The following is a 72089-nucleotide window of genomic DNA, read 5'->3' as shown; positions in this document are numbered from 1 at the left end:
GAATTAACAATGGAACAAAGAGAGAATATTTCATACATAAACCAAAGGCCTGGAAATAATTATCAGAATAATTATCAACCGCCAAGACCGATTTACAATCAAAACCAGAATTATAACCGAAATATTCCATACAACAACCAACAAGGTCCTAGCAATCAACAAGTATCCAATAATACTTACATTCAGCAAAGACCTAATTTTCAAAACAAACCACCACAACAAACCGATGATAAAAAGCCAAATTTAGAAGATATGATGACGAAGCTAGTTGAAACTCAAACGCAGTTTTTCACATCTCAAAAACAAACTAATGAACAAAATGCTCAAGCATTTAGAAATCAACAAGCTTCTATTCAAAATCTGGAACAAGAAGTAAGTAACCTAGCAAGGTTGATAGGTGAAAGAAAACCGGGAAGTTTACCGAGCGATACAAATGCTAACCCCCGGAATGAAACAGCTAAAGCCATTACCACGAGAAGTGGTACAACACTTAAACCACCTGAAATACCTGTAAATTCAGATGATTCTATTCCAACTCCACAAGAACCACAACCTGAGCAAGATAAGGAAAAAGAACCGATAGTTGAAAAGGTTAATGAAGATAACATAGTTAAGGATAAACCTTATGTTAAACCATACCAACCACCACTTCCTTACCCGAGTAAAATGAAGAAAGAGAAACTTGAAGCCGAGCAATCCAAATTCTTGGATATGTTTAAACAGATAAATGTAAATCTTCCTTTCATTGATGTGATTTCAGGAATGCCAAGATATGCTAAATTCTTGAAAGATCTAATCTCAAATAGAAAGAAAATGGAAGAACTTTCGGCTGTTACTATGAATGCTAATTGTTCAGCAGTGCTGTTGAATAAGATACCAGAAAAACTATCTGATCCAGGAAGTTTCACAATTCCATGTTTTCTGGGTAGTCTTAGTTCAATAGAAGCATTGGCAGACTTAGGTGCTAGTATAAATCTAATGCCGTATTCACTATACGCTAAACTAGACCTTGGAGAATTGAAACCAACCAGAATAAGCATACAACTAGCCGATAGATCAATAAAATATCCTAGAGGGATAATGGAGAACATGCTAGTTAAAGTTGGTACTTTAGTATTTCCAGTAGATTTTCTTGTTTTGGACATGGAAGAAGATTCTCAAGTTCCTCTCATATTAGGAAGACCATTCTTAAACACGGCTAAAGCAATGATAGACGTGTTCGGTAAGAAATTGACCCTAAGTATAGAGGATGAGAGTGTTACCTTTTCAGTTGATAGAGCAATGCAACAACCACAATCTGCAGATGATACATGTTATTATATTCAAACTATAGATGCACATGCAGAATTATTAGAAGAATTTCCAGAATTACAAGGAACAGGAGAATGTTCTTTAGGAGAAGGTAATGAACCAATTGATGAAGCTGAAATGTTAGCTACACTTATAGCTAATGGATATGAACCAACAACAGAAGAAATTCAAATGCTAAAAGAAGAAGACAGATATCGATATAAATCATCGATAGAAGAACCTCCGAAATTAGAGTTAAAGCCACTTCCCAACCATTTGGAATACGCTTATTTACATGGTGAATCTGAATTACCTGTAATAATATCGTCTTCTCTCACAAATGATGAAAAATCTCAACTCATTTCTGTGTTGAAAGCTCATAAACCAGCCATTGCATGGAAGATTCATGATATTAAAGGAATAAGTCCTTCGTATTGCACACATAAAATCCTTATGGAAGAAGGTCATAAAACGTATGTGCAACGCCAACGAAGACTAAATCCTAATATGCAAGATGTAGTTAAGAAAGAGATTATTAAACTGCTAGATGCAGGTTTGATATATCCAATTTCTGATAGTCCATGGGTAAGCCCAGTTCAATGCGTGCCAAAGAAGGGTGGCATGACTGTCATTACAAATGAGAAAAATGAGCTTATTCCTACTAGGACTGTAACAGGATGGCGTGTATGTATTGATTATAGAAAATTAAATGACGCCACCAGAAAAGATCACTTTCCCTTACCTTTCATTGATCAAATGTTGGAAAGATTAGCCGGAAATAGTTACTATTGTTTTCTAGATGGATTTTCCGGATATTTTCAAATTCCAATAGCGCCCGAGGACCAAGAGAAAACCACATTCACGTGCCCTTATGGTACTTTTGCTTACAAACGCATGCCATTTGGACTTTGCAACGCCCCTGCAACCTTTCAAAGGTGTATGATGGCGATTTTTCACGACATGATAGAAGAATGCATGGAAGTATTCATGGATGACTTTTCAGTCTTCGGTGATACATTTAAATCATGTCTAGTTAATCTGGAACGAATGCTAATTAGATGCGAAAAATCAAATCTAGTACTTAATTGGGAGAAATGCCATTTCATGGTTAAAGAAGGCATCGTTCTTGGACATAAAATTTCAAAAGAAGGAATTGAAGTGGATAGAGCTAAAGTAGATGTAATTGCTAAACTTCCACATCCCACCAATGTTAGAGGAGTTAGGAGTTTTCTAGGGCATGCCGGTTTTTACCGACGTTTCATAAAAGATTTTTCTAAAATTGCCACTCCTATGAATAAACTCCTAGAAAAGGATGCGCCATTCATCTTTTCAGATGAGTGTATCAAATCTTTTAATATTCTTAAAGAGAAACTCACTAATGCACCGATCATGATAACACCAAATTGGAATCTACCATTTGAACTAATGTGCGATGCAAGTGATTTTGCGTGGTGTATATAAAATAGCTTTATATTTTACTAGGAAAAACTATTAAATACGATACAATTTTACACAAGATATTTATTTATTTATAGAATGGATATACTTAAACCTTGCTACAACACTTATAGGCAGTGTACCTAATCGTACAGTAGTGTAGTTTTTAGTAAGTCCGGTTCGTTCCACAGGGAAATCTTTAAACAAAGCTCAACGCTATATTAGTTTACTTTTATAAAAATACAAATATATATATAAGTAATATTATTATTATAAAGGGGGGTTTTTACCGTTTAATGACCGGTTTGTCGATTTTAAGACTTTAGTCGCAGTTAAAACCTAATGTAAAATATTAAATAAATAAAAGACTTAATTTAAAGCGTAAAGTAAATAACGATAATGAAATTTCGAATAATAAAAGTGCGATAAAATTGCGATAATTAAAAAGTACGATAATTAAAAGTGCAATTAAATAACAATAAATAAAAGTGCGATAATTAGAAGTGCAATTAAATATAAAATAAAGGAAATTAAATATGAAATAAAAGAATTATGCTTATTTAAACTTCCGTAATCATGATGTTTGACGTGTTGATTTTAGTTTTATGCCCATGGATTAATTGTCCTTTGTCCTGGATTATTTAATATGTCCGTCTGGTTTTTGTCCATAACAGTCCATCAGTCATAAATATAAAGTGCGAGTGTCCTCGTCAAATTATTATTATACCCGAAGTTAAATATTCCAACTAATTGGGGATTCGAATTGTAACAAGGTTTTAATACTTTGTTTAATGAATACACCAGGTTATCAACTGCGTGTAAACCAAGGTTTTACTACTTTGTTAACAATTACACCAATTACCCTTGAATGTAATTTCACCCCTGTTTTAATTATTCTAGTGGCTATTAATCCATTCCCGTGTCCGGTTAAATGAACGATTATTCGTACATATAAATACCCCGCCCATCGTGTCCGATTGAGTGTATATGGTAATTTATAGGGACGCCCAATTGTAAATCTTTATATTAACATTAACAAACTTTCATTTAGTTAAACAAATATAAAGCCCATTAGTAGCCCATAGTCTAATTTCCACAAGTGTCGTTCTTTTGTCCAAACCCCAATTATGGTACAAAGCCCAATTACCCAATTTTAGTAATTAGCCCAACATCATGATTACTTCGTTTTAAATAAGCATAATAATAACTTAGCTACGAGACATTAATATAAAAAGGTTGAACATAACTTACAGTGATTAAAAATAGCGTAGCGTTACACGGACAGAATTTCGACTTACACCCTTACAATTTTCGCTAACATACCCTTATTATTAGAATTATAATTAAAATTAAAATTAAAATATAAATTATATATATATATATATTACGTATATATGAGAGAAGAGAGAAATAGAATATGAAATTTTGATCAGAATTCGGTTTGCTTTATAGGGATTTTTGATTTTTGGGGCTCCGCGACTCGCGGTGAATTTTGCCTTCAAACTCCGCGAGTCGCGGAGTTTGAAATTCCAGCTCATATCTTGGAGTCTTTCTCTGCCGACGGTTTTTATTATATATATAATATATATATATAATTAATATAATTAATTATATATTATATTATATTTATATACATAGTTAACTTGTAATTTTTAGTCCGTTGCGTCGAGCGTTAAGAGTTGACTCTGGTCCCGGTTCCGGATTTTCGAACGTCCTTGCGTACAATTTTATATTTTGTACTTTGCGTTTTGAATCTTGTACTCTTGTAATTTCGAGACGTTTCTTATCAATAATTGGAACCTCTTTGATTGTCTTTTGTACTTTTGAGCTTTTTGGTCGTTTGCGTCTTCAATTCGTCGAATCTGTCTTTTGTCTTCACCTTTTATTATTTAAACGAATATCACTTGTAAATAGAACAGTTGCAATTAAAAGCTTGTCTTTCTTGAGGAATAATGCTATGAAATATATGTTTGTTTTTAGCATTATCAAATATTCCCACACTTGAGCGTTGCTTGTCCTCAAGCAATATCGTTTTGAAATACTAGAATCACTTCTTTATTCTTCACACTTTGTACATCAGTGATTTCTATACGGCGGTATAAACAATGGTAGTAACGATATGGTTTACAGTCCCACATGACTATAAAAATTTAGATCCATTAAGGAAATTGGATCTTTATGAAAACATTTGATCTTTTGAAAATTAAATCTAGTTTTTACCCTAGATAAGTTTTCCGGGATAACCCTTTACCGGTGTTTGCAAAATATTTTTGTGGGTTTGGTGGGTTTCAGATTTGAAAATTTTAGCTCAAAACTTGCGGTTTTGTGTCACCCACTTGCTAACCTTGTATTTGGAAAGCAACACGTCCAGTTTACTTGTCCCGTATATTACCTTTCGGTAAACTACCGTCCGGTTGTAAAGGAAAGCGTTGAACAAGCAACTGTTAAGGCAATGTCCCCTGACATGCTTTTAATTATGGTCTATAACGTGTCGGACGCAATTACTATCCTTGGTAGGAGCAATAGTAAAGCTCACCCTTATAATTTTTCGGTCTGGCACAAGGTCCTGTCTTTGACCATGCTATGCAACCACCGTTCTTACGGTTGACACCCGATTTAGTTCAGGTGACCTAATGAATTCCAGGTGAATTCCTAGGATTTTACGTTCAATGGTAATGAACGCATTGAAAATAGGGTTTTCAGAAAACAAATCGGTTTATAATTTTGATCAAAATATTTTCTCGTTTAAGCTCGAGTTTAGATATCATCGAATTCCATGAGTTTGTAATTCTCAATCTTTAAGGTCAATCTCTAGGATTGAGTAATATCAGTCATAAAAGCTGATTTTTAATCTTTAAGGAGATTATCCTTTCTGGGGATCTGATTCATTAGTCTTATCAAGCTAATTTGCACGGTGCCCCCCATTGTACGAGATAAATCCTTCTCATGGTTAGGATAAATCTGACCACATGGCGACCCTGTTTAATGCTGAGGTCCGTGGATTTCCTGCTGATTTTAGTGATGACTTTTCTAGATTTTTCGTCAACCTACAGCTGGTCTGAACGACAACTTCATGACCTAAATCAAGAAGCGCGTTTCTTTTTCGGAAGACTTTACTTCCTTTTAGTGATGGAATTGATTCATCGTGTAGATCCATCTCTTCTTTTCTTTCATTGGGTAAAAACAGTTTAGTTTAGTCCAAAGCAAAAGTATTTTCAGTTATTTGTTACAGATATATGTGACATATGTTAAGATAACTTGGTAAATTTTCCCACACTTGGCTTTTATTTTCCTTTTTATCGTCCTCTATTCCATTTTAAATGAATTTTAACATTTTAGTTTGTTTCTTAATTTATGTCCTTTCCGAGGTAACAATAATTTCGGTGTTAAAACCTAGTTTTATCGTTCATAAATAAACATGATTTTGAATTCATTTAATTGAAAATTTTGAAAAATTTTACTAGAATTGGGTAGTCAGTATATAAGACTAGGGCTGTTCTTTTTTATCAGAGAGCACTAGATTCTAATACAACTACTGCTTTACTAGTATTTTTAATGGTAACCAAGTGTATAAAGTAAAAATTTTTAAAATCCGAAAGAATTTAACCCCTTCCCACACTTAAGATCTTGCAATGCCCTCATTTGCAAGAAATCAGTAACAATTTAAATTATTGAGGGTGATTTGTGTGAAAATGATTAAATTTTACCAAAGTTTCCAAATATATTGGCGTTTGTTTGCTGAATGATAAATGGTGCACATCATTTGTTCATTCCGTCTTGTTGTTATTTCACATATATTTTGCATCTTGTCGTCAAAATTAGTTGCTTTTGCTGAACTTAATGCCAGTCTTTGAAAATGCGTTGTTTTACCCTGTTGTGTACATAAGATAAACTGCAAACATATATACATATTTTTGAAGTTTGGTATATTACCCCACATTCAAAAATTATTAAAATCTAAGAATAAAAGTTAGACAATTATAAAAATGATTACAATATTAACAAAAGTATTAAACGTATCAATAATTACAAATTACAAAATAAAAATAAAAATAATAAGTAAACTAAGGATGATATTGGTACCAATAGGGGTTCCAGGCATAACCATAAGTGCTATAGAATGCTTCGGCAGGGTCATACGTAGGATATGGTGGCTGCATCTCTATAGACCAAGGAGGGAAGATGGGTTTCGGTGTAGGAATATAGTTTCTACCTATATGTTGGCAATGAGCTATGATCTGGTTCTGATGAACTTGCCAATCTTCAAATGCTCTCTGTCTAGCATTTTCGTATTCCTGAGAAGCTATAAACCTATGCATTTCTTGCATCTCATTCCCCCCTCCTACATTACCTTGTTGTTGGTTTCTCTCCACCTGTGGATGTCTACCATGGTATCGTACTGCGGCGTTATTTCGCCTATTTAAAACTTTCGCACCATGGTATACATTTAAACCTATAGTATCGCGGGGTTCTGGTTCTTCTACTAATAATCCCCCCCGACTTATATCCACACCGAGATATTCACCAATCAAAGTAATAAAAATACCACCTCCTATTATGCTATGTGGTCGCATCCCCCGAACCATAGCTGATAAATAATAACCCACACAATATGGTATACTTACAGCGCTTTGTGGGTCTCGAATACACATATGGTAAAACAAATCCTGTTCATTTACTTTTTCCTTGTTCTTACCCCTTTGTGTAATCGAATTAGCTAAAAACCTATGTATCACTCTTAATTCGGCTCTATCTATATCCAAATAAGAGTAATTTCCCCCTTTGAAACGGTGATGGCTTGTCATTTGACTCCACACACCGTGTGTATCAAAATTTTCATCTATCTTTCTACCGTTTAGTATCAATCCTCTACAATCGGCAGACGCTAACTCCTCAGGCGTATATATACGTAAAGCCTGAGCCATGTCCAGTAAAGACATGTGGCGCATCGAACCGCCTAACAAAAATCTAATAAAAGAACGATCGGTTAAACTAGCTACCCGATCATTCTACTCTATACTACATAACAATTCTTCACACCATACTTTATATACAGGTCTACGTATGGTGAATAAACATATCCAGTCATTAAAAGAAGAATTACCATACCTCTGTACAAGTAATTCCCTAATTGGCCCGGCCAATTCTACAGCTTCTAAGGGTCCCCATTCTATGACCCTCGGTACCTCAACAACCTTGGAATGAAGAGTATGCAAACCCCTTTGATATTTTGGATAATCTATCCAAAGTCTGTCAAATCTCAGGTTCGGGTGCAACTCTTCCAAGTGCATATCGGAAAAGGTCATGACTGGATGAGGTATATCCTGCTTGTAGTAGTTATCCACCTCCTGTTGTTCCAAATTCTCAGCAGGAGCATTGCGGGCTTGGGATGAAGATTCACCCCTTTCATTCTGCAAAACACATCAAACACAATTTTTGTGCATCCAAATATGCATTAGTGTCAGCAAAATCATCAATCAAAATAATTACAATGACATTATCAATTTATATCAAACTTAAGCTTATTTTCACATTTTTATCAAATCTACACTTTTTCAAATAAGCATATACGAAAATGTTCGCCAAGTTCATAAGCATTCAACTCAAATAACATGTCAAAATAATCATTACTAGCAATTAAACAAGTCTCAAATGGCATTATCTTTCAAAAATCAAGTTCATGAATTTTAGACTTGAAAAAGTCCACTTTAATTCTCAAAATCATGTTTAGGCTCAAAGTTTGGATCATTTAACTACCTAAACATGTTACACTACTCAATTTAGCAACAATTCATGACAAAAATCGGCCATAACCTGTTTATATCAAAAAGCCCCAAATTTGCTTAAGAACACAAACCCTAGATTACTCAAAATTTGAAGTTTAAGGCTTCTAATCATGTTAAACAGCATCAATCTAGGTTATATAAGCATAATACATAAACAATTTAAGCCTAATTACACTAAAAAGCATCAAAATCAAATTGGGGACAAAATTGCTCAAGAACACCAAATTTCGAATTAAATGGTGTTTAGGTGTAGAAATTTACCGTTTTTCTTGAGTAATTCTTAGATAGCATCCTTCTCAACATGATTTTAGCAAAAAATTTGGTGATTAACGGTTAAAAATTGGGATTTTTGGGGTTTTTTCTCGGGTTTTTCGGGTGCAGTTTTCGCAGCTATTTTTCTGTTTTGTGGTTGAAACTGAGCTGTTGCAGCTCTTTATTTTTTTTCTGTAATCCGGCCCCTCCGCGAGTCGCGGGGATTTACCCTCCAAACTCCGCGAGTCGCGGAGTTTGGTATTTTTTTTTTTATAATTATTAACTTATTAAAACAATTAAGTAATTAATTTTAAAATTTTGTTTCCCTTGTTATTTAGGACGAGGTCGTTTCGGATCGATGTCCTAGTCCGTCCTTCGACAAAATTTTAAAATTTGTCTTTTTGTAGCGATTGTTTTAAAAGCTAAGATTTTTTTTGGGTTTTTTCAATGTTTTTGGCATACTTTAATTCAATAAGATTAAAAATAATGATAATAAAAGTTCTCGTCCCTCCCTCGGGTAAAGCAATTTCGGTTCAAAGACCTAGTCTTCAACTTACGACGAATTTTAAAAATCATATTCTTAACTTAATGAGATAAAGTAAATTTTTTTGTTTTTAAATTCACACAACTTAAATATAAAATTCAAAATTAATATTAAAAATTCACACCAAACTTAAAATTTGAAATGCATAAAATTAAAAATATATATTTTAAAAATTAAAAATTCACACCAAACTTAATTTAAAAATTTATAAATTCATATCAAACTTATATTGATTTTTCAAATATTTACAATTTTAAATATATTGTTTTTACAAAGTTTACAATATTAATTTAAGATTTAAATATTAATTTAAAAAAAATATGGTAAAAATAAAATTAAAAATCTTTTTGTCTTTTTATCCCACTTTAATCAATCAAATATTATCAAAAATATGCGCCCCTCTTTTCGGTAAAGTAATTTCGGTTCCAAGACCTAATTTAACTCATGACGAATTTTTGAAATATTTTGGGTTGATTGTTTAAAGATATTTATACCTTAAGAATAAACGTTAAATTTCGCAGTGATGTAATAAATTTTTGAATGATATCAATAATTTCGGTCGCCAAACCTAATTTTATTCAATACCAATTTAATACTTTTTAGCGAACAAATTAGCGTTTATTATCAAAAGGTTAAAAATAAAAATAAAAACTGTACAGACATACCTGTGAAATAGATTTCTTAGTTATATGATCTATCCCATTCATAAGATAGTCGGTTTAATTGGTTTTCCATGGCTACATAGGCGTAACCTCGAGCATTCAGTGTCTTTTCTTCTAAACATATGAACGGTCCGTCTCTGCATAAAGTAACAAATTCGGTATTTGAATAGGTTTGATTATTTGAACATTTACCTCCATGTGACCATTTTCCGCATTTGTGACATCGTTCTAGGTGTCGTGCTCTTCTTTTCGCTGCGGATTTTGATTTTCCTTTACCAAATTGTAACTTATTATCTTCGCATCTGGATTCTTTTCTAACTCCGTCCATTCTTTCTCTGATTACTGATACTAATTCGCTCGGTAGTATGTCATTATTACGTTTAGTGATCAAAGCGTGTAGCATTAGACCATGGTTTAGTTCACAGGCAGTCTTAATTTCGTAAAAACCTAAAAAAAAATAAAAATTCAGAATGGGGGGAGAAGACTAGTTCTTTAGGGTCTGCTAGGGAAAGACCATTCGGGTTCCATTTTCGAGAACTACACGAAAACAGACAATCTAACTCTAACAGAAATACATATTATCCTTTAAAGACTTGATTCTCCCCACACTTAGTTAGCTGTGGTGTCGAAATTGTGATTAACTTCGTTGTCGACTTCCATCGGACCATGTATGTAATGTTTAACTCTGTGACCATTAACTTTAAATTCAATCCCATTTGAATTTATTAATTCTATCGTTCCGTATGGGAAAACTCTTTTGACTATGAATGGTCCAGACCATCTTGATTTCAATTTTCCAGGAAATAGCTTGAATCGTGAATTGAAAAGAAGAACTCTGTCTCCTTCTTTAAATTCTTTTGAACTTCTGATTCTTTTATCATGCCATTTCTTCGTTCTTTCTTTATAGATTAACGAATTTTCATATGCTTCATGTCTTAATTCTTCTAATTCGTTTAGTTGACTTAATCGTAGACGTCCGGCTTCATGTAAATCAAGATTACATGTCTTCAAAGCCCAAAATGCTTTGTGTTCAATTTCTACTGGAAGATGACATGCTTTTCCATAAACAAGTCTAAAAGGTGTGGTTCCAATTGGAGTTTTGTAGGCTGTTCTAAAAGCCCAGAGTGCATCCTCCAATTTAATGGACCATTCCTTCGGATTTGATCCTACGGTTTTCTCTAGAATACGTTTTAAAGCTCGGTTGGTATTTTCAACTTGTCCACTTGTTTGTGGATGATATGCGGTGGAGATTTTATGAGTTACTCCATATCTTTTAAGAACTTTCTCAAGTTGATTATTACAGAAATGAGTACCCCGATCACTTATTAAAGCTTTCGGTGTTCCAAACCTTGCAAAAAGACGTTTTAAAAAGTTGACTACAACTCGTGCATCGTTAGTCGGGAGAGCTTGTGCTTCCACCCATTTAGATACATAATCAATGGCTACGAGTATATATAGATTATTATGAGATTTTGGAAATGGACCCATAAAGTCAATACCCCAAATGTCAAATACTTCACATACTTGGATGACATTTTGTGGCATTTCATCACGTTGACTTATTTTTCCGGCCCTTTGACATGCATCACAGGATTTGCAAAGAAGGTGTGCGTCTTTGTAAATTGTAGGCCAATAGAATCCAGCTTCATAAACTTTTCTTGCTGTTAGTTGAGGCCCATAATGCCCTCCTGTTGGTCCTGTGTGACAATGGTTTAAAACTTTACTAGCTTCATCTCCAAATACACATCGGCGTATTATTCCATCGGGACAACTTTTAAACAGATGTGGATCTTCCCAAAAATAGTGTTTTATATCACTGAAGAATTTCTTTCGTCTTTGGTACGATAATCCTTTTTCAAGGAATCCACAAACTAAGTAGTTTGCATAGTCTGCAAACCATGGGATTTCTTTATAATCTATCTTCAATAGATATTCATCAGGAAAGTTGTCTTGTATGGCCGATTCATTTAGAACTTCTAATTCGGGATTTTCAAGACGAGAAAGATGATCAGCGGCGAGATTTTCTGCTCCTCTTTTATCTCGAATTTCAATATCAAACTCTTGTAAGAGTAAGATCCAACGGATTAATCTTGGTTTAGCATCTTGTTTTGAAAATAGGTATCTAAGAGCAGAATGGTCGGTATAGACCACCGTTTTTGCTAGAACGAGATATGATCGAAATTTGTCAAAAGCAAAGACAATAGCAAGGAGTTCTTTTTCAGTAGTTGTATAGTTCGTTTGTGCTCCTTGTAATGTCTTACTAGCATAATATATAGGTTGAAATCGTTTTTCAATCCTTTGTCCTAAAACGGCTCCCATTGCAAAATCACTTGCATCGCACATTAGTTCAAATGGTAGATTCCAATTTGGTGTTATCATGATCGGTGCATTAGTGAGTTTCTCTTTCAGAATATTAAAAGATTTGATACAATCATCTGAAAAGATGAATGGCGCATCCTTTTCTAGGAGTTTATTAATAGGAGTGGCAATTTTAGAAAAATCTTTTATGAAACGTCGGTAAAAACCGGCATGCCCTAGAAAACTCCTAACTCCTCTAACATTGGTGGGATGTGGAAGTTTAGCAATTACATCTACTTTAGCTCTATCCACTTCAATTCCTTCTTTTGAAATTTTATGTCCAAGAACGATGCCTTCTTTAACCATGAAATGGCATTTCTCCCAATTAAGTACTAGATTTGATTTTTCGCATCTAATTAGCATTCGTTCCAGATTAACTAGACATGATTTAAATGTATCACCGAAGACTGAAAAGTCATCCATGAATACTTCCATGCATTCTTCTATCATGTCGTGAAAAATCGCCATCATACACCTTTGAAAGGTTGCAGGGGCGTTGCAAAGTCCAAATGGCATGCGTTTGTAAGCAAAAGTACCATAAGGGCACGTGAATGTGGTTTTCTCTTGGTCCTCGGGCGCTATTGGAATTTGAAAATATCCGGAAAATCCATCTAGAAAACAATAGTAACTATTTCCGGCTAATCTTTCCAACATTTGATCAATGAAAGGTAAGGGAAAGTGATCTTTTCTGGTGGCGTCATTTAATTTTCTATAATCAATACATACACGCCATCCTGTTACAGTCCTAGTAGGAATAAGCTCATTTTTCTCATTTGTAATGACAGTCATGCCACCCTTCTTTGGCACGCATTGAACTGGGCTTACCCATGGACTATCAGAAATTGGATATATCAAACCTGCATCTAGCAGTTTAATAATCTCTTTCTTAACTACATCTTGCATATTAGGATTTAGTCTTCGTTGGCGTTGCACATACGTTTTATGACCTTCTTCCATAAGGATTTTATGTGTGCAATACGAAGGACTTATTCCTTTAATATCATGAATCTTCCATGCAATGGCTGGTTTATGAGCTTTCAACACAGAAATGAGTTGAGATTTTTCATCATTTGTTAGAGAAGACGATATTATTACAGGTAATTCAGATTCACCATGTAAATAAGCGTATTCCAAATGGTTTGGAAGTGGCTTTAACTCTAATTTCGGAGGTTCTTCTATCGATGATTTATATCGATATCTGTTTTCTTCTTTTAGCATTTGAATTTCTTCTGTTGTTGGTTCATATCCATTAGCTATAAGTGTAGCTAACATTTCAGCTTCATCAATTGGTTCATTACCTTCTCCTAAAGAACATTCTCCTGTTCCTTGTAATTCTGGAAATTCTTCTAATAATTCTGCATGTGCATCTATAGTTTGAATATAATAACATGTATCATCTGCAGATTGTGGTTGTTGCATTGTTCTATCAACTGAAAAGGTAACACTCTCATCCTCTATACTTAGGGTCAATTTCTTACCGAACACGTCTATCATTGCTTTAGCCGTGTTTAAGAATGGTCTTCCTAATATGAGAGGAACTTGAGAATCTTCTTCCATGTCCAAAACAACAAAATCTACTGGAAATACTAAAGTACCAACTTTAACTAGCATGTTCTCCATTATCCCTCTAGGATATTTTATTGATCTATCGGCTAGTTGTATGCTTATTCTGGTTGGTTTCAATTCTCCAAGGTCTAGTTTAGCGTATAGTGAATACGGCATTAGATTTATACTAGCACCTAAGTCTGCCAATGCTTCTATTGAACTAAGACTACCCAGAAAACATGGAATTGTGAAACTTCCTGGATCAGATAGTTTTTCTGGTATCTTATTCAACAGCACTGCTGAACAATTAGCATTCATAGTAACAGCCGAAAGTTCTTCCATTTTCTTTCTATTTGAGATTAGATCTTTCAAGAATTTAGCATATCTTGGCATTCCTGAAATCACATCAATGAAAGGAAGATTTACATTTATCTGTTTAAACATATCCAAGAATTTGGATTGCTCGGCTTCAAGTTTCTCTTTCTTCATTTTACTCGGGTAAGGAAGTGGTGGTTGGTATGGTTTAACATAAGGTTTATCCTTAACTATGTTATCTTCATTAACCTTTTCAACTATCGGTTCTTTTTCCTTATCTTGCTCAGGTTGTGGTTCTTGTGGAGTTGGAATAGAATCATCTGAATTTACAGGTATTTCAGGTGGTTTAAGTGTTGTACCACTTCTAGTGGTAATGGCTTTAGCTGTTTCATTCCGGGGGTTAGCATTTGTATCGCTCGGTAAACTTCCCGGTTTTCTTTCACCTATCAACCTTGCTAGGTTACTTACTTCTTGTTCCAGATTTTGAATAGAAGCTTTTTGATTTCTTAATGCTTGAGCATTTTGTTCATTAGTTTGTTTTTGAGATGTGAAAAACTGCGTTTGAGTTTCAACTAGCTTCGTCATCATATCTTCTAAATTTGGCTTTTTATCATCGGTTTGTTGTGGTGGTTTGTTTTGAAAATTAGGTCTTTGCTGATTGTAAGTATTATTAGATACTTGTTGATTGCTAGGACCTTGTTGGTTGTTGTATGGAATATTTCGGTTATAATTCTGGTTTTGATTGTAAATCGGTCTTGGCGGTTGATAATTATTCTGATAATTATTTCCAGGCCTTTGGTTTATGTATGAAATATTCTCTCTTTGTTCCATTGTTAATTCAATACTGAGACAATCTTTTGTCAAATGTGGTCCTCTACACTGCTCACAACTAATTCGTATTGAGTGAATATCTTTAGTCATCTTTTCCATTCGTCTCTCCACAGCATCTATCTTTGCGGAAATGGAATCTAAGTCATGGCTAGAATCGGCTCTAGCTGCTTTAGATGATCTAATGATATCTTTTTCTTGGTGCCACTCATGTGAGTGGGAAGCAGTGTTATCAATAATTTTGTAAGCATCAGTTTCGGTTTTCTTCATAATAGAACCACCAGCTGCTATATCTATGTCTTTCCTTGTAGTGATGTCGCATCCTTGGTAGAATATTTGTACTATTTGACAGGTGTCTAAACCATGTTGCGGACATCCTCTTAACAACTTTCCATATCTTGTCCATGCCTCATATAGAGTTTCATTTGGTTTCTGTGTAAACGTAACAATTTTTGCTTGAAGTCTTACGGCTTTAGATGCAGGAAAGAATTGTTTAAGAAATTTGTCAACTAAAACGTCCCATGTATCGATCGCCCCTTCAGGTAACGATTCCAACCAATCTTTGGCTTCTCCCTTTAAAGTCCAGGGAAATAACATGAGATATATCTGTTCATCCTCCACTTCTCGTATTTTAAATAGTGTGCAGATCCTATTAAAGGTACGTAGATGTTCATTTGGATCTTCCTTCGGCGCACCACTAAATTGGCATTGATTAGTCACCATGTGTAGAATTTGTCCTTTGATTTCATAATCTGGCGCATTAATGTCTGGATGAGTAATTGCGTGACCTTGGCCAGTGCGTTTAGCTCTCATTCGGTCTTCCATACTTAAAGGTTCCAGATTCTCCATAATTGAATTTGTTGAATCGGTATCACTAGATGATTCTGTTTTAATGGTTCGTTCCTCAACAATCTCTGTTTGAATGATTGGTGGATCCGGAGGAAAGTTTAATGGTTCAGGATCTATGAACCGTTCCTGAATATTCTCCGGATTCTCAATTGTGATGTTGGGTTCAAAAAATGGATTATCGGAAATTTGAACTGAAGTACTTGGTCGACTGGATGACGATTCTAAAGAAAAATCAACGGCGGTTATATTTGCTAAATGTCTTGATCTAGTTACAGGTGGTGAACGTACAAAAGGTGATGAACGTCTTGCTCGGTGCATTCACTGAATATCCTATTAGTTTTTAAAAGGAAAGAAAAATTATAAGTTATCCAATTAATAGACTTTTCTGATTTTGCCCACGTTTCGAATAGCCAAAAGATGCAGCAGAGGGGCAGGATTCGTTTGGTCTCAATATAATTGAGGACTGTTTGGCTCCAATAACCCGGTCCACGTACAAATCCAACTATTACTACGAACCAGAAAATTTTGATGTCTATCAATTTAACCACTTAAAATAAATTTTCGTAATTTTAAGAAATTTAGATAAGAAGTAGAAAAAATTCTAAGTCCTAAAAACTAGAATGGCGAGAAATAAGAGAGAAAAAGAGTTCGTCGCAAAAGGTCGAAAAAGAAAAAAATGGTTGAAAAATAAAAGGTGACGGAAAAATAAAAGAAACTTATAAAAACTTAAAAATACTTGACTAACCTAACCTTATTACTACAACTAACTTAAAATTATAATCGCAAATTGAAATTACTAATTGGAATGATAATTGATACATAGTAAAAGGTCTAAAAATATTAAAGCTTACAGGAAAAACTAAATCCCAAATGGAAATAACTTAAAAAGAAACTAAAACTTAAAAAGGCGTCGCAAAATTCTAAAGTACCTAAATCTTAGTCTAAAGAAAAAGCACTTAAGGAATTCTACGGCAAAGCCTAAAAATCTAGGAGTAAAAATGACTATGGCAAAAACTAAGTTTAAAATTAAATATGAGCTAAAAATACAAAAGTTACGCTACAATGATTAAAAAAAAGACAAAATATAAAAATATACAAAAAGTTGTAAAAAGTACAATTTTTATAAAAATATTATTTTTATATTATTTATTTAATAAAACTACTAATTTTATAATTTAATTAAACTTATTTAAACTAAAATATAAATTAAATAAAACTTAAATTAAAATAAAACTTAATTATAATATTAATTAGGGTTAATAATAATAATAATTAATAATCCGTAATAAATGCTGAATTAGGGCTTCTGTCCGTGTGTCAGGTACCCTCCGCGACTTGCGGTAATTAAAACTTCAAACCCCGCGACTCGCGGGGTTCCAAAATTCAGATGACAGCTTATTTCTTCAACGCGTTTTTCTTTATTTATTTATTTATTTTATTTTCTGTTTTCTGTTTTTTCTATATATAAAAGATATTTAATAAAACTTATATTTTTATAAATTAAAATAAGAATAAAGAAACTTATAAAACTTAAATATTTAACAAAATCTTAAAAATACTTATATTTTTGTTTTTCTTTTTATATTTTCGAATAATTAAAACGTATTTTTACAAAAACGAATTTTTAATAAAAGTAAACTAAAAATTTTTTTTTTTTTATATTAGCGTTCCGCTTCCGGCGTTTAAGAGAGTTCCCCGGCAGCGGCGCCAAAAATACTTGATGTTATGCGAGGTGTATATAAAATAGCTTTATATTTTACTAGGAAAAACTATTAAATACGATACAATTTTACACAAGATATTTATTTATTTATAGAATGGATATACTTAAACCTTGCTACAACACTTATAGGCAGTGTACCTAATCGTACAGTAGTGTAGTTTTTAGTAAGTCCGGTTCGTTCCACAGGGAAATCTTTAAACAAAGCTCAACGCTATATTAGTTTACTTTTATAAAAATACAAATATATATATAAGTAATATTATTATTATAAAGGGGGGTTTTTACCGTTTAATGACCGGTTTGTCGATTTTAAGACTTTAGTCGCAGTTGAAACCTAATGTAAAATATTAAATAAATAAAAGACTTAATTTAAAGCGTAAAGTAAATAACGATAATGAAATTTCGAATAATAAAAGTGCGATAATTAAAAAGTACGATAATTAAAAGTGCGATTAAATAACAATAAATAAAAGTGCGATAATTAGAAGTGCAATTAAATATAAAATAAAGGAAATTAAATATGAAATAAAAGAATTATGCTTATTTAAACTTCCGTAATCATGATGTTTGACGTGTTGATTTTAGTTTTATGCCCATGGGTTAATTGTCCTTTGTCCTGGATTATTTAATATGTCCGTCTGGTTTTTGTCCATAACAGTCCATCAGTCATAAATATAAAGTGCGAGTGTCCTCGTCAAATTATTATTATACCCGAAGTTAAATATTCCAACTAATTGGGGATTCGAATTGTAACAAGGTTTTAATACTTTGTTTAATGAATACACCAGGTTATCAACTGCGTGTAAACCAAGGTTTTACTACTTTGTTAACAATTACACCAATTACCCTTGAATGTAATTTCACCCCTGTTTTAATTATTCTAGTGGCTATTAATCCATTCCCGTGTCCGGTTAAATGAACGATTATTCGTACATATAAATACCCCGCCCATCGTGTCCGATTGAGTGTATATGGTAATTTATAGGGACGCCCAATTGTAAATCTTTATATTAACATTAACAAACTTTCATTTAGTTAAACAAATATAAAGCCCATTAATAGCCCATAGTCTAATTTCCACAAGTGTCGTTCTTTTGTCCAAACCCCAATTATGGTACAAAGCCCAATTACCCAATTTTAGTAATTAGCCCAACATCATGATTACTTCGTTTTAAATAAGCATAATAATAACTTAGCTACGAGACATTAATATAAAAAGGTTGAACATAACTTACAATGATTAAAAATAGCGTAGCGTTACACGGACAGAATTTCGACTTACACCCTTACAATTTTTGCTAACATACCCTTATTATTAGAAATATAATTAAAATTAAAATTAAAATATAAATTATATATATATATATTACGTATATATGAGAGAAGAGAGAAATAGAATATGAAATTTTGATCAGAATTCGGTTTGCTTTATAGGGATTTTTGATTTTTGGGGCTCCGCGACTCGCGGTGAATTTTGCCTTCAAACTCCGCGAGTCGCGGAGTTTGAAATTCCAGCTCACATCTTGGAGTCTTTCTCTGCCGACGGTTTTTATTATATATATAATATATATATAATTAATATAATTAATTATATATTATATTATATTTATATACATAGTTAACTTGTAATTTTTAGTCCGTTGCGTCGAGCGTTAAGAGTTGACTCTGGTCCCGGTTCCGGATTTTCGAACGTCCTTGCGTACAATTTTATATTTTGTACTTTGCGTTTTGAATCTTGTACTCTTGTAATTTCGAGACGTTTCTTATCAATAATTGGAACCTCTTTGATTGTCTTTTGTACTTTTGAGCTTTTTGGTCGTTTGAGTCTTCAATTCGTCGAATCTGTCTTTTGTCTTCACCTTTTATTATTTAAACGAATATCACTTGTAAATAGAACAGTTGCAATTAAAAGCTTGTCTTTCTTGAGGAATAATGCTATGAAATATATGTTTGTTTTTAGCATTATCAAGGGGCGATTGATACATGGGATGTTTTAGTTGAAAAATTTCTTAAACAATTCTTTCCTGCATCTAAAGCCGTAAGACTTCAAGCAGAAATTGTTACGTTTACACAGAAGCCAAATGAAACTCTATATGAGGCGTGGACTAGATATGGAAAGTTATTAAGAGGATGTCCGTAACATGGTTTAGACACTTGTCAAATAGTACAAATATTCTACCAAGGATGTGACATCACTACAAGGAAAGACATAGATATAGCAGCCGGTGGTTCTATTATGAAGAAAACCGAAACTGATGCTTACAAAATTATTGATAACACTGCTTCCCACTTACATGAGTGGCACCAAGAAAAAGATATCGTTAGATCATCTAAAGCAGCTAGAGCAGATTCTAGCCATGACTTAGATTCCATTTCCGCAAAGATAGATGCTGTGGAGAGACGAATGGAAAAAATGACTAAAGATATTCACTCAATACGAATTAGTTGTGAGCAGTGTGGAGGACCACATTTGACAAAAGATTGTCTCAGTATTGAATTAACAATGGAACAAAGAGAGAATATTTCATACATAAACCAAAGGCCTGGAAATAATTATCAGAATAATTATCAACCGCCAAGACCGATTTACAATCAAAACCAGAATTATAACCGAAATATTCCATACAACAACCAACAAGGTCCTAACAATCAACAAGTATCCAATAATAATTACAATCAGCAAAGACCGAATTTTCAAAACAAACCACCACAACAAACCGATGATAAAAAGCCGAATTTAGAAGATATGATGACAAAGCTAGTTGAAACTCAAACGCAATTTTTCACATCTCAGAAATAAACCAATGAACAAAATGCTCAAGCATTTAGAAATCAACAAGCTTCTATTCAAAATCTGGAACAAGAAGTAAGTAACCTAGCAAGGTTAATAGGTGAAAGAAAACCGGGAAGTCTACCTAGTGATACAAATGCTAACCCCCGGAATGAAACAGCTAAAGCCATTACCACAAGAAGTGGTACAACACTTAAACCACCTGAAATACCTATAATTTCTGATGAAGCTATTCCTACTCCACAAGAACCACAACCTGATCAAGATAAGGAAAAAGAACCGGTAGTTGAAAAGGTTAATGAAGATAACACAGCTAAGGATAAACCTTATGTTAAACCATACCAACCACCACTTCCTTACCCGAGTAAAATGAAGAAAGAGAAACTTGAAGCCGAGCAATCCAAATTCTTGGATATGTTTAAACAGATAAATGTAAATCTTCCTTTCATTGATGTGATTTCAGGAATGCCTAGATATGCTAAATTCTTGAAAGATCTAATCTCAAATAGAAAGAAAATGGAAGAACTCTCGGCTGTTACCATGAATGCTAATTGTTCAGCAGTGCTGTTGAATAAGATACCAGAAAAACTATCTGATCCAGGAAGTTTCACAATTCCATGTTTTCTGGGTAGTCTTAATTCAATAGAAGCATTAGCAGATTTAGGTGCTAGTAAAAATCTAATGCCGTATTCACTATACGCTAAACTAGAACTTGGAGAATTGAAACCAACCAGAATAAGCATACAACTAGCCGATAGATCAATAAAATATCCTAGAGGGATAATGGAGAACATGCTAGTTAAAGTTGGTACTTTAGTATTTCCAGTAGATTTTGTTGTTTTGGACATGGAAGAAGATTCTCAAGTTCCTCTCATATTAGGAAGACCATTCTTAAACACGGCTAAAGCAATGATAGACGTGTTCGGTAAGAAACTGACCCTAAGTATAGAGGATGAGAGTGTTACCTTTTCAGTTGATAGAGCAATGCAACAACCGCAATCTGCAGATGATACATGTTATTATATTCAAACTATAGATGCACATGCAGAATTATTAGAAGAATTTCCAGAATTACAAGGAACAGGAGAATGTTCTTTAGGAGAAGGTAATGAACAAATTGATGAAGCTGAAATGTTAGCTACACTTATAGCTAATGGATATGAACCAACAACAGAAGAAATTCAAATGCTAAAAGAAGAAGACAGATATCGATACAAATCATCGATAGAAGAACCTCCGAAATTAGAGTTAAAGCCACTTCCAAACCATTTAGAATACGCTTATTTACATGGTGAATCTGAATTACCTGTAATAATATCGTCTTCTCTTACTGAAAATGAGAAATCACAACTCATTTCTGTGTTGAAAGCTCATAAACCAGCCATTGCATGGAAGATTCATGATATTAAAGGAATAAGTCCTTCGTATTGCACACATAAAATCCTTATGGAAGAAGGTCATAAAACGTATGTGCAACGCCAACGAAAGACTAAATCCTAATATGCAAGATGTAGTTAAAAAAGAGATTATTAAACTGCTAGATGCAGGTTTAATTTATCCAATTTCTGATAGTCCATGGGTAAGCCCAGTTCAATGCGTGCCTAAGAAGGGTGGCATGACTGTCATTACAAATGAGAAAAATGAGCTTATTCCTACTAGGACTGTAACAGGATGGCGTGTATGTATTGATTATAGAAAATTAAATGACGCCACCAGAAAAGATCACTTTCCCTTACCTTTCATAGATCAAATGTTGGAAAGATTAGCCGGAAATAGTTACTATTGTTTTCTAGATGGATTTTCCGGATATTTTCAAATTCCAATATCACCCGAAGATCAAGAGAAAACCACATTCACGTGCCCTTATGGTACTTTTGCTTACAAACGCATGCCATTTGGACTTTGCAACGCCCCTGCAACCTTTCAAAGGTGTATGATGGCGATTTTTCACGACATGATAGAAGAATGCATGGAAGTTTTCATGGATGACTTTTCAGTCTTCGGTGATACATTTGAATCATGTCTAGTTAATCTTGAACGAATGCTTATTAGATGCGAACAATCAAATCTAGTACTTAATTGGGAGAAATGCCATTTCATGGTTAAAGAAGGCATCGTTCTTGGACATAAAATTTCAAAAGAAGGAATTGAAGTGGATAGAGCTAAAGTAGATGTAATTGCTAAACTTCCACATCCCACCAATGTTAGAGGAGTTAGGAGTTTTCTAGGGCATGCCGGTTTTTACCGACCTTTCATAAAAGATTTTTCTAAAATTGCCACTCCTATGAATAAACTCCTAGAAAAGGATGCTCCATTCATCTTTTCAGATGAGTGTATCAAATCTTTTAATATTCTTAAAGAAAAACTCACTAATGCACCGATCATGATAACACCAAATTGGAATCTACCATTTGAACTAATGTGCGATGCAAGTGATTTTGCAATGGGAGCCGTTTTAGGACAAAGGATTGAAAAACTATTTCAACCTATATATTATGCTAGTAAGACATTACAAGGAGCACAAACAAACTATACAACTACTGAAAAAGAACTCCTTGCTATTGTCTTTGCTTTTGATAAATTTCGATCATATCTCGTTCTAGCAAAAACGGTGGTCTATACCGACCATTCTGCTCTTAGATACCTATTTTCGAAACAAGATGCTCAACCAAGATTAATCCGTTGGATCTTACTCTTACAAGAGTTTGATATTGAAATTCGAGATAAAAGAGGAGCAGAAAATCTCGCCGCTGATCATCTTTCTCGTCTTGAAAATCCTGAGTTAGAAGTTCTAAATGAATCGGCCATACAAGACAACTTTCCTGATGAATATCTATTGAAGATAGATTATAAAGAAATTCCATGGTTTGCAGACTATGCAAACTACTTAGTTTGTGGATTCCTTGAAAAAGGATTATCGTACCAAAGACGAAAGAAATTCTTCAGTGATATAAAACACTATTTTTGGGAAGATCCACATCTGTTTAAAAGTTGTCCAGATGGAATAATACGCCGATGTATATTTGGAGATGAAGCTAGTAAAATTTTAAACCATTGTCACACAGGACCAACTGGAGGGCATTATGGGCCTCAACTAACAGCAAGAAAAGTTTATGATGCTGGATTCTATTGGCCTACAATTTACAAAGACGCACACCTTCTTTGCAAATCATGTGATGCTTGTCAAAGGGCCGGAAAAATAAGTCAACGTGATGAAATGCCACAAAATGTCATCCAAGTATGTGAAGTATTTGACATTTGAGGTATTGACTTTATGGGTCCATTTCCAAAATCTCATAATAATCTATATATACTCGTAGCCATTGATTATGTATCTAAATGGACGGAAGCACAAGCTCTCCCAACTAACGATGCACGAGTTGTAGTCAACTTTTTAAAACGTCTTTTTGCAAGGTTTGGAACACCGAAAGCTTTAATAAGTGATCGGGGTACTCATTTCTGTAATAATCAACTTGAGAAAGTTCTTAAAAGATATGGAGTAACTCATAAAATCTCCACCGCATATCATCCACAAACAAGTGGACAAGTTGAAAATACCAACCGAGCTTTAAAACGTATTCTAGAGAAAACCGTAGGATCAAATCCGAAGGAATGGTCTATTAAATTGGAGGATGCACTCTGGGCTTTTAGAACAGCCTACAAAACTCCAATTGGAACCACACCTTTTAGACTTGTTTATGGAAAAGCATGTCATCTTCCAGTAGAAATTGAACACAAAGCATTTTGGGCTTTGAAGACATGTAATCTTGATTTACATGAAGCTGGACGTCTACGATTAAGTCAACTAAACGAATTAGAAGAATTAAGACATGAAGCATACGAGAATTCGTTAATCTATAAAGAAAGAACGAAGAAATGGCATGATAAAAGAATCAGAAGTTCAAAAGAATTTAAAGAAGGAGACAGAGTTCTTCTTTTCAATTCACAATTCAAGCTATTTCCTGGAAAATTGAAATCAAGATGGTCTGGACCATTCATAGTCAAAAGAGTTTTCCCATACGGAACGATAGAATTAATAAATTCAAATGGGATTGAATTTAAAGTTAATGGTCACAGAGTTAAACATTACATACATGGTCCGATGGAAGTCGACAACGAAGTTAATCACAATTTCGACACCACAGCTAACTAAGTGTGGGGAGAATCAAGTCTTTAAAGGATAATATGTATTTCTGTTAGAGTTAGATTGTCTGTTTTCGTGTAGTTCTCAAAAATGGAACCCGAATGGTCTTTCCCTAGCAGACCCTAAAGAACTAGTCTTCTCCCCCCATTCTGAATTTTTATTTTTTTTAGGTTTTTACAAAATGAAGACTGCCTGTGAACTAAACCATGGTCTAATGCTACACGCTTTGATCACTAAACGTAATAATGACACACTACCGAGTGAAATAGTATTAGTAATCAGAGAAAGAATGGACGGAGTTAGAAAAGAATCCAGATGCGAAGATAATAAGTTACAATTTGGTAAAGGAAAATCAAAATCCGCAGCAAAAAGAAGAGCACGACACCTAGAACGATGTCACAAATGCGGAAAATGGTCACATGGAGGTAAATGTTCAAATAATCAAACCTATTCAAATACCGAATTTGTTACTTTATGCAGAGACGGACCGTTCATATGTTTAGAAGAAAAGACACTGAATGCTCGAGGTTACGCCTATGTAGCCATGGAAAACCAATTAAACCGACTATCTTATGAATGGGATAGATCATATAACTAAGAAATCTATTTCACAGGTATGTCTGTACATTTTTTATTTTTATTTTTTTAACCTTTTGATAATAAACGCTAATTTGTTCGCTATAAAGTATTAAATTGGTATTAAATAAAATTAGGTTTGGCGACCGAAATTATTGATATCATTCAAAAATTTATTACATCACTGCGAAATTTAACGTTTATTCTAAAGGTATAAATATCTTTAATCAATCAACCCAAAATATTTCAAAAATTCGTCATGAGTTAAATTAGGTCTTGGAACCGAAATTATTTTACCGAAAAGAGGGGCGCATATTTTTGATAATATTTGATTGATTAAAGTGGGATAAAAAGCCAAAAAGATTTTTAATTTTATTTTTACCATGTTTTTAAAATTAATATTTAAATCTTAAATTAATATTGTAAACTTTGTAAAAACAATATATTTAAAATTGTAAATATTTGAAAAATTAATATAAGTTTGGTGTGAATTTATAATATGAATTTTTAAATTAAGTTTGGTGTGAACTTTAATTTTTAAAATATAAATTTTTAATTTTATGCATTTCAAATTTTAAGTTTGGTGTGAATTTTTAATATTAATTTTGAATTTTATTTTTAAGTTATTTGAATTTAAATACAAAAATTTACTTTATCTCATTAAGTTAAAAATACGATTTTTAAAATTCGTCGTAAGTTGAAGACTAGGTCTTTGAACCGAAATTGCTTTACCCAAGGGAGGGACGAGAACTTTTATTATCACTATTTTTAATCTTATTGAAGTAAGGTATAAAAAAAAAAAATTTAAAAAACCCAAAAATCTAAGCTTTTAAAACAATCGCTTGAAAAAGACAAATTTTAAAATTTTGTCGAAGGACGGACTAGGACATCGATCCGAAATGACCTCGTCCTAAGAAAAAGGGAAACAAAATTTTAAAAATTAATCACTTAATTGTTTTATAAGTTAATTTAAAAAAAAAAAAAAGCTGAAAACACTGTACCCGGACCCCCATGCGATCGCATGGGTTTTACACTTCAACTCCATGTGATCGCATGGAGCTGAAATCCAGGCCAGAAACAAATACAGCAGCGAGTTCTGCTCTTCACCACAACACACACACATTCACGAACCAACTCCAAAAATTCACCAATTTTCGCTATTTTTCCACCGTAATTCATCATTTTTCTTGCTCTAATCATGCCTAGATTCTCATTCTTCAGCAAATTGGTAAAAATTACACCCCTAAATCCTATAAATTCCTAGTTTTTTGTGATAATTACCAATTTTTTACCTAATGCAATTTTGTTAATTTCTAGTGTAATTAGTGTTAAATTGTTAGTATTTTATACATGTATAACCTAGATTGATGCTATTTAACATGATTTGAAGCCAAAAACTTCAGAATTTTTAGAAATCTAGGGTTTGTGTTCTTGAGCAATTTGGGGCTTTTTGATATAAACAGGTTATGGCCGATTTTTGTCATGAATTATTGTTAAATTGAGTAGTGTAACATGTTTAGATAGTTAAATGATCCAAACAATGATCCTAAACATGATTTTTGGAGATTAAAGTGGACTTTTTAAGTCCAAAATTCATGAACTTGATTAATTTGATATATTTGCCATTTGAGACTTGTTTAATTATTAGTAATGACTATTTTGACATGTTATTTGAGTTAAATGCTTATGAATTTTGTATACATTTTCATATGTGCTTATTTGAAAAGTGTAGAATTGTGAAAAATTGTGAAAATGTGTATAAGTTTAATTTTGATTTAACATGTTATAGTGATTGTTTTAAGTTGTTATTTTGCTAACACTAATGCATATTTGGATGCACAAATTTTGTATTTAATGTGTTTTACAGAGAGCCGATACTGGAGGTTCAGGAGCATCATCATCTAGACGACTAGCACCAGAACCAGAACCAGAAATGCAACACGAACAAGAACCACAACAAGAACAACAACAACAGCCTGATCAGCACATACCTTATTATGATCCGGTACAGTTTGTTGATGAATTCATAGTATTCCCAATGAGGCCGCCAGTAGAATTCCCAACGATTCCTGAGCACACTCTACATCCTAATCTGAGATTTTATAGAAGATGGAGAGATTACGAGACATATCAAAGGAACAAATTCAAATTGGTAACAAAAAATGTAGAGGTGCCAAGGGTAATCGATTGGGCCCCTTTGGAAACGGTCCATCTAGCTGACCGTGTTAGACAGCTTTTAGTTCAAAGGTATGGCAGTTCTTCTTTTACATATTGGGAACGTCTTTTCACCATTCGTAGACCTGTATATAAGGAATGGTGTATTGAGTTGATAAGTACTGTATCACTTGATACAAATATAGTTAGAATAGATGATAGAAGATTTCTTAGGTTTATCCTTGGCGGTAGGATGTACAGAATGTCCATGTTGGACATGGCCAGGGCTTTACAGATATATACTCCTGGTGAGTTGCTATTACCCGATTGTACAAACTTGATTCATTATGGTGAACGGGTAGATAGTAACTTTGACGCTGACGCCATTTGGAGGCGTATGTCACATTTTGATGTTTTTACACGAGCAGGAGGACACTCCTATACACATATTGACAGAGCCGAGCTTCGTATTATTCATAGATTTTTGGCTAACTCGATTACACAAAGAGGTCATAATAAAGAAAAAATTACCTTATATGATTTATTCTACCTAAAGTGTATTCAGGATCCTAGAAGCTTTGTCAATATCCCTTACTGTGTTGCTTTTTATTTATCTAAAATGGTAGAGGGAATGCAGGACGAGAGTATAATAGGAGGAGGTATTTTTGTTACTCTCATTGGAGAGTATTTAGGTGTTGATAGGAACCAAGGGGGTCCATTACAGATTTGTAGAGAACAGGTTGAGCCCTTAGGATTGAAAGTTTATGTGGGTGCTAAGGTATTGAAAAGTAGACGTAACCAGGTAGTACCCTATGAGGGATCTCATCCTCAGGTAGAGAGAGGCTCAGACGAGGAAATGGAGGAGGCGGAAGACATTAGGGATGTCTTTCGAGATGCTATTCTTGACGTCCACGTTCGTATAGATGAGGAAGCAATGACGAACGCTGCAAGACATAGTATGTATGAGCAGTGGAACTCCGATCGAGTATACGAGGATTATAGGCGACGCCAACACGATAGCTGGTTAGTTCATCCGCACCAAATCATGAGCCAGCTATCATATCAGGTACCAAATAACTATGTACCTACTCGACCTGCTCATTTTCCACCACATAGCCCCGATATCCGACCACCCTTTAACCGGTATGACTATGACCAAGCCTATCAGAACACCTATAACCAACAATGGAACCCACCCGATGAGATGAACTGGAAACCCTATCCAGACTGATTTAGTTCCATTTGGTTATTTTTATGATTTTTATGTTTTTATCTTTTGACTTTTTCATGTTTAAACTTATGTTATTGGATATATTTGTGTAATTTTTATTATTATTGTGTACTAATATTTCATATTTAGAATTTGAAAGTGGGATATTAAGTCCCATTTCAAATTGCCATGCATGATTATATTTGTATGTATGTATATTGTCGATTGTACAAAACAGGGTAAAACAGCGCATTTTCAAAGACTGGCATTAAGTTCAGCAAAAGCTACTAATTTTGACGACAAAATGACAAATAAATGTGATGTAACAACAGACGAAATGAACAAATGATATGCACCATTTATCATTCAGCAAACAAACGCCAATATGTTTGGAAACTTTGGTAAAATTTAATCATTTCTACACTAATCACCCTCAATAATTTAAATTGTACTGATTTCTTGCAAATGAGGGCATTGCAAGATTTTAAGTGTGGGAAGGGGTTAAATTCTTTCGGATTTTTAAAATTTTTTATCTTTATACACTTGGTTACCATTAAAAATACTAGTAACGTAGTAGTTGTATTAGAATCTAGTGCTCTCTGATAATAAAGAACAGCTCTAGTCTTATATACTGACTACCCAAGTCTAGTAAATTTTTTCAAAATTTTCAATTAAATGAACTCAAAATCATTTTTATACATATTTATGAACGATAAAACTAGGTTTTAACACCGAAATTATTGTTACCTCAGAAAGGACATAAATTGAGAAACAAACCAAAATGTTAAAATTCATTTAAAATGGAATAGAGGACGATAAAAAGGAAAATAAAAGCCAAGTGTGAGAAAATTTAGCAAGTTATCTTAAACATATGTCTGTAACAAATAACTGAAAATACTTTTGCTTTGGATTAAACTAAAAAGTTTTACCTGATTTGCTGTAAGAAAGATGGATCTACACGATGAATCAATTCCATCATTAAAAGGAAGTAAAGTCTTCCGAAAAAGACACGCGCTTCTTGATTTAAGTCAGGAAGTTGTCGTCCAGACCAGCTGTAGGTTGACGAAAAACCTAGAAAAGTCATCACTAAAATCAGCAGGAAATCCACGGACCTCAGCATTAAACAGGGTCGCCAAGTGGTCAGATTTATCCTAACCATGAGAAGGATTTATCTCGTAAAATGGGGGGACACCGTACAAATTAGCTGGATAAGACTAACAAATCAGATCCCCAGAAAGGATAATCTCCTTAAAGATTAAAAATCAGCTTTTAAGCCTGATATTACTCAATCCTATAGATTGACCTTAAAGATTGAGAATTCAAACTCATGGAATTCAATGATATCTAAACTCGAGCTTGAACGAGAAAATATTTTGATCAAAATTACAAACCGATTTGTTTTCTGAAAACCCTATTTTCATTGCGTTCATTACCATTGAACGTAAAATCCTAGGAATTCACCTGGAATTCATTAGGTCACCTGAACAAAATCGGGTGTCAACCGTAAGAACGGTGGTTGCATAGCATGGTCAAAGACAGGACCTTGTGCCAGACCAAAAAATTATAAGGGTGAGCTTTACTATTGCTCCTACCAAGGATAGTAATTGCGTCCGACACGTTATAGACCATAATTAAAAGCATGTCAGGGGACATTGCCTTAACAGTTGCTTGTTCCACGCTTTCCTTTACAACCGGATGGTAGTTTAGTGAAAGGTAATATACGGGACAAGTAAACTGGACGTGTCGCTTTCCAAATACAAGGTTAGCAAGTGGGTGACACAAAACCGCAAGTTTTGAGCTAAAATTTTCAAATCTGAAACCCACCAAACCCACAAAAATATTTTGCAAACACCGGTGAAGGGTTATTCCGGAAAACTTATCTAGGGTAAAAGCTAGATTGAATTTTCAAAAGATCAAATATTTTCATAAAGATCCAATTTTGTGACACCGCTGATTTTTTTTTTTTTTTTAAATACGTGGCGGAAGCATTAACGTTAATTAAACCATTATAATAATATAAACATATCATAATTACATAACCAAAACAGTTGACAGCTAGCATTTAACTAATACATATGGTGTCACGTGACGTTTCAACAAAAGTTTAGTTTTATAGGAAAAGACACATCAGAGTTGGCTCCTGTCAAACATAACATCAGCATGCCCCGTCTTCTCCCCAAAAGCATCATCTCTACAAAAGCTAATAACCTGCAGGGAGGAGATGGAGGGGAATTAGCACGAAGCTAAGTGAGTACGACTAACCACAGGCAATAGTATACAGAACAGTTATACTAATCATGTCACAAAGAGCTAACACACAAACATCACCCAAGTGCCGTCTACAGAGACTCTGGCGGCTCGGCCAAACCATTAACCACCAGTTGATCGGGCTGGGGTTTACCAGAAGTTCCTCCACCAACGTATGTATATACATAATCCACACGCGACGGACGCGTCATTCACATATATATACACCACGGCTGTCTAGGCTACCACAGAGGAACCCAACCCGCAGGTTGATCTCTCCTACCGAGGCTACCACACAATAGGGACGCACTGGGCTCCAGCAGACAAGCATCAACTAACATGTAGTCATCACAATAAACTAACTAACTGTATCAATAAGTACAACTAACTAGCATGGCAGTCATAATATAACATGCTACTCTATACTATATTCCACAGTCAGTCCCACTCACCGATTACCAGCAAACGAGAAGGTGTTCAGCTATCTAATCACTGAACCTTCTCTTTCTCCTTTTCTCCTGAGAAATACATATACACGAGTTAGTTTATGTCCATAAACACCAAATAACACAAATATAGAAATTTTGTCAGAAAATCTGTCCGCTAAAATTTTTCTCCTTAACACTTGTGCACTTTTGAAATTTTCATCAAAATCTCAAAATACAAACGGGCAGCATAACGGCTAGAAATCAACACTTGGTAAAATTTCCACTGCCCAAGACACTCGGTCGACTGTCAGAGACAGTCGGCCGATTGTCTACACACACTCGGCCGATTGACAAGTCACTCGGTCGATGGTCTTTCACAGACACACTCGGCCGTGGGTCTCACTCACTCGGTCGATGGTCGAGTCAGTCGGTCGAGTGTCTCGAGACACTCGGCCGACCGTGTTCATCTGCAGAAGCTGGAGCCAAAGTGACGGGTTTCACCCAAATTCATCCAATTCTTGCTCTAGAGCTCGATTTTTACCTCAAAACTGACCAAATCTAAGACACTATACATCAAGAAACATAAACCCACAAGATTTGGACTCAAACAACATCAAATTCAACTCTTTTGACCCAAATTACCCACTTTGTAAAAACTATCACAAAAACCCAATTTTCTAGAAGATTAAATCATGAAAACTTGTGATTCTTACCTTGATAGAATCAGTAGATCATAAGGAACACGAAAATATAAATGATTTGAGCTCAAGAACAAAGATTAGAAATTAGGGTTTGGTATGTGAAAGAGATGAAGGTACGGGAGGGTTTGGGAGTTTTCTAGAAAATGAGAAGGGAAGCCAGCACTTAGTCACTTAATTGGGTTTAATTCCCACACTGAGTGACACACGGGTATTTATCAGTTATCTGATATCTTTCGTACATCATTTGGCAAACCAAACGAAGTCCAAATTAAATAAACAAACCTGTTCTGTGACCCTTGTCACAAACTGGTCCTAACCTCATCATTAATTAATAATAAACATTAAATAAAAATAAAAGCATATAATAACGCAACACCAACTTAAGGGCAATCTAGTAATCTTACATCTAGGCCCACTTGAGGATGTTACAAATCTACCCCCCTTAAGAAGATTCCGTCCTCGGAATCTGGTCAAGGTCAAACAACTGGGGATAGCGCGTCCTCATTAACTCCTCGGTTTCCCACGTTAGGTTGGAACCTAAACTGTGTCGCCACTCTACTAACACCATTGGAATCAGCTTCCTTCTTAACTTGGTGACTTTCTTGTCCACTATCTTAATCGGTTCTTCTACTAACTTTTTACTTAAATCCACTTTCAAATCCTTCAGCGGAAGAATCAAACTTTCATCCTCTACCTTGCATTTTCTCAAATAGCACACATTGAAGGTGTTATGAATCCCTGCTAACTCTGAAGGAAGATCCAAAACAACGGTCTGATCATTTAAAATCTCTTTGATTGGAAATGGTCCAATAAATCTCGGCGCTAACTTACCACGTTTACCAAATCTGATAACCCCTTTCCATGGCGAAACCTTCAAGTAAACACGATCACCTACATCAAATGTTACCAGACGCCTGCGCGGATCAGCATACATCTTTTGTCTATCTCTAGCTGCTTTTAACTTCTCACATGCAATTTCAACTTTTTCTGCGGTTATCTGAACAATTTCGGGACCTGCAAATTGTTTCTCACCTGCTTCTAACCAAAATGTAGGAGTTCTGCACTTTCGACCATACAACATTTCATACGGCGGCATGCCGATACTCGAGTGATATGAATTGTTGTAAGCAAACTCTATCAAAGGAAGATGCGAATCCCAAGAACCACCATATTCTAAGACACACGCTCTCAACATGTCTTCTAATGTCTGAATTGTTCGCTCACTCTGACCATCTGTCTGAGGATGATAAGCTGTACTAAGATTCACACGCGTACCCAGATTCTGCTGCAAACTGTTCCAGAAGTTCGATACAAACCTAGTATCTCTGTCGGAAACTATAGACAACGGCACACCATGTCGGCTAACAATCTCTTTCAAGTACAATTCTGCTAAATCACTCAACGAAGCTGTTTCACGAGTAGCTAAAAAGTGAGCACTCTTTGTCAGACGATCCACTATCACCCAGATCATGTCATGTCCTTTCTGGGTTCGGGGTAACTTGGTTACAAAATCCATCGTTATGTGATCCCATTTCCACTGAGGAATTTCTAACTGTCGTAAAGACCCATACGGTTTCTGATGTTCTGCTTTAACTTGTGCACAAATATGACATTTTTCGACGAAACTTGCAACATCTGTCTTCATTGTAGGCCACCAATACAATGTTTTCAAGTCTCTATACATCTTTGTACTACCCGGATGCACTGACAATCTCGATTTATGCGCTTCTGTAAGGATTAATTCCCTCAAATCTCCAAGCATAGGCACCCAAATTCGGTCTTTATAGGTCTTTAATCCTCTAGAATCGTTGCATAAGTCAAATTTTCTTTTCTTCATTAGCTCAGTCTTTAGGTTTTCATCATTCAATGCTACTAACTGAACGGTTTTCAAACGATCGATCAAGTCTGAAACTATCTCAATTTTCATAAATCTGACATTTTCGACTGTTTTCTTGCGACTCAGAGCATCTGCTACCACATTTGCTTTACCTGGATGATATTTAATCTCACAATCATAGTCTTTAATCAATTCTAAACCTCGTAGTTGACGCATATTGACTTCTTTCTGCGAAAAGAGATATTGAAGACTGTGATGATCTGTATAAATTTCACAATGTGTACCATACAAATAGTGTCTCCAAAGCTTCAAAGCAAACACAACTGCAGTTAACTCTAAATCATGAGTAGGGTAGTTTCGTTCATGATTCTTTAACTGTCGTGAAGCATACGCTATAACTTTATTTCTTTGCATCAAAACACATCCCAGACCTGCACGTGACGCATCGCAATAGACTACAAAATCTTCTGTTCCTTCTGGTAAAGCTAAAACTGGCGCTTGACATAACAACTGTTTGAGAGTCTGAAAAGCCTTTTCTTGTTCATCAGTCCATCGAAAGGCTACATCTTTTCTGGTTAACTTAGTCAACGGACCTGCTATTTTAGAAAAGTCTTTGATAAATCTGCGGTAATAACCTGCTAAACCCAGAAAACTCTTAATTTCTGTTGGCGTTTTAGGCGAGTTCCAATTCATTACAGCTTCTATTTTTGACTGATCTACTTTGATACCCTGCTCACAAATCACATGACCCAGAAACTGTACTTCTCGTAACCAAGATTCACACTTGGAGAACTTAGCGTACAATTGTTCCTGTTTCAAAAGCTCTAATACTAACCTCAGATGCGTAGCATGATCTTTCTCGGTTTTCGAATATATCAAGATATCATCTATGAAGACAATCACAAATTTGTCAAGATACTGACGACACACCCTGTTCATTAAATCCATAAACACTGCTGGCGCGTTTGTTAACCCGAATGGCATAACTAAAAACTCATAATGACCATATCTAGTTCTGAACGCTGTTTTCGGTATATCGTTCTCTGCAACACGTACCTGATGATACCCTGAACGTAGATCAATCTTTGAAAAGTAGGAAGCACCCTGTAACTGATCAAATAAATCATCTATTCTCGGTATCGGATACTTATTCTTTATCGTTCTCTTATTCAAATCGCGGTAATCTATACACATACGAAGCGACCCATCTTTCCTTTTCACAAACAGAACAGGAGCACCCCATGGTGAAGAACTTGGTCGGATAAACCCCTTATCTAACAGTTCCTGAATCTGAGACATCATTTCTCGGATTTCTGACGGAGCTAATCTGTAAGGAGCTTTTGCAACTGGCGTAGCACCTGGAACCAAATCGATTTTATACTCTACTTCACGTACTGGAGGTAACCCAGGTAGATCATCTGGAAACACTTCGGGAAATTCTGACACAACGGGAATATCGGTCACCTGTTTCTTTTCTTTCTTAACATCAATCACATAAGCTAAAAACGTATCACACCCTTTCAATATCGCCTTCTGAGCTTTCATTAGGGAAACCATAGGGAAGTTAAATCCACTGCGCTCTCCCCTAGCTATCACTCGGGATCCGTCGGCCAAACGGAAAGAAAGCATCTTCTTATCACACTTAATATTAGCCCTATTAGCTCTTAACCAATTCATGCCTATGACTACATCAAAGCTAGGTATAGGCATCAACAAACAGGTTAAAGGAAAAGAATGGCCGTCAATCTCGATGGTAAGTCCAGACACAGATGATGTGCATGGAACCCTCTTACCATCAGCTACTTCTATTCCCAAAGGTTCATCTAACTTCCTAACAGGCAACTTCAACTTATCACAGAAGCCTAAGGACATAAAAGAACGATTAGCTCCTGAATCAAACAACACACGAGCTGGCAAGGAGTTAACCAAGAACATACCGGTAATGACGTCATCGGTAGCGGTTGCAGCGTCTACCGTCATCTGAAACGCCCTCGCCTCTGCTGTTGGAGGATTCTTTCTCTTCTGCCCGGCAGTAGAAGCAGAAGATCCCCCAGAAGTAGCCGACCTCGCCCCTGACCTTGCCCCAGAACCGGATCTTGACGCAGTTGGACAATTTGCTGATCTATGCCCCTCTTGATGGCAACTCCAACAAACATTTGACTTAAAGGAACAAGCTGTTGATTCATGACCTAACACTCCGCATTTCAAACACCTTCTAGTCATTGGAGAACACGGGCCTGTATAGGTTGACTTACAAACATTGCACCAACCAGACTGAGTAGAACCCGATCCACTCATACCAGATTTACTTTTCTGTTTAAACCCACCTGACTTTTTACCACGAAAACCAGATTGTTTACTTGATTGTTGAACAGACTGACCACCTGATTGACTTTCTGATTTTCCCCCAATAGATCCACTTTGTGAACTTTCTCTTCTTGCTGCCATTACATCACCTTCCGTAACCTTAGCCATTTCATGAGCCTGTGCCAAGGTTGTTGCAAATCTCGCAACTGTTCTATATTCTGGTTTAATTAGCCGCATGAAATGCGGAATCTTATCCTTCTCAGTTGGTACCCATTGCTGAACAAACCTTAACTTAGATGTGAAGTCTCTGAAAACTTCATCAATCGTCATACTTTCTGTCATCCTCATATTCAAAAACTCAGTTTTCAACCTTTCCATTTCATACTCAGAACAATACTGCTCACGAACTTTAGCAGCAAATTGTTCCCAGGTAATCTGACTGATCTGTTCCCTAGGCAAGTATGCTGTAATAGAATCCCACCACTCCATCGCTTCACCCTTGAGAAGTCTACTTGCAAATAGTACCATAGATTCAGGTTCACAGAAACATGCTTCTAATGCTCTTTCTACTTCTCTTAGCCAATTAAGTGTCACGGTAGGGTTTGTGTGACCATGATATTCTGGAGGTTTGCAATCAATAAACTGTTTATAAGTACACTTCTTTCTTGTTTCAGGAACTTGGAATAGGTACATCATTTGGTTTGGAAATGCCTGGTTAAACGGGAATGGCATTTGGAGATTTTGGTAAGTGTTTTGTGGAAACTGGGATTGGGAACTACCACCAGCTTGGTTATAATAATTTGGAGGAAAAGTTGTGTTTAATGCAGTGGTATTAGGGTTCCATTGCGCCCGTTCTTGTTCTAGTTCCTTTATTTTCTCCTGAGCTTCTAATAATCGACTCTGTAGGTTTATAACTTCTTAGGAGGTTTCTTCCTCTGATGAAACGTGCCCATCTTCGTCAGGGGCTCTGAATGTACCAGTTCCGGGGGCGGTAGGCCCAGTAGCGTTAGCTTCATTATCTGCCATTACTGCACTACCACAACACTCACACCAAAGCTTAGTATAAACTCGGTTAGTACTACCAACTAACACACAACCTGTCCTAGTACTCACTTAACCCATCCCCGACATGTTATGTTTGACATGACTTTACTAAGTTTGGGAACATGACATTCAGATCACAATGCACATGCTGCCAAACTCAGCTCTGATACCAACTTGTGACACCGCTGATTTTTTTTTTTTTAAATACGTGGCGGAAGCATTAACGTTAATTAAACCATTATAATAATATAAACATATCATAATTACATAACCAAAACAGTTGACAGCTAGCATTTAACTAATACATATGGTGTCACGTGACGTTTCAACAAAAGTTTAGTTTTATAGGAAAAGACACATCAGAGTTGGCTCCTGTCAAACATAACATCAGCATGCCCCGTCTTCTCCCCAAAAGCATCATCTCTACAAAAGCTAATAACCTGCAGGGAGGAGATGGAGGGGAATTAGCACGAAGCTAAGTGAGTACAACTAACCACAGGCAATAGTATACAGAACAGTTATACTAATCATGTCACAAATAGCTAACACACAAACATCACCCAAGTGCCGTCTACAGAGACTCTGTCGGCTCGGCCAAACCATTAACCACCAGTTGATTGGGCTGGGGCTTACCAGAAGTTCCTCCACCACCGTATGTATATACATAATCCACACGCGACGGACGCGTCATTCACATATATATACACCACGGCTGTCTAGGCTACCACAGAGGAACCCAACCCGCAGGTTGATCTCTCCTACCGAGGCTACCACACAATAGGGACGCACTGGGCTCCAGCAGACAAGCATCAACTAACATGCAGTCATCACAATAAACTAACTAACTGTATCAATAAGTACAACTAACTAGCATGGCAGTCATAATATAACATGCTACTCTATACTATATTCCACAGTCAGTCCCACTCACCGATTACCAGCAAACGAGAAGGTGTTCAGCTATCTAATCACTGAACCTTCTCTTTCTCCTTTTCTCCTGAGAAATACATATACACGGGTTAGTTTATGTCCATAAACACCAAATAACACAAATATAGAAATTTTGTCAGAAAATCTGTTCGCTAAAATTTTTCTCCTTAACACTTGTGCACTTTTGAAATTTTCATCAAAATCTCAAAATACAAACGGGCAGCATAACGGCTAGAAATCAACACTTGGTAAAATTTCCACTGCCCAAGACACTCGGTCGACTGTCAGAGACAGTCGGCCGATTGTCTACACACACTCGGCCGATTGACAAGTCACTCGGTCGATGGTCTTTCACAGACACACTCGGCCGTGGGTCTCACTCACTCGGTCGATGGTCGAGTCAGTCGGTCGAGTGTCTCGAGACACTCGGCCGACCGTGTTCATCTGCAGAAGTTGGAGCCAAAGTGACGGGTTTCACCCAAATTCATCCAATTCTTGCTCTAGAGCTCGATTTTTACCTCAAAACTGACCAAATCTAAGACACTATACATCAAGAAACATAAACCCACAAGATTTGGACTCAAACAACATCAAATTCAACTCTTTTGACCCAAATTACCCACTTTGTAAAAACTATCACAAAAACCCAATTTTCTAGAAGATTAAATCATGAAAACTTGTGATTCTTACCTTGATAGAATCAGTAGATCATAAGGAACACGAAAATGTAAATGATTTGAGCTCAAGAACAAAGATTAGAAATTAGGGTTTGGTATGTGAAAGAGATGAAGGTACGGGAGGGTTTGGGAGTTTTCTAGAAAATGAGAAGGGAAGCCAGCACTTAGTCACTTAATTGGGTTTAATTCCCACACTGAGTGACACACGGGTATTTATCAGTTATCTGATATCTTTCGTACATCATTTGGCAAACCAAACGAAGTCCAAATTAAATAAACAAACCTGTTCTGTGACCCTTGTCACAAACTGGTCCTAACCTCATCATTAATTAATAATAAACATTAAATAAAAATAAAAGCATATAATAACGCAACACCAACTTAAGGGCAATCTAGTAATCTTACATCTAGGCCCACTTGAGGATGTTACAAATCTACCCCCCTTAAGAAGATTCCGTCCTCGAAATCTGATCAAGGTCAAACAACTGGGGATAGCGCGTCCTCATTAACTCCTCGGTTTCCCACGTTAGGTTGGAACCTAAACTGTGTCGCCACTCTACTAACACCATTGGAATCAGCTTCCTTCTTAACTTGGTGACTTTCTTGTCCACTATCTTAATCGGTATTTCTACTAACTTTTTACTTAAATCCACTTTCAAATCCTTCAGCGGAAGAATCAAACTTTCATCCTCTACCTTGCATTTTCTCAAATAGCACACATTGAAGGTGTTATGAATCCCTGCTAACTCTGAAGGAAGATCCAAAACAATGGTCTGATCATTTAAAATCTCTTTGATTGGAAATGGTCCAATAAATCTCGGCGCTAACTTACCACGTTTACCAAATCTGATAACCCCTTTCCATGGCGAAACCTTCAAGTAAACACGATCACCTACATCAAGTGTTACCGGACGCCTGCGCGGATCAGCATACATCTTTTGTCTATCTCTAGCTGCTTTTAACTTCTCACATGCAATTTCAACTTTTTCTGCGGTTATCTGAACAATTTCGGGACCTGCAAATTGTTTCTCACCTGCTTCTAACCAACATGTAGGAGTTCTGCACTTTCGACCATACAACATTTCATACGGCGGCATACCGATACTCGAGTGATATGAATTGTTGTAAGCAAACTCTATCAAAGGAAGATGCGAATCCCAAGAACCACCATATTCTAAGGCACACGCTCTCAACATGTCTTCTAATGTCTGAATTGTTCGCTCACTCTGACCATCTGTCTGAGGATGATAAGCTGTACTAAGATTCACACGCGTACCCAGATTCTGCTGCAAACTATTCCAGAAGTTCAATACAAACCTAGTATCTCTGTCGGAAACTATAGACAACGGCACACCATGTCGGCTAACAATCTCTTTCAAGTACAATTCTGCTAAATCACTCAACGAAGCTGTTTCACGAGTAGCTAAAAAGTGAGCACTCTTTGTCAGACGATCCACTATCACCCAGATCATGTCATGTCCTTTCTGGGTTCGGGGTAACTTGGTTACAAAATCCATCGTTATGTGATCCCATTTCCACTGAGGAATTTCTAACTGTCATAAAGACCCATACGGTTTCTGATGTTCTGCTTTAACTTGTGCACAAATATGACATTTTTCGACGAAACTTGCAACATCTGTCTTCATTGTAGGCCACCAATACAATGTTTTCAAGTCTCTATACATCTTTGTACTACCCGGATGCACTGACAATCTCGATTTATGCGCTTCTGTAAGGATTAATTCCCTCAAATCTCCAAGCATAGGCACCCAAATTCGGTCTTTATAGGTCTTTAATCCTCTAGAATCGTTGCATAAGTCAAATTTTCTTTTCTTCATTAGCTCAATCTTTAGGTTTTCATCATTCAATGCTACTAACTGAACGGTTTTCAAATGATCGATCAAGTCTGAAACTATCTCAATTTTCATAAATCTGACATTTTCGACTGTTTTCTTGCGACTCAGAGCATCTGCTACCACATTTGCTTTACCTGGATGATATTTAATCTCACAATCATAGTCTTTAATCAATTCTAAACCTCGTAGTTGACGCATATTGACTTCTTTTTGCAAAAAGAGATATTGAAGACTGTGATGATCTGTATAAATTTCACAATGTGTACCATACAAATAGTGTCTCCAAAGCTTCAAAGCAAACACAACTGCAGTTAACTCTAAATCATGAGTAGGGTAGTTTCGTTCATGATTCTTTAACTGTCGTGAAGCATACGCTATAACTTTATTTCTTTGCATCAAAACACATCCCAGACCTGCACGTGACGCATCGCAATAGACTACAAAATCTTCTGTTCCTTCTGGTAAAGCTAAAACTGGCGCTTGACATAACAACTGTTTGAGAGTCTGAAAAGCCTTTTTTTGTTCATCAGTCCATCGAAAGGCTACATCTTTTCTGGTTAACTTAGTCAACGGACCTGCTATTTTAGAAAAGTCTTTGATAAATCTGCGGTAATAACCTGGTAAACCCAGAAAACTCTTAATTTCTGTTGGCGTTTTCGGCGAGTTCCAATTCATTACAGGTTCTATTTTTGACTGATCTACTTTGATACCCTGCTCACAAATCACATGACCCAGAAACTGTACTTCTCGTAACCAAAATTCACACTTGGAGAACTTAGCGTACAATTGTTCCTGTTTCAAAAGCTCTAATACTAACCTCAGATGCGTAGCATGATCTTTCTCGGTTTTTGAATATATCAAGATATCATCTATGAAGACAATCACAAATTTGTCAAGATACTGACGACACACCCTGTTCATTAAATCCATAAACACTGCTGGCGCGTTTGTTAACCCGAATGGCATAACTAAAAACTCATAATGACCATATCTAGTTCTGAACGCTGTTTTCGGTATATCGTTCTCTGCAACACGTACCTGATGATACCCTGAACGTAGATCAATCTTTGAAAAGTAGGAAGCACCCTGTAACTGATCAAATAAATCATCTATTCTCGGTATCGGATACTTATTCTTTATCGTTCTCTTATTCAAATCGCGGTAATCTATACACATACGAAGCGACCCATCTTTCTTTTTCACAAACAGAACAGGAGCACCCCATGGTGAAGAACTTGGTCGGATAAACCCCTTATCTAACAGTTCCTGAATCTGAGACATCATTTCTCGAATTTCTGACGGAGCTAATCTGTAAGGAGCTTTTGCAACTGGCGTAGCACCTGGAACCAAATTAATTTTATACTCTACTTCACGTACTGGAGGTAACCCAGGTAGATCATCTGGAAACACTTCGGGAAATTCTGACACAACGGGAATATCGGTCACCTGTTTCTTTTCTTTCTTAATATCAATCACATAAGCTAAAAACGTATCGCACCCTTTCAATATCGCCTTCTGAGCTTTCATTAGGGAAACCATAGGGAAGTTAAATCCACTGCGCTCTCCCCTAGCTATCACTCGGGATCCGTCGGCCAAACGGAAAGAAAGCATCTTCTTATCACACTTAATATTAGCCCTATTAGCTCTTAACCAATTCATGCCTATGACTACATCAAAGCTAGGTATAGGCATCAACAAACAGGTTAAAGGAAAAGAATGGCCGTCAATCTCGATGGTAAGTCCAGACACAGATGATGTGCATGGAACCCTCTTACCATCAGCTACTTCTATTCCCAAAGGTTCATCTAACTTCCTAACAGGCAACTTCAACTTATCACAGAAGCCTAAGGACATAAAAGAACGATTAGCTCCTGAATCAAACAACACACGAGCTGGCAAGGAGTTAACCAAGAACATACCGGTAATGACGTCATCGGTAGCGGTTGCAGCATCTACCATCATCTGAAACGCCCTCGCCTCTGCTGTTGGAGGATTCTTTCTCTTCTGCCCGGCAGTAGAAGCAGAAGATCCCCCAGAAGTAGCCGACCTCGCCCCTGACCCTGCCCCAGAACCGGATCTTGACGCAGTTGGACAATTTGCTGATCTATGCCCCTCTTGATGGCAACTCCAACAAACATTTGACTTAAAGGAACAAGCTGTTGATTCATGACCTAACACTCCGCATTTCAAACACCTTCTAGTCATTGGAGAACACGGGCCTGTATGGGTTGACTTACAAACATTGCACCAACCAGACTGAGTAGAACCCGATCCACTCATACCAGATTTACTTTTCTGTTTAAACCCACCTGACTTTTTACCACGAAAACCAGATTGTTTACTTGATTGTTGAACAGACTGACCACCTGATTGACTTTCTGATTTTCCCCCAATAGATCCACTTTGTGAACTTTCTCTTCTTGCTGCCATTACATCACCTTCCGTAACCTTAGCCATTTCATGAGCCTGTGCCAAGGTTGTTGCAAATCTCGCAACTGTTCTATATTCTGGTTTAATTACCCGCATGAAATGCTGAATCTTATCCTTCTCAGTTGGTACCCATTGCTGAACAAACCTTAACTTAGATGTGAAGTCTCTGAAAACTTCATCAATCGTCATACTTTCTGTCATCCTCATATTCAAAAACTCAGTTTTCAACCTTTCCATTTCATACTCAGAACAATACTGCTCACGAACTTTAGCAGCAAATTGTTCCCAGGTAATCTGACTGATCTGTTCCCTAGGCAAGTATGCTGTAATAGAATCCCACCACTCCATCGCTTCACCCTTGAGAAGTCTACTTGCAAATAGTACCATAGATTCAGGTTCATAGAAACACGCTTCTAATGCTCTTTCTACTTCTCTGAGCCAATTAAGTGTCACGGTAGGGTTTGTGTGACCATGATATTCTGGAGGTTTGCAATCAATAAACTGTTTATAAGTACACTTCTTTCTTGTTTCAGGAACTTGGAATGGGTACATCATTTGGTTTGGAAATGCCTGGTTAAACGGGAATGGCATTTGGAGATTTTGGTAAGTGTTTTGTGGAAACTGGGATTGGGAACTACCACCAGCTTGGTTATAATAGTTTGGAGGAAAAGTTGTGTTTAATGCAGTGGTATTAGGGTTCCATTGCGCCCGTTCTTGTTCTAGTTCCTTTATTTTCTCCTGAGCTTCTAATAATCGACTCTGTAGGTTTATAACTTCTTGGGAGGTTTCTTCCTCTGATGAAACGTGCCCATCTTCGTCAGGGGCTCTGAATGTACCAGTTCCGGGGGCGGTAGGGCCAGTAGCGTTAGCTTCATTATCTGCCATTACTGCACTACCACAACACTCACACCAAAGCTTAGTATAAACTCGGTTAGTACTACCAACTAACACACAACCTGTCCTAGTACTCACTTAACCCATCCCCGACATGTTATGTTTGACATGACTTTACTAAGTTAATAACCCAAAACCGTCTTCTCCCCAAAAGCATCATCTCTACAAAAGCTAATAACCTGCAGGGAGGAGATGGAGGGGAATTAGCACGAAGCTAAGTGAGTACGACTAACCACAGGCAATAGTATACAGAACAGTTATACTAATCATGTCACAAAGAGCTAACACACAAACATCACCCAAGTGCCGTCTACAGAGACTCTGTCGGCTCGGCCAAACCATTAACCACCAGTTGATTGGGCTGGGGCTTACCAGAAGTTCCTCCACCACCGTATGTATATACATAATCCACACGCGACGGACTTGTCATTCACATATATATACACCACGGCTGTCTAGGCTACCACAGAGGAACCCAACCCGCAGGTTGATCTCTCCTACCGAGGCTACCACACAATAGGGACGCACTGGGCTCCAGCAGACAAGCATCAACTAACATGCAGTCATCACAATAAACTAACTAACTGTATCAATAAGTACAACTAACTAGCATGGCAGTCATAATATAACATGCTACTTTATACTATATTCCACAGTCAGTCCCACTCACCGATTACCAGCAAACGAGAAGGTGTTCAGCTATCTAATCACTGAACCTTCTCTTTCTCCTTTTCTCCTGAGAAATACATATACACGAGTTAGTTTATGTCCATAAACACCAAATAACACAAATATAGAAATTTTGTCAGAAAATCTGTCCGCTAAAATTTTTCTCCTTAACACTTGTGCACTTTTGAAATTTTCATCAAAATCTCAAAATACAAACGGGCAGCATAACGGCTAGAAATCAACACTTGGTAAAATTTCCACTGCCCAAGACACTCGGTCGACTGTCAGAGACAGTCGGCCGATTGTCTACACACACTCGGCCGATTGACAAGTCACTCGGTCGATGGTCTTTCACAGACACACTCGGCCGTGGGTCTCACTCACTCGGTCGATGGTCGAGTCAGTCGGTCGAGTCAGTCGGTCGAGTGTCTCGAGACACTCGGCCGACCGTGTTCATCTGCAGAAGCTGGAGCCAAAGTGACGGGTTTCACCCAAATTCATCCAATTCTTGCTCTAGAGCTCGATTTTTACCTCAAAACTGACCAAATCTAAGACACTATACATCAAGAAACATAAACCCACAAGATTTGGACTCAAACAACATCAAATTCAACTCTTTTGACCCAAATTACCCACTTTGTAAAAACTATCACAAAAACCCAATTTTCTAGAAGATTAAATCATGAAAACTTGTGATTCTTACCTTGATAGAATCAGTAGATCATAAGGAACACGAAAATGTAAATGATTTGAGCTCAAGAACAAAGATTAGAAATTAGGGTTTGGTATGTGAAAGAGATGAAGGTACGGGAGGGTTTGGGAGTTTTCTAGAAAATGAGAAGGGAAGCCAGCACTTAGTCACTTAATTGGGTTTAATTCCCACACTGAGTGACACACGGGTATTTATCAGTTATCTGATATCTTTCGTACATTATTTGGCAAACCAAACGAAGTCCAAATTAATAAACAAACCTGTTCTGTGACCCTTGTCACAAACTGGTCCTAACCTCATCATTAATTAATAATAAACATTAAATAAAAATAAAAGCATATAATAACGCAACACCAACTTAAGGGCAATCTAGTAATCTTACATCTAGGCCCACTTGAGGATGTTACAAATTTTCTTAAGGATCTACATTTTCATAGTCATGTGGGACTGTAAACCGCCTTTCAAATGTGCACTTTGCTTTGGAAACCAAAAGTAAATCGGCTATTTGATTGCAAGTGTCGTTGACCTAAACCCGAGGCAACTGTGGATGACACACCCACCTTTAACCATGGTTCTATCGTTACTACAATTGTTTATACCGCCGTATAGAAATCACTGATGTACAAAGTGTGAAGAATAAAGAAGTGATTCTAGTATTTCAAGACGATATTGCTTGAGGACAAGCAACGCTTAAGTGTGGGAATATTTGATAATGCTAAAAACGAACATATATTTCATAGCATTATTCCTCAAGAAAGACAAGCTTTTAGTTGCAATTGTTCTATTTACAAGTGATATTCGTTTAAATAATAAAAGGTGAAGACAAAAGACAGATTCGACGAATTGAAGACGCAAACGACCAAAAAGCTCAAAAGTACAAAATACAATCAATGAGGTTCAAATTATTGATAAGAAACGTCTCAAAATTACAAGAGTACAAGATTCAAAACATAAAGTACAAGATATTAAATTGTACGCAAGTACGTTCGAAAATCCGGAACCGGGACCAGAGTCAACTCTCAACGCTCGACGCAACGGACTAAAAATTACAAGTCAACTATGCACATAAATATAATATAATATTTAAATAATTCTTATAATTATTTAATATATTATATTATTTATAAAACCGTCGGCAGAAGAAAACAACCAAATATGAGCCTCCCCAGCTGGCCATGCGATCGCATGGCCTGGAAGGCATAAATCCATGCGATCGCATGAGCCCTAGTTCCAGCCCACATGCCTATAAAAATCGAGCTTTGGTGCACCACAAATCCATCTATCTTTCTCTTCTCTCCATTCATACGTAATATTTATATTTATAATTTATATTTTAATTTTAATTTTAATTATAATTCTAATAATAAGGGTATGTTAGCGAATATTGTAAGGGTGTAAGTCGAAATTCTGTCCGTGTAACGCTACGCTATTTTTAATCATTGTAAGTTATGTTCAACCTTTTTACATTAATGTCTCGTAGCTAAGTTATTATTATGCTTATTTAAAATGATGTAATCATAATGTTGGGCTAATTACTAAAATTAGGTAATTGGGCTTTGTACCATAAATTGGGGTTTGAACAAAAGAACGACACTTGTGAAAATTAGACTATGGGCTATTAATGGGCTTTATATTTGTTTAACTAAATGATAGTTTGTTAATGTTAATATAAAGATTTACAATTGGGCGTCCCTATAAATTACCATATACACTCGATCGGACACGATGGGCGGGGTATTTATATGTATGAATAATCGTTCATTTAACCGGACACGGGAATGGATTAATAGTCACTAGTCACTAGAATAATTAAAACAGGGGTGAAATTATGTACAAGGACACTTGGTATAATTGATAACAAAATATTAAAACCTTGGATTACACTCAGTCGACATCCTGGTGTAATTATTAAACAAAGTATTAAAATCTTGTTACAGTTTAAGTCCCCAATTAGTTGGAATATTTAACTTCGGGTATAAGGATAATTTGACGAGGACACTCGCACTTTATATTTATGACTGATGGACTGTTATGGACAAAAACCAGACGGACATATTAAATAATCCAGGACAAAGGATAATTAACCCATGGGCATAAAACTAAAATCAACACGTCAAACATCATGATTACGGAAGTTTAAATAAGCATAATTCTTTTATTTCATATTTAATTTCCTTTATTTTATATTTAATTGCACTTCTAATTATCGCATTTTTATTTATTGTTATTGTATTTAATTGCACTTTTAATTTTCGTACTTTTTAATTATCGCAAGTTTATTTTATTGCACTTTTATTATTCGCAATTTCATTATCGTTATTTACTTTACGCTTTAATTTAAGTCTTGTATTTATTTTTAATATTTTACATTTGGTTTTAACTGCGACTAAAGTTTTAAAATCGACAAACCGGTCATTAAACGGTAAAAATCCCCCTTTATAATAATAATATTACTTATATATATATATTTGTATTTTTATAAAAGTAAACTAATATAGCGTTAAGCTTTATTTAAAAAGATTCCCTGTGGAACGAACCGGACTTACTAAAAACTACACTACTGTACGATTAGGTACACTGCCTATAAGTGTTGTAGCAAGGTTTAAGTATATCCATTCTCTAAATAAATAAATATCTTGTGTAAAAATGTATCGTATTTAATAGTATTTCCTTGTAAAAATTAATAGCTATTTTCTATATACCTCGCACGACATCAATCACCAACACTTTTGGTCCCACTATCAAAGACGATAGCACCTATAGAATCTGATGTTGGTAAATCATATTGCCGTTGACGCGGAGCATTAAATAGTCTAATACGAAAAGGCGGAACTTCATTGTCTGTCAGCTTGTCTCTTGCGGTTATAAATAATTGTACCAATTTATTGTATTTATTAAGCATCTCTATTAATTCTGCAACTATCTCTGCTGATAGTTCGCCACCATTATCTCCTGTAACGTCCTCCCAATAGGGTCTGGAAGGAACGTCACTAATATCAAAACATACCAACATATTATAAATAACAAGAACAATACTAAATGATGAATTTAACTTTAATGAGTACGCAGCGGAAAATGAAATGTCGTTACAATGACAGGAATAACAATAACGTAAATGTTCACATGCAGAAGTAATAAATGTGATATCTCTTGATCCTATGTCCAAGTATCATCACATAAGCAGTAAGTATAAGAGCTTGAATCAAACAGCACCTGAGACAAAACATGCTAAAGTGTCAACCAAAAGGTTGAGTGAAGTTCATAGGTTTAACAAAAAGTTTGTCGTTGTTTTAGACCACAAGATTTAGTTTGTAAAGTTGATCTCCCGCAGGATCAAAAAGTTATGCCAATGCGTGATATTAAGACTAAATGTTCAAGTTTGCCCCATGACAAGTTGTGTCTGTCCTTGTCAGTTTAATTTCATTATTAAGTAATACAATGACTTAGTCAAATGTATCGGGGACGTTACTCCTGATAGGCCTACCCCCAATAATTAAGCATGCCGCAGCAATTAAAAATATCACTGTAGGGACTTAGTCGGACATAGCCGGGTATACCATAGTTTAACAGTTTGGTACTTGTGTCTAAAGTGTAAAAAGTAAAAACAGCATGTGTCTCACCCCAAGTAAAAGTAAGTAAGTTTGCTAGCAATAAAGAGGGGCTATGAATTCACCTTAGTAAGTAGAGAGAGTGTTATTCCTCAGAATAAAGAGTTGAACGAGTGAGCAGGAAAGTCAACCTATTGACATTTAAGAGTAGTTAAGTGTTTTACCCATGTTTATGTTTAAGTATAGTTTGTTTTACTAAGTTTCTATTCCTAGTAAGTTACTATTTTTATAAAGTTTCTATTTTTAGAAAGTTTCTTATTTTACTAAGTTTCTATGACTAGAGAGTTTCTACTTTTATCAGTGTTTTCTATTTTAGGATACTTGTCGTATAAGATAAGCTTCCAATCACCCCTTTCCCTTCGAATGGCTAATTTAGATCTAGGGGCTTGAGCCATAGGACCCTTTAAATCAGAAATCCAAACCCTCTGCCTAGAATCTCATAGAAACCATTCGTCAAGAAAGTTCGAAGATCTATACATCTCTAATACATATCCCAAAATGTTTTTATGTTACAATATAAGTAGTAGGTTATAGGTGCTAGTAATAGTAATAGTGTATACATGTTATTTATTTTATTTTTAATTGCATATAATTTATAACATTATTTACATATTTCGGTAAAAATAATAACTGAAGTAAAAAGTAAAAAGTGAAAAGTGAAAAGTAAAAAAAATAAAAAGTAAGAAAAGAATACTTACTAGTAGTAATTCTTCAAAGAGAGAATGAGAGAAATTTTGGTGTGAGTTTGAATGAGAAATGAGGGGTATTTATACTTGAAAAAATTAGGTAAAAAGAATAAAATAATTAAATGAAAAAGAAATATTTAATTCTTAATGGGATTTTAAAATTAAAAAGTATTAAATGTTAGGTCATGGGATAATGCACAAAATAAAATAATAAAAGTAGTTTTTCCATTAAATTTTTTAATTAAAAAGTAATTTATTTATTTATTTATTTTTTATTTATTTTAAGGATTTTTTTTATGTAAATAAACAAATTTATTTAATGTTTTTCCAAGAATATTTGTCAATAATATTTTTTTTATTTTTATTTTTGTTTTATTTAATTAATAAATACAAATTTTGCATAAAAATAATAAATAATTCGGTATTTTGTATTTTTAATAATAATTATGATTTTAATTATTAAACTATAGTTTTAGTAAGTTTGTAAATATTATTACATTTATATATAATTGGATTTATTATATAGTTAAATATATAATACATTAACTAAATAATAAAAGTGATACAAAGTTTATATACTTAGTTAAATTATGCCAAATTATATAAATTAATAATATAATATTTATTTAAGCGTACATTGTTGACTAAAAATTACTATTCGGTCAATATTTAATTGTATATAACAACCCTTAATACATATAGTCAGACATATAACCCTAGGGTTAATTCAGTAATTTAGAAGTCGAAAAGTGAGGGTTGTTACAGTACCTCCTCGTTAATAAAAACTTCGTCCCGAAGTTTTAGGTAGACTTCTCGGATGCATCAGCGGTTGAGAAGAGATGGGGATATTTCTGTTTCATTTGGTCTTCACGTTCCCAGGTATGTTCGGGGCCTTGCGTGTTTTCCAAAGGATATAATATTGTTTTGTTTCAAGCGTTTAAGTCATACAAACCATAATCTTTATAGGTTCTTCTACGAAGTGCATTTTATCATTAATGCAGAGATCATTCAAAATGATGATGTTATGCAAGTCATTTTAGTAAATTGGATACATGAAATGTGTTATGAATAATATTGAGCTCATTTAAAACCTTGAGCGTTTATGCTGCAATATTAGGTAGACAAAACAGAGAGGAGTTCATGAAAATCATAGTCATGAAATTTGATAGAGATCGTCATTCTTTATAACAAGAATGATGAATTAGAGTTTTATCGACATTAAATAATATGGATAAAGTAATTCGATTATAGAAAGAGTATAAACGAAGCTATCGTAAAAGAGTAAATGAGAAAATTAAATGTTTGCCTTAACTTTTGACGTAGTTACGATTGATTTCCGGATTTCAAGGAATTAAAGAAATCTTCGAAATCTTTATAAGATTTGATTTTTCGGTAATTACAGAAATTAGGATTTTCTTTAATTAAAGGCGGTGAATTGCCTCTATTGCTGTGTCTGGAATTTTTGCTATAAATTAGCTTCTTCCGTTTCATTATCTTCACCACTTATATACTTTCTTTCTCAATTCATACTTCCAAAAGTTTTGTTAATATGCTCAATCCAGTTCTTGTCTTTGACATTATATTGGTTATCGCCACAATCATCCTTCTTTTCCAACTCCCACCAGAGGAGTCTATTTACTTCTACTATGCTCTAGAATTTATTGTGTTTTTAGTTCTCCCGTGTCTTTATATTGCTATACGCATTGATATACACGGTTTGTAATTTCAGTGTTGTTATCGGGATTTATATTTTCCCTTATATGTCGAAGCTTCATGCTTTTGTAAAGCAAGTAACGGTCCAGAATTCGTAGGTATGAAGTTTCGAATGATCATGATATTCAAAGCAGAAGGAAAGGTAATAGCACGATTTGATTTGTCATATTACCAGAATATCCGGAATAGACCGAATTATCAAGAAAAATATTTTCTTGATATGTTTAGAGTTTAAATAGATAAGAGTCGTGTAACATGGCAAATGATGATTATAAAGTCTATGAATCATCATCGTCCATTAAAAATTTAGCATGACTTACTGTAATATAATCACGTTGGCCTGACGTCATTATATTATACTAACTCATGCTTCAATTCCCAACACTACTTCAAATCATTCATAATTTAAACTTGAACTTTACAGAATATAGAAACTAAAACAGTTTCCTTTATGTTGTGATAAAGATATCGCAAAGAGATAATTAATTGCTGACAAGAATCGTTATAAAGATATCTTCAGAAATATAGAGGATATTTATAACGAAAGATACAGTGATATCTCAGAATTTCTAAGTTCCAATGACGAGAAAAATTCTTTTGTTTCCTCTGCATTTAATGCTACCATATCTGAATCATTGGTTATCAATCCGAGATGGTTTCAAGAAATTTTATTTTTTTAGATGATTAAACGCTGATTGTAATCATCAACGGATCTAATGGTTAACGAATAGGCGTTGTTGATGATAATTTCGGTGGTTTGATGTGATAATTCATCATAGAATACGAATGAATATAATTCATGAATGTAGTGATCTTTAGGAAGATAACACCTGCTAAAGCTTTACTTGAATTCTGGTATGTTAATTTCAGAATGTGTAATTAAATTTGTATGAAAATGATTGTGTATCACAGTGAAGGCAGTGAGTATAATTAATGATTTATGAATCGAAATTGAAGAATGTACAGTGTATTTATGTGAGATGTAAATATTTCTCGGGTATTACCTACCCGTTAAAATATTTTCACAATTAACAGTTTTTACAATCTTTATGAAGATATACGTTCATATATGTATTCTTCAGATATAATCATGGATTTAATGAGTTAATATATATTAAACTCATTTGATTTGTGGTTTGGAACGAGAGTAAATAATCTCCAAAATCTTAGAGATTTCATAATTATTGCAAAATATTTCGCTAATGAAGTTATGAATCAATACATTCATCGTTATACTTGATTTATTATGAAATGGAGTTTATTGTGTTGAAGCAGTGATTAACAATTGTTAAGTCATTAGCGAAGGGTGTACATCATAGCATATTAGTGATATGAATTAACCAAGTAGTACATACTAGTTGAGATTCTCACGTAATTGCTTAGTACGACAAGATTTATTATTGTTCCAAATCATATATATATATATATAAGGTATACATATATAATTCTTCACGAAGAATGAGTCAATACATCTTAACTCTTTATTGCTAATATTCCTTGGTATCTATGGGGCGTATCATGTTGATGTTTGAGGTACTGAGTGTGTTGTTGAGGCGGGGGATGCGAATGTTGTTGTTGATGAAGCTGATGCTGTTAGTGGTGATGTTGATGGTACTGGTGGTGATGCTGGTTATGCTGCTGGTGCTGCTGCTGGTGTTCGTAGGTTTCGCACCAGATTTTGCAGAGCCACTACTCGAGCGCGAAGCTCGTTGACTTCTTCTATTATTCCGGGATGATTGGTGGTTGGAACAAGGGGGTGAATAAGATCTAGAATCTTCGATATTATATATTCGTGACGGGATACCCTGGAAAGAAGAGAGAAAATGGTGTTTCGGACTGGTTCGCCGGTAAGCGCTTCAGGTTCTTCGCCAAGAGGTGAATTCGGTTGGTGGAAGGGATCACCTTCTTCTTGTCTCCATTGATTGAGTCGGCTACGAACCCATCCCCAATTCATCCAGAATAGATGATGGCTGATTGGTTCGTTTGTTCCGGTTACGCTGCCGTGGGAGCTTGAAGAGTTTGAGAAATTCATATTATATGTTTGGAATAGGGTTTGATATGAAATGGGTATTGAATACCGAATGATATATTCGTCTCCTTGAATACATATTTATAGCAAAAAGATTTCCCTAATTTACGAAGGAAATTTAGGATAAGTGGTAGACAAAGTTTATAGACATGATAATATATGATAAGATATGATGTGTCATCCATTTATGTAATAATGGTGGTATGACGTGTTGAGATTTGTAACTAGATATTGATTAAAGAATTTCAATTCGTATACTGTGATAACCCAATAATATTTTCCGGTTCGCAAACCAATGCATAAAGGCATAAGATACGTGAGTGTTTGAAGTAGTAGCAGGAGCTTGTGGACGAACCGTTATCTTCAATAACATATAGAAGTTTGATAAACTTGATAGGTCATAAGTTTGAAAAAAAATTAAGTGGAATAAAGATGAATATGATATAAACGAAACACTTTATTTTATTAAGAACAAGGCTTTAAACAAGCCTTCTTATTACACGATTCGGGGATAGAAATAGTTTAAGGCCTAGCCTTTGCATAGATAGAAAATAACTAGGAAATATTAAGATTAAAGTAGTCTTCATATTTCTTCTTCTCGTCCTCAACCTCCTTCATAAACTTCTCAAACTTGTCGTTCTTCTCCTTTTGTTCCTCATAAAGATACTCGATGTTATCATAAAGATTGGAAACATCATTGTTGATTACATGGTACTTGTGGTCCCTCATAGAAAGTTGATTATTCACGCGGTTTTCCTCCATCTTCAATCTAAAGTCAACATCTTCTCTTAGGTTGGAGAGATATTGCTTCCCCCATCGGGCATTTCTTGTAAGGGTGCAAACCAAAGTCCCACATCGGTCATGGGATAAAACAAATGTATGTATATAATCTCTTTCTTTAGCTCAGCATTTTCCTTCATGAGCTTCTTGATCGCTAGGTATTTTTCCTTCATTTGAGCATCGATCCTTGCAATATGGCGAATTAGGCCTTCGGTAGTTCTTCGCAGATTCATGATCTCGTACTTGACATCAACTTCATCGTAGGAAGGAGATCGGGATCTTTTCTTTGACGGGCCAGTTTCTTCAAGACGTTTCCTCTTGTCTTTATTTCTTGGGGTTGGATAGTATTGAGGAGACCCATGTGAATCAAGATTAGTATTTGGGCTATAATTTGGTGATGGAGGACCACCAAAGCCATAAGGTGGGCTTTGGACTGGTCTTTCAGTGGAAGATCTTTCAGTATCTTTTTCGGTTAGCTCGAAAAGATTCATTTTGTTCGCTTGATGAGAATTAGACATCCTAATATTAGGAAAGAGATTTTGATTAGAATCTTTAAGTCAAGTATATTAAAGCATAATCGTTAAGATTATGGAGCAATCCTAAGTGCTTTAATTCTAAGGCAGGAAAGGTTATAGTTTCCTAGATTGCTAAGGCACTCTAGCTAACAAGTAAGGCACACATAAAAATGCAATCCTGGTTCTTTATAACATCCTGGTTATGCTCTGATACCAATCTGTAATGTCCTCCCAATAGGGTCTGGAAGGAACGTCACTAATATCAAAACATACCAACATATTATAAATAACGAGAACAATACTAAATGATGAATTTAACTTTAATGAGTACGCAGCGGAAAATGAAATGTCGTTACAATGACAGGAATAACAATAACGTAAATGTTCACATGCAGAAGTAATAAATGTGATATCTCTTGATCCTATGTCCAAGTATCATCACATAAGCAGTAAGTATAAGAGCTTGAATCAAACAGCACCTGAGACAAAACATGCTAAAGTGTTAACCAAAAAGGTTGAGTGAAGTTCATAGGTTTAACAAAAAGTTTGTCGTTGTTTTAGACCACAAGATTTAGTTTGTAAAGTTGATCTCCCGCAGGATCAAAAAGTTATGCCAATGCGTGATATTTAGACTAAACGTTCAAGTTTGCCCCATGACAAGTTGTGTCTGTCCTTGTCAGTTTAATTTCATTATTAAGTAATACAATGACTTAGTCAAATGTATCGGGGACGTTACTCCCGATAGGCCTACCCCCAATAATTAAGCATGCCGCAACAATTAAAAATATCATTGTAGGGACTTAGTCGGACATAACCGGGTATAGCATAGTTTAACAGTTTGGTACTTGTGTCTAAAGTGTAAAAAGTAAAAACAGCATGTGTCTCACCCCAAGTAAAAGTAAGTAAGTTTGCTAGCAATAAAGAGGGGCTATGAATTCACCTTAGTAAGTAGAGAGAGTGTTATTCCTCGGAATAAAGAGTTGAACGAGTGTGCAGGAAAGTCAACCTATTGACATTTAAGAGTAGTTAAGTGTTTTGCCCATGTTTAAGTTTAAGTATGTGTTTAAGTATAGTTTGTTTTACTAAGTTTCTATTCCTAGTAAGTTACTATTTTTATAAAGTTTCCATTTTTAGAAAGTTTCTTATTTTACTAAGTTTCTATGACTAGAGAGTTTCTACTTTTATCAGTGTTTTCCATTTTAGGATACTTGTCGTATTAGATAAGCTTCCAATCACCCCTTTCCCTTCGAATGGCTAATTTAGATCTAGGGGCTTGAGCCATAGGACCCTTTAAATCAGAAATCCAAACCCTCTGCCTAGAATCTCATAGAAACCATTCGTCAAGAAAGTTCGAAGATCTATACATCTCTAATACATATCCCAAAATGTTTTTATGTTACAATATAAGTAGTAGGTTGTAGGTGCTAGTAATAGTAATAGTGTATACATGTTATTTATTTTATTTTTAATTGCATATAATTTATAACATTATTTACATATTTCGGTAAAAATAATAACCGAAGTAAAAAGTAAAAAGTAAAAAGTAAAAAGTGAAAAGTAAAAAAAATAAAAAGTAAGAAAAGAATACTTACTAGTAGTAATTCTTCAAAGAGAGAATGAGAGAAATTTTGGTGTGAGTTTGAATGAGAAATGAGGGGTATTTATACTTGAAAAAATTAGGTAAAAAGAATAAAATAATTAAAAGAAAAAGAAATATTTAATTCTTAATGGGATTTTAAAATTAAAAAGTATTAAATGTTAGGTCATGGGATAATGCACAAAATAAAATAATAAAAGTAGTTTTTCCATTAAATTTTTTAATTAAAAAGTAATTTATTTATTTATTTATTTTTTATTTATTTTAAGGATTTTTTTAATGTAAATAAACAAATTTATTTAATGTTTTTCCAAGAATATTTGTCAATAATATTTTTTTTTTTATTATTTTTATTTTTTATTTTTGTTTTATTTAATTAATAAATACAAATTTTGCATAAAAATAATAAATAATTCGGTATTTTGTATTTTTAATAATAATTATGATTTTAATTATTAAACTATAGTTTTAGTAAGTTTGTAAATATTATTACATTTATATATAATTGGATTTATTATATAGTTAAATATATAATACATTAACTAAATAATAAAAGTGATACAAAGTTTATATACTTAGTTAAATTATGTCAAATTATATAAATTAATAATATAATATTTATTTAAGCGTACATTGTTGACTAAAAATTACTATTCGGTCAATATTTAATTGTATATAACAACCCTTAATACATATAGTCAGACATATAACCCTAGGGTTAATTCAGTAATTTAGAAGTCAAAAAGTGAGGGTTGTTACATCTCCACCAAAATGACGCATTCTATTAGTCACTTCGTGCTCTGTGTCGTATATATAAAGCTGTAAAAATCTAGGAGCGTCTCCATCTGCTGGACAAAGTGAACATATCCAGTGATATATTTGGCCAGATATCTTAAAAACATAAGGCCCATTTCCAATGTTAACAATTTCATCAATTTGTGCGCCTAAAGAGGTCATACTAAACATTTAATTATATGCTCGAATATTATTCATAAAGTGATTGTTATCTAGTAATTCTTTCATTAGATTTGGTGGATCTATTGATGAAGGAATTATTACACGACCATCACCGCAACATTGATGATAATGAATATGTGTCTGAAAATAGACGCTTTACTCTTTCTTCTAACCAGAAAAAGGCGCCACAATGGCCACAAATGTTATCGCAAAGGCCCAAATGACGATAAAATGGATTTATTCCTAGCATAATATAGAAGGCAAATATTTAGATTCATAAATAATATATATTTAAAATTTAAAATGCAAATGGATTTTCGCATTGTTGGGCGTACCTGATTCGTTTACATTTGAAAAAGAAGAGATGTGTGATAATATGTTTTGTTGTTGCAGTCGGCGCCTTTTGCGCATTTGCTTACTGGAAACAAAATCGTTTGCACCTGTTGATATAGCTGAGTTTTGTATATATGTTGATGTAGTAGTAGAAGGAACAAAAATGCTGGTTCCATCATGTATAGTATTCTTTTTTTGTGTTTGAGATTTTTTTGACAATTTCACAGGAAGATTCGTGTTGACTGCCAGAGGATCACCAACCATTTTTGTTTGTTCAACTGCCATTGAAATTTTAATACAATAAAAGAAAATAAGTAATTTTTTTAACTAATAATCATTGAATAAAAGAGATAATTCGTATTGCAAGGGTCCAAATGACAATAAAATGGATTAATTCCGAACATAGATTCGTAAATAATATATATTTAAAATTTAAAATGCAAAGAACTTTTTGCATTGTTAGACATACCTGATTCGTTTACATTTGAAGAAGAAGAGACGTGTGACAATATGTTTTGTTGTTGCAGTCGAAACCTTTTGCGCATCTGCCTACTCGAAACAAAATCGTTTGAAGATGTTGATATGCCTGAGTTTTGTGTATTTGGTGGTGTAGTAGCAGAAGCGATAGGTATGCTGGTTCCATCATGTTCAGCATCCTTATTTTGTATTTTACGTTTTTTTGACAATTTGGCAGCAGCTTTGGTATTGACCTCCAAAAGATCACCAACCATATCTGTCATAACCCGTCCTTAACCGTAAGAACGTGTTAGATAACGTATGATTTCATTGCGAGGTATTGACCTCTATATGCGACATTTTTAAAAGAAAAACTGCATATATTATACATTACCAACCATGATTCTTATTTTTGATACAAGCTTTGGTCAAAATAAAGATGATTATCGTTTAGCGATAATCTTCGACTTACAAACTTTACAAATGATGATAACAACACGATTTCTAGCATATTTTACAACACAAGTTCTTGGATATGCAGTCTTATTTTTGACACAAATATGCGTACGCAAGATCCTGCTCAAATTCAACATAATGCAGCGGAAACTTCTAATTATCACCTGAGAATAAACATGTTTAAAACGTCAACATAAAGTTGGTGAGATATAGGTTTAGTGCCGGCAGCAATATATATATAGACCACAAGATTTCATATATAAACAGTTTAATAAAATATTCTAAGTGGTTGAGCACTTGGTAACCATACTTAACATTTAATCACGTCGCATATTCCCTTTATTATGAAATCTTACTACACCGTACCAAGTGTAGTCACGAAACGAAGTACTGTGCAACCGTTGAATACTGGTCGTCCAGTCCGGTTGGGGTTGTCAGGCCCGATAGATCTATCAACAGGATTCGCGTATACAATACCGCTGTAAATAGTAGTTACCAAGCTACAGGGAAGTATGCCAGTGGTACAACTCAACGTAGAATATATTTTTCAGTTACTTGTGTCCATATCGTAAAACATAAAATACATGTATTCTCATCCCGAAATATTTAAAGTTTAAAAGTGGGACTATATACTCACTTTCGTCTTGAAGATATGTAATTTCGACTTGGTCTCCGATTGATATCACGAACCTATCCATATATAGTTTATCAATATATTTCTATTTTAAACAATCGTCACATATATATACTTTTTATACTTTTAATAGTTTTAATAATTTCTTAGTCCGTAGTTAGCAGTCCGATGTTAGTAATTCAATTTTAATGGTTCATTTTTAGGTGTTTAATAAACCCCCAATGAAATAAATAAAAACCCCCATCGTATATGTATTGGTCGAGATTAATCTTGACCCATGGTACCGGTGTTGTCAAATGACGTGTTGCGTACATAAAGTACCGGTGTTGTCAAATGACGTGTTGCGTACAATCATGGGATCTTATGATTAATCTTCTCGTATTATTTACGGGTGATCCTGAACCATATAAAATTGAATTATAAGTACATATATATAAAATATCATGTTATCTTAGAAATATGTGATTTTATTTAATTTTTCCCAATTAATCCCGAAGTTAAACAAGTCTTAGATATCCGATCTCGTTTTGGTCATAGTTTCTTCGTTACAACTCCGTTTTCGTTGATTCAACTTGTCACTTCCTTGGATCGAGTCCCTCTTTAAGACTATGAACTGTAAATACCTTAGTTTGTATTCGAAATCACAGGTCATAGGTCAAACTTTAGTGAAACTTATGAAGTTAATCATTTTCCATCATGTAAACAACCTTAAATGATTATTTTTCTAAAAATACTTATACTTTGAGTTAAATCATGAAATTTTTATGTGTTATCATATTCATAGTAAAAATCATTTTTCCAGAAAATAAACCTCCAATTCAAAGTTTAAGATGGTTTTTAATTATCCAACCCAAAACAGCCCCCGGTTGCACTCCGACGTCGTAAAAACAGTTTTTAAGGTGTTCTTTGAAAAACCAAGTTATACCTTGTTAAATTAGCATATTTTTAAGTTATATTACAGGTCTTGAAGTATTTTAAAAGTTAAGTTATAAGAATCTATTTAGTTTGCAAACAAGTTTGAAAACATTCAAACTATGTTCTTGTTGTTAAAATTTTATACCACAAAATAAGATAGCTATATATATATGAATCGAATAAGGTTATGAACATAGTTACTACCTCAAGTTCCTTGGACAAGGTTGCTGTAAAAGAGGAGTAAAAAGCTAGAACCAAAAGGGTGATGGAATTGAATGAAAGATTGGAAGTAAGTTTGTGTTCTTGGAAGGATTTCTTGAAGTGTTTTTGTAAGGTTTTCTTATGAGGTTTAAGTGTTGTTTTTGAAGCTAAATGATGGGGAAAATGCTTAGAGATGATCAAGTATGAAGTTAAGAGTATTTTGAGAGAGAAATGGAAGTGTAAGTATGAGAAAATGGGGTGAAGAAATGGTGTGCATGCATAAAAACGTTTTTAGGTTATAAAGGAAAAAAAAATACCTAACTTTGTTTTCTTGCTAAATAATTCATGCTACTTGACAAATGGTTGGTTCCACATGTTTCTTAATCATTTAAGGCTGCTAAGGAGCAGATTTTTATTGGTATATACCAATAGTAAATACATCTAGAAGCTGCGTATGATACGGGTACATATACCCTAGGTATACGTATAGAAATCTTTGAGAAAACGGAACGAGGATTCAAATATAGCTATCTTTTGTAAATATACTTATATTGTTTTATGTATGTAAGCCCTTTAAAAGTGATAAAATACATATCTATACGATGCATCTATAAGTATTATAGGTTATAAGTATTTATGTCGAAGAACGTTACGTATAGTTTTCGTTTTGAAAACTTAAGTTAGTAGTTTCAAAATATACTTATAACTCATTGTTATTAGTACCCAATGAGATGTTAAACATCCTTAGATCATGTTAAATATATATAAATACATATATATACATAAACGTATAATTATCGTATGTTATATAGTTCGTGATATCATCGGTCAAATTGGACGGTCAAACGTTGTGTAAAACTCTTTTCAAAAACATAAATCTCAACAATTTAGATTGCTTATCATGTTGGTAAGGTTTAATTTATGTAAATATTAATCTTATAAGTATAAATTGATCGAAAAAGTGAGGGTCATTACAGTACCTACCCGTTAAATAAATTTCGTCCCGAAATTTTAAAATTGTACCTATTTTGCGTCATCGGAAAACAAGTGTGGATATTTTTGTTTCATTTGATCCTCTCATTCCCAAGTAAACTCGGGACCCCTTCGAGCATTCCAACGAACCTTAACGATCGGTATGTTGCTCTGCTTGAGCCGTTTAACTTCACGATCCATGATTTCGATTGGTTCTTCGATGAATTGTAGTTTCTCGTCGACATGGATTTCTTCAAGAGGAATGGTGAGGTCTTCCTTTGCAAGACACTTCTTAAGGTTTGAGACGTGAAAGGTATTATGTACTCCGGCGAGTTGTTGTGGTAACTCGAGTCGATAAGCTACCGGTCCAATGCGTTCGATAATCTTGAACGGGCCTACATATCTTGGGTTCAGTTTACCCCTTTTTCCGAAGCGTATTACACCTTTCCACGGTGACACCTTTAACATAACCATGTCACCGATCTGAAACTCTAATGGTTTCCTTCGAACATCGGCGTAGCTCTTTTGGCGACTACGGGCTGTTTTCAATCTCTCCTTGATTTGTACTATCTTCTCAGTCGTTTCGTGTATGATCTCGGGACCAGTTAATTGTCGATCTCCTACTTCATTCCAACAAATAGGAGATCTACACTTCCTTCCGTACAATGCTTCGAATGGCTCAGCTTTAATGCTCGCATGATAACTATTATTATACGAGAATTCTGCTAATGGTAGATATTTATCCCATCCGTTTCCAAAATCGATCACACATGCCCTGAGCATGTCTTCAAGAGTCTGAATCGTTCTTTCACTCTGCCCGTCGGTTTGCGGATGATACGCGGTACTCATATCCAAACGAGTTCCTAGGGCCTCCTGTAGTGATTGCCAGAACTTTGATGTAAATCTACTATCACGATCGGATATAATGGAAATAGGTATTCCATGCCTTGAAACAACTTCCTTTATATACAATCGTAATAGTTTCTCCATTCTATCTGTTTCCTTTATAGGCAAGAAGTGTGCAGACTTGGTGAGACGATCAACAATCACCCAAATGGTGTCGTATCCCCAGGCAGTCTTTGGTAACTTCGTGATGAAATCCATGGTAATACCATCCCATTTCCATTCTGGGATTTCTGGTTGTTGAAGTAACCCTGACGGCTTCTGGTGTTCAGCTTTGACTTTGGAACAAGTTAAACATTCCCCAACATATGTTGCAACGTCTGTCTTTAAATTAGGCCACCAATAATGTGTCTTAAGATCTTGGTACATCTTTCCAACTCCAGGATGTATCGAGTATCTTGTCTTATGTGCCTCATTTAATATCAACTTCCTTAATCCACCCAACTTCGGTACCCAAATACGATTTGCAAAATATCGAATTCCATCTTCCCGCATAACGAGTTGCTTCTCATACTTCTTCATTATTTCATTTCCTATATTTTCTTTAGTAAGTGCTTCTCGTTGAACTTCTTTGATTTGTGAGTTGAGATTCATGCGAATTTTTATGTTCATCGCTCGTACTCGAATTGGTTCTCGTTCCTTTCTACTTAGAGCGTCGGCCACCACGTTCGCTTTCCCGGGATGATAACGAATTTCACAATCATAGTCGTTTATTAACTCGACCCACCTACGTTGTCTCATGTTCAGCTGTTTCTGATCAAAAATATGTTGAAGGCTTTTATGATCAGTAAACACAGTGCATTTAACCCCATACAAGTAGTGTCTCCATATCTTCAATGCAAACACGACTGCTCCCAGTTCTAGATCATGCGTCGTATAATTCCGCTCGTGAATCTTCAATTGTCGGGATGCGTATGCAATAACTTTCTTTCGTTGCATAAGAACGCAACCAAAACCTTGTCGCGAAGCGTCACAATATATTTCAAAATCATCGTTCCCTTCTGGTAACGATAAAATAGGCGCCGTAGTCAACTTCTTTTTCAGTAACTGAAATGCACTCTCCTGCTCAGAAGTCCATTCATATTTCTTCCCTTTTTGCGTTAACGCTGTCAACGGCTTAGCTATTCGGGAAAAATCTTGAATAAACCTTCTATAATAACCGGCTAAACCCAAAAATTGGCGTATCTGCATTGGTGTCTTAGGAGTCTCCCATTTTTTAATGGCTTCAATTTTTGCTGGATCAACCTGAATTCCTTTGCTACTAACAACGTGGCCAAGAAATTGCACTTCTTTCAACCAGAAAGCACATTTAGAAAATTTAGCATATAGCTGTTCTTTTCTCAACAACTCTAATATCAACCTTAAATGCTGCTCATGCTCTTGCTCACTCTTGGAATAGATAAGAATATCATCAATGAAAACGATAACAAACTTATCTAAATATGGACTACAAACTCAATTCATGAGGTCCATGAATACAGCTGGCGCATTCGTCAATCCAAACGGCATGACCAAAAATTCGTAATGACCATAACGTGTCCGAAAAGCAGTTTTCGGAATGTCCTCTTCTTTGACACGTAGTTGATGATAGCCCGATCTTAGGTCGATTTTCGAATAAACACATGATCCTTGGAGTTGATCAAATAAGTCGTCAATTCTCGGTAGTGGATACCGATTCTTGATAGTTAACTTATTTAATTCACGATAATCTATACACATCCTAAAAGATCCATCTTTCTTTTTAACAAATAGAATCGGAGCTCCCCACGGTGAAGTACTTGGTCGTATGAATTCATGATCCAGTAATTCTTTTAACTGACTCTGAAGTTCTTTTAACTCGGACGGTGCAAGTCTATATGGAGCACGAGCCACTGGTGCAGCTCCTGGTACTAAATCTATTTGAAATTCTACAGATCTAAATGGAGGTAATCCCGGCAACTTTTCCGGAAAGACTTCAGGAAAATCTCTTGCCACAGGCACGTCATTGATGCTCTTCACTTTTTCCTTTGTTTCGACTTTATTAACATGTGCTAAGATAGCATAGCACCCTTTCTTCAAGCACTTTTGAGCTTTCAAATAACTAATGATTTTTAGCTTTGAGTTACCCTTCTCTCCATAAATCATTACTGGCGTTTTATCCTTACAAGGAATGCGAATTGCCTTCTTGGCGCACACAACTTCAGCTCCTATTTTGGACATCCAGTCCATGCCGACTATTACATCAAAACTTCCTAATTCTACGGGTATCAAGTCAATTTTAAATGTTTCTCCGGCTAAATTTATTTTACAATCACGGCAATTTTTATCGGCTTTAATTAGTTTACCATTAGCTAACTCAATCATGTACTTAGCATCGAGAGGTAATGATGAACAATTCAATTTAGCGTGAAAGTCTCTACACACGTAACTTCTATCAGCACCAGTATCAAATATAATAGATGCGGATAAGTTATTAATGGTAAACGTACCCGTAACAAGCTCCGGGTCTTCACATGCCTCTCTAGCATTAATAACAAATGCTCTCCCACGTGCAGGTCCGATATTCTTCTCTGGATTCGGGCACTGGCTCTTATAGTGACCTTGTTTTCCACACCCAAAACAAGTAATGGTAGCCAAAGCAGTTCTATTTGCATTGGTGGCAGGAGTCTTGGTACCATTTGTATTTGTAACGAGAGCCCTACAATCTTCAGCAAGATGACCCTTTCGATTACATTTGTTGCATACCACATTACAGTAACCAGAGTGATGTTTGTGGCATCGGTTGCATAAAGGATTTTGTCCTTTATAACCAAAGCTTAAACCACTACCCGTACCTTGCGTGTTTTCTTGTTTCTTAAAAGATTGTTGTTGGTTACCTCGATCATAATTTCCATTCCACTTTCTTTTGTTACCTGATACCTTCACATCAGTATTGGATACTTTCTTATCCATGATGACCTGATCCATTAGCTCGTTTGCCATGGTTATAGCTTCATGAATTGTCTTAGGTTTCGATGCTGTAACATTTGCCTTGACCTTTTTGGGCAAACCATCTTTGTACATTTCAATCTTCCGTTCTTCGGTTGGAACCAATTCAGGACATAGCAAAACTAATTCCATGAATCGCTGATTGTAGTTGGTGATTTCAGTACCAATAACCTTCAGACTTCGTAACTCATCTTCCAACTTCCTATCCTCGTTCCTTGGACAATATTGGTTGATTAACATTGTTTTGAATTCTTCCCACGGAGTATCATAAGCTACATCTCCTCCTACAGCCTTCACATAATTTTTCCACCACGTGAGTGCACTATCTTGTAAAGTGCACGATGCGTATTTGGTCATGTCCTTTTCAACACAACCACTGATTTTGAACACAGTTTCCATCTTTTCTATCCACCGGGTTAAACCGATCGGTCCTTCTGTTCCACTGAATGATGAGGGCTTGCAAGCTTGAAAAGTTTTGTAAGTGCACCCCACACGAAGATTTGGGTTTACTGCAGCACCTCTTGCAGCCTCGACCCATAACATTCTGTCGTTCACTCGCTGATTGATGAGTTCCTGGATTTCTTGTTCCGTCATTCGGTTCAATCGCGCCATATTCTTCTATAAGAATGAAAAGAAAATAATTATTCACATGGAATATTATAGATGTAGTGTATATTTACAGTACATTATAGCTTATTAATAATATGAACCAGGTATTATTATAAAAGCCTTTTCTTCTTATTAGCGTTTTATAATTATATCTAGGGTAGTACCTACCCGTTAATGTCCATACTTAATAGCTTAGTACAGAATCAATTACTACCATCTAAATAATACTTAACCATGGAAAATTATTGCATTTCACACTTCACTATTTTTACATATGCTTATCTTACATCGAACATTAAGCAAACCACACTGATAATATTATACAAAACATTATATGATCCCATGGTTTAATACGGCAGCGCATCGTTTGGTCTATTTTCTAGGACGTTTAGGTTCAGAGAATCGCTTAACGCTTATCCTGGCTGTCTGCCTATATTTTGGCTGTGGGACTGAGGAACTGGATGCCGGGATAGAATGAATAGGAATAGCGGGAATAGGGGTGGTAGTGTCTAGTGGAGTTGGTGCCACATCATCCTTATTAAACTCAGGATTTGAATTTTCTAATTCATTAGCCTTTCGTTTCTTTCCTAGTTCGAACTCTTCTTTTGTAATTTCCTGTATTTCTTCCTCGGGTTCACTTTCCTCCTCGGGTTCACTTTCCTCCTCGGGTTCACTTTCCTCCTCGGGTTCACTTTCCGGGTTCTCTATAGTCGGTTCATCCGGAATTTGTGAGTCTTCCTCAAAGATATCATTTTCGTCATCGGATAGGTTAATGACTGGAACACCATCTGAAGATTCTGGTTCGGAGTCGCTGAATGTGATAACAAGTTTTGAGCCCGACATCTATCACACAACAACTAACCCATTAGTACTACATAATATTTACATATAAATTTTAACCAACAATGATAAGCAATGGTTTTTAAATCAGACCCGGTCAAAGTCCAGACTTACTAATGTATCCTAACGACTTATCAGTTAGACACACTAATGCAAACCTGGTTCGCTAAGACCACCGCTCTGATACCACATGTCATAACCCGTCCTTAACCGTAAGAACGTGTTAGATAACGTATGATTTCATTGCGAGGTATTGACCTCTATATGCGACATTTTTAAAAGAAAAACTGCATATATTATACATTACCAACCATGAGTCTTATTTTTGATACAAGCTTTGGTCAAAATAAAGATGATTATCGTTTAGCGATAATCTTCGACTTACAAACTTTACAAATGATGATAACAACACGATTTCTAGCATATTTTACAACACAAGTTCTTGGATATGCAGTCTTATTTTTGACACAAATATGCGTACGCAAGATCCTGCTCAAATTCAACATAATGCAGCGGAAACTTCTAATTATCACCTGAGAATAAACATGTTTAAAACGTCAACATAAAGTTGGTGAGATATAGGTTTAGTGCCGGCAGCAATATATATATAGACCACAAGATTTCATATATAAACAGTTTAATAAAATATTCTAAGTGGTTGAGCCCTTGGTAACCATACTTAACATTTAATCACGTCGCATATTCCCTTTATTATGAAATCTTACTACACCGTACCAAGTGTAGTCACGAAACGAAGTACTGTGCAACCGTTGAATACTGGTCGTCCAGTCCGGTTGGGGTTGTCAGGCCCGATAGATCTATCAACAGGATTCGCGTATACAATACCGCTGTAAATAGTAGTTACCAAGCTACAGGGAAGTATGCCAGTGGTACAACTCAACGTAGAATATATTTTTCAGTTACTTGTGTCCATATCGTAAAACATAAAATACATGTATTCTCATCCCGAAATATTTAAAGTTTAAAAGTGGGACTATATACTCACTTTCGTCTTGAAGATATGTAATTTCGACTTGGTCTCCGATTGATATCACGAACCTATCCATATATAGTTTATCAATATATTTCTATTTTAAACAATCGTCACATATATATACTTTTTATACTTTTAATAGTTTTAATAATTTCTTAGTCCGTAGTTAGCAGTCCGATGTTAGTAATTCAATTTTAATGGTTCATTTTTAGGTGTTTAATAAACCCCCAATGAAATAAATAAAAACCCCCATCGTATATGTATTGGTCGAGATTAATCTTGACCCATGGTACCGGTGTTGTCAAATGACGTGTTGCGTACATAAAGTACCGGTGTTGTCAAATGACGTGTTGCGTACAATCATGGGATCTTATGATTAATCTTCTCGTATTGTTTACGGGTGATCCTGAACCATATAAAATTGAATTATAAGTACATATATATAAAATATCATGTTATCTTAGAAATATGTGATTTTATTTAATTTTTCCCAATTAATCCCGAAGTTAAACAAGTCTTAGATATCCGATCTCGTTTTGGTCATAGTTTCTTCGTTACAACTTCGTTTTCGTTGATTCAACTTGTCACTTCCTTGGATCGAGTCCCTCTTTAAGACTATGAACTGTAAATACCTTAGTTTGTATTCGAAATCACAGGTCATAGGTCAAACTTTAGTGAAACTTATGAAGTTAATCATTTTCCATCATGTAAACAACCTTAAATGATTATTTTTCTAAAAATACTTATACTTTGAGTTAAATCATGAAATTTTTATGTGTTATCATATTCATAGTAAAAATCATTTTTCCAGAAAATAAACCTCCAATTCAAAGTTTAAGATGGTTTTTAATTATCCAACCCAAAACAGCCCCCGGTTGCACTCCGACGTCGTAAAAACAGTTTTTAAGGTGTTCTTTGAAAAACCAAGTTATACCTTGTTAAATTAGCATATTTTTAAGTTATATTACAGGTCTTGAAGTATTTTAAAAGTTAAGTTATAAGAATCTATTTAGTTTGCAAACAAGTTTGAAAACATTCAAACTATGTTCTTGTTGTTAAAATTTTATACCACAAAATAAGATAGCTATATATATATGAATCGAATAAGGTTATGAACATAGTTACTACCTCAAGTTCCTTGGACAAGGTTGCTGTAAAAGAGGAGTAAAAAGCTAGAACCAAAAGGGTGATGGAATTGAATGAAAGATTGGAAGTAAGTTTGTGTTCTTGGAAGGATTTCTTGAAGTGTTTTTGTAAGGTTTTCTTATGAGGTTTAAGTGTTGTTTTTGAAGCTAAATGATGGGGAAAATGCTTAGAGATGATCAAGTATGAAGTTAAGAGTATTTTGAGAGAGAAATGGAAGTGTAAGTATGAGAAAATGGGGTGAAGAAATGGTGTGCATGCATAAAAACGTTTTTAGGTTATAAAGGAAAAAAAAAATACCTAACTTTGTTTTCTTGCTAAATAATTCATGCTACTTGACAAATGGTTGGTTCCACATGTTTCTTAATCATTTAAGGCTGCTAAGGAGCAGATTTTTATTGGTATATACCAATAGTAAATACATCTAGAAGCTGCGTATGATACGGGTACATATACCCTAGGTATACGTATAGAAATCTTTGAGAAAATGGAACGAGGATTCAAATATAGCTATCTTTTGTAAATATACTTATATTGTTTTATGTATGTAAGCCCTTTAAAAGTGATAAAATACATATCTATACGATGCATCTATAAGTATTATAGGTTATAAGTATTTATGTCGAAGAACGTTACGTATAGTTTTCGTTTTGAAAACTTAAGTTAGTAGTTTCAAAATATACTTATAACTCATTGTTATTAGTACCCAATGAGATGTTAAACATCCTTAGATCATGTTAAATATATATAAATACATATATATACATAAACGTATAATTATCGTATGTTATATAGTTCGTGATATCATCGGTCAAATTGGACGGTCAAACGTTGTGTAAAACTCTTTTCAAAAACATAAATCTCAACAATTTAGATTGCTTATCATGTTGGTAAGGTTTAATTTATGTAAATATTAATCTTATAAGTATAAATTGATCGAAAAAGTGCGGGTCATTACAATATCTGTTTGATCAGCTGCCGTTAAAATTTTGCTGCAATAAAAGGAAATAAGTAATTTCTCAAACTAATAATGGGTTGAAAAAAAGAAAAAAAACCTACCAGATATGGACGGTACAATTGTAGTTAAATAAGGCATAAAGGAAACAATTATATAAGCTAAATCACCTAAAAGATAAAGAAATACCTGATTTGATATACTCTGATGTTGACAAAAGAGAAGATAGAAAAAGACTTTTTGAAGATGAAAATAAAAATCACAACTCAACAAATATCTCCTTTTGAAATGGAAAGAGACTTATGGAAAATGAGAATCCTCCAGAAAAATCACGTGTAATATATATTGTTAAATAATTTTTTTTTTTAATTTTTGGTTACTGGATACACAAATTCTCTTTTGACATTTTGCAGCTGATATTTTCTTTAGGATTAAAAAAATTAAATAAATATTTGAAAAAAAATAAAATAAAATAAAATAAAATAAAAATTTAATTTTGGATTTATATTAAATAAATTTATGACACAAAACAGCAGTTATGTTATATCTGAAAACATCATTCATTATTACTAACACAAACAATAACAAACGATTAGTAACGAAAGTCATTGGTTGAACATTCATCATATAATAAGCACAACTGAAACTTTAAACCATTTCGAGCTACTCGGCAATTAAATCGCGCATCCAAAAATATATAGCTGGTATCGTCACTGATACATCAAAGATTACAGTTATGTAGGTTATGCACATTAAAATGTGTCAAAGAAATATTACATATAAGTCATATACCAGGCGAAATTGTTGTTTGAAATTAGATTACTTAGTCTTTAGAGTTCTAAAATTTGTTTTACCTCAAGCCATTGCAAGTCATCTTTTACCAACCCAAAGATTTCTAATATTAATAACTTATATATACTAACATATACTTTATTACATGGAATCTAGCGTTTACAAATATTATACAATACACATAATACATCGCATATAGCGTTTACAAATATTATACAAAATACAGAGTACATGGCATGTAGCGTTTACAAATATTATACAATACATAGTTTATCGATTTCGTTCACGTGCTAACGAACAACTACCTAGTTACATCCTAAAGAACGATTATTAATTAACCATAAGCATAACCTGAGATCATTAAAAACGATAGGCGTCATCATCATTGAAGTTATTTTCATGTAATAAAAACAACCTAAGCTTGGAGTCATTTCGAAGAGCCCTCCCTTTGATACGCTCAAATTCGCCATCGTTATCAATACACTTCAACTTGACTTCATGTTCATCAAAGTACAAAATTGAAGAATAATCAGTTGTTATTTCTTCTGCAATAAGTTCATGTAACCAATCGAGGAAGAAGATCGTCGACTCACAAATTCTGAATGATTTTTTCCTTCCATTTATATACCACCTCCATGTAGTGACCCGGAAATTTCCGATCAAATTTAAACTTTAATCTTTATATGTATCCGACACGATAAGCAAAATCTGTAATGTTGAGTCTCGAAAAGTTTGAAAACTATATTCATGTAATCAATTACCCTTTGACCATGTCTGACGATTCACGAACAAAAATGTGTAAATAGAAATGTATGTGTATGTACATATGTGTATTTTTTTTTTAAGCTAAGAAATATTGATAAAACATTTAAGAGCTTGGTGATACAAAAATAGATTATGAGATTATTATGTGACTTGAAAGCATTGAACGAATTAGTTGATATGAATATAAGCTACGAGATCTATTTTATGAACATAGAAATGCTATCACAGTAGTTAGTGAATAATACTTTACTTGAACGTATTTGTTCGATGTAAGTTTATCAATGAGATTAAAAGATAATATCAAGTGATTGATTTATCAGGTACATTGAATTATAATTACGAGTCTTTGTTATGAGGTCCACTTGAATTAGAAAACTCTTACTTTTAACGGTATTCGGAATATTTAGTAAAGTGATTCCATGTAAGAACAAAAGTGTTATTATTGAGGATTAGACAGAGGTTAGCGGAGAGTCTCGTTTAATTATCAAAAGCGTACCTTGCAATGATTGACTTGTGTCACTTGGTAGGTTAATTATTTAGTTTTCTTAATATTGAAGACGTTTTACGATATAGATGAAACCTTTTAAAAGAATGATTTTGAATATAACTAATTCTGGAAAACTAAATTATATTTATTCAATTTAGTACAAACACATTTTTTTTCGATATAAAAGAATTTGATTATAAAATATTTTTATGGATTTTCAATGATATAAAAATAAAAATAAATATAAAATAAAGATTTCTAATGAGCACCAAAAGACTACAACATTTCATCACAAGATTGAAAGTTAAAATGTTGGAAATCACTAAACCTGCGCACTTGCACGAGAAAAATCATAACTAAATCATACTGACTCGAAAAAGGGTGATTCCGGTGTCCAAACGACCGTAACTCAAAAATCTACAACTTTCATGAAGACACCATACACGAATCGTGTACCTATCTACACGAAACGTGTAATCTTGTGCCGACATATTTTGGTGGCGGCTCACTATGCAACATGTTTTTAATTTTTATTAATATTATATTATATTATTATATTATTTATAAATCTATATATATAGGATCG

Source organism: Rutidosis leptorrhynchoides, chromosome 2 (assembly GCF_046630445.1).
Source record: "Rutidosis leptorrhynchoides isolate AG116_Rl617_1_P2 chromosome 2, CSIRO_AGI_Rlap_v1, whole genome shotgun sequence".
In the NCBI taxonomy this organism is placed as follows: Eukaryota; Viridiplantae; Streptophyta; class Magnoliopsida; order Asterales; family Asteraceae; genus Rutidosis; species Rutidosis leptorrhynchoides.
This window is presented reverse-complemented; position numbering follows the sequence as displayed.